General features: G+C 39.0%; 3 protein-coding genes across 5 annotated transcripts; 1 reads left to right on the top strand and 2 right to left on the bottom strand.

Moving 5' to 3' along the window:
- Positions 1-44,872: 44,872 nt before the first annotated feature.
- Positions 44,873-57,390, bottom strand: mtf2 (metal response element binding transcription factor 2). 3 transcript variants are annotated; one of them, XM_080777560.1, is made up of 15 exons: positions 57,208-57,390; positions 56,002-56,200; positions 55,440-55,521; positions 53,519-53,629; positions 53,078-53,178; positions 51,770-51,915; positions 51,521-51,616; positions 51,220-51,288; positions 51,007-51,130; positions 50,760-50,827; positions 49,466-49,636; positions 48,401-48,524; positions 48,226-48,266; positions 47,975-48,073; positions 44,873-47,559 (listed from the first exon to the last, which is right to left on the bottom strand). In XM_080777560.1, the coding sequence occupies exons 1-15, from the start codon at positions 57,210-57,212 to the stop codon at positions 47,166-47,168; spliced, it is 1,830 nt and encodes a 609-aa protein (XP_080633686.1). In that variant the 5' UTR covers positions 57,213-57,390; the 3' UTR covers positions 44,873-47,165. The 3 variants fall into 3 exon arrangements, with proteins under 3 accessions (XP_080633686.1, XP_080633687.1, XP_080633688.1); XM_080777561.1 differs by having other exon boundaries at positions 47,975-48,070; XM_080777562.1 differs by having other exon boundaries at positions 48,413-48,524.
- Positions 57,391-57,981: 591 nt separating this feature from the next.
- dipk1aa (divergent protein kinase domain 1Aa) lies at positions 57,982-66,257 on the top strand. The gene is made up of 6 exons (XM_080779314.1): positions 57,982-58,292; positions 62,147-62,281; positions 63,287-63,394; positions 63,691-63,867; positions 64,520-64,651; positions 64,899-66,257. The coding sequence occupies exons 1-6, from the start codon at positions 58,239-58,241 to the stop codon at positions 65,577-65,579; spliced, it is 1,287 nt and encodes a 428-aa protein (XP_080635440.1). The 5' UTR covers positions 57,982-58,238; the 3' UTR covers positions 65,580-66,257.
- Positions 66,258-67,989: 1,732 nt separating this feature from the next.
- rpl5a (ribosomal protein L5a) lies at positions 67,990-71,785 on the bottom strand. The gene is made up of 8 exons (XM_080779319.1): positions 71,696-71,785; positions 70,831-70,900; positions 70,597-70,712; positions 70,229-70,363; positions 69,705-69,907; positions 68,867-69,044; positions 68,467-68,555; positions 67,990-68,149 (listed from the first exon to the last, which is right to left on the bottom strand). The coding sequence occupies exons 1-8, from the start codon at positions 71,696-71,698 to the stop codon at positions 68,050-68,052; spliced, it is 894 nt and encodes a 297-aa protein (XP_080635445.1). The 5' UTR covers positions 71,699-71,785; the 3' UTR covers positions 67,990-68,049.
- Positions 71,786-72,089: the final 304 nt, after the last annotated feature.

Raw genomic sequence — 72,089 nt, 5'->3', positions numbered from 1 at the left:
TGACGAAATGACAAAAACGATGGGTTATAGCCCATGTTTTTTGAAATTTTGAAAAAAAAAGTTAGCCTCGTTTCTCATCATTTTGGACCATTGGCTATAGCCCATATCGTACGGCATACTATAGCGCGCCGTTTTTCATCATTTTTGAAGATTTGAAAAAAATGACGAAATGACAAAAACGATGGGTTATAGCCCATGTTTTTTGAAATTTTGAAAAAAAAGGTTAGCCTCGTTTCTCATCATTTTGGACCATTGGCTATAGCCCATATCGTACGGCATACTATAGCGCGCAGTTTTTCATCATTTTTGAAGATTTAAAAAAAATGACGAAATGACAAAAACGATGGGTTATAGCCCATGTTTTTTGAAATTTTGAAAAAAAAAGTTAGCCTCGTTTCTCATCATTTTGGACCATTGGCTATAGCCCATATCGTACGGCATACTATAGCGCGCCGTTTTTCATCATTTTTGAGTATTTGAAAAAAATGACGAAATGACAAAAACGATGGGTTATAGCCCATGTTTTTTGAAATTTTGAAAAAAAAAGTTAGCCTCGTTTCTCATCATTTTGGACCGTGGGCTATAGCCCATATCGTACGGCATACTATAGCGCGCAGTTTTTCATCATTTTTGAAGATTTGAAAAAAATGACGAAATGACAAAAACGATGGGTTATAGCCCATGTTTTTTGAAATTTTGAAAAAAAAAGTTAGCCTCGTTTCTCATCATTTTGGACCATTGGCTATAGCCCATATCGTACGGCATACTATATAGCGCGCCGTTTTTCATCATTTTTGAAGATTTGAAAAAAATGACGAAATGACAAAAACGATGGGTTATAGCCCATGTTTTTTGAAATTTTGAAAAAAAAGGTTAGCCTCGTTTCTCATCATTTTGGACCATTGGCTATAGCCCATATCGTACGGCATACTATAGCGCGCAGCTTTTCATCATTTTTGAAGATTAAAAAAAAATGACGAAATGACAAAAACGATGGGTTATAGCCCATGTTTTTTGAAATTTTGAAAAAAAAAGTTAGCCTCGTTTCTCATCATTTTGGACCGTGGGCTATAGCCCATATCGTACGGCATACTATAGCGCGCAGTTTTTCATCATTTTTGAAGATTTGAAAAAAATGACGAAATGACAAAAACGATGGGTTATAGCCCATGTTTTTTGAAATTTTGAAAAAAAAAGTTTGCCTCGTTTCTCATCATTTTGGACCGTGGGCTATAGCCCATATCGTACGGCATACTATAGCGCGCAGTTTTTCATCATTTTTGAAGATTTGAAAAAAATGACGAAATGACAAAAACGATGGGTTATAGCCCATGTTTTTTGAAATTTTGAAAAAAAAAGTTTGCCTCGTTTCTCATCATTTTGGACCGTGGGCTATAGCCCATATCGTACGGCATACTATAGCGCGCAGTTTTTCATCATTTTTGAGGATTTGAAAAAAATGACGAAATGACAAAAACGATGGGTTATAGCCCATGTTTTTTGAAATTTTGAAAAAAAAAGTTAGCCTCGTTTCTCATCATTTTGGACCATTGGCTATAGCCCATATCGTACGGCATACTATAGCGCGCCGTTTTTCATCATTTTTGAAGATTTGAAAAAAATGACGAAATGACAAAAACGATGGGTTATAGCCCATGTTTTTTGAAATTTTGAAAAAAAAGGTTAGCCTCGTTTCTCATCATTTTGGACCATTGGCTATAGCCCATATCGTACGGCATACTATAGCGCGCAGTTTTTCATCATTTTTGAAGATTTGAAAAAAATGACGAAATGACAAAAACGATGGGTTATAGCCCATGTTTTTTGAAATTTTGAAAAAAAAAGTTTGCCTCGTTTCTCATCATTTTGGACCGTGGGCTATAGCCCATATCGTACGGCATACTATAGCGCGCAGTTTTTCATCATTTTTGAAGATTAAAAAAAAATGACGAAATGACAAAAACGATGGGTTATAGCCCATGTTTTTTGAAATTTTGAAAAAAAAGGTTAGCCTCGTTTCTCATCATTTTGGACCATTGGCTATAGCCCATATCGTACGGCATACTATAGCGCGCAGTTTTTCATCATTTTTGAAGATTTGAAAAAAATGACGAAATGACAAAAACGATGGGTTATAGCCCATGTTTTTTGAAATTTTGAAAAAAAAAGTTAGCCTCGTTTCTCATCATTTTGGACCGTGGGCTATAGCCCATATCGTACGGCATACTATAGCGCGCAGTTTTTCATCATTTTTGAAGATTTGAAAAAAATGACAAAATGACAAAAACGATGGGTTATAGCCCATGTTTTTTGAAATTTTGAAAAAAAAAGTTAGCCTCGTTTCTCATCATTTTGGACCATTGGCTATAGCCCATATCGTACGGCATACTATAGCGCGCAGTTTTTCATCATTTATGAAGATTAAAAAAAAATGACGAAATGACAAAAACGATGGGTTATAGCCCATGTTTTTTGAAATTTTGAAAAAAACAATTAGCCTCGTTTCTCATCATTTTGGACCATTGGCTATAGCCCATATCGTACGGCATACTATAGCGCGCCGTTTTTCATCATTTTTGAGGATTTGAAAAAAATGACGAAATGACAAAAACGATGGGTTATAGCCCATGTTTTTTGAAATTTTGAAAAAAAAAGTTAGCCTCGTTTCTCATCATTTTGGACCATTGGCTATAGCCCATATCGTACGGCATACTATAGCGCGCCGTTTTTCATCATTTTTGAAGATTTGAAAAAAATGACGAAATGACAAAAACGATGGGTTATAGCCCATGTTTTTTGAAATTTTGAAAAAAAAAGTTAGCCTCGTTTCTCATCATTTTGGACCATTGGCTATAGCCCATATCGTACGGCATACTATAGCGCGCAGTTTTTCATCATTTTTGAAGATTAAAAAAAAATGACGAAATGACAAAAACGATGGGTTATAGCCCATGTTTTTTGAAATTTTGAAAAAAAAAGTTAGCCTCGTTTCTCATCATTTTGGACCATTGGCTATAGCCCATATCGTACGGCATACTATAGCGCGCCGTTTTTCATCATTTTTGAGGATTTGAAAAAAATGACGAAATGACAAAAACGATGGGTTATAGCCCATGTTTTTTGAAATTTTGGAAAAAAAAGTTAGCCTCGTTTCTCATCATTTTGGACCGTGGGCTATAGCCCATATCGTACGGCATACTATAGCGCGCAGTTTTTCATCATTTTTGAAGATTTGAAAAAAATGACGAAATGACAAAAACGATGGGTTATAGCCCATGTTTTTTGAAATTTTGAAAAAAAAAGTTAGCCTCGTTTCTCATCATTTTGGACCATTGGCTATAGCCCATATCGTACGGCATACTATAGCGCGCCGTTTTTCATCATTTTTGAAGATTTGAAAAAAATGACGAAATGACAAAAACGATGGGTTATAGCCCATGTTTTTTGAAATTTTGAAAAAAAAGGTTAGCCTCGTTTCTCATCATTTTGGACCATTGGCTATAGCCCATATCGTACGGCATACTATAGCGCGCAGTTTTTCATCATTTTTGAAGATTAAAAAAAAATGACGAAATGACAAAAACGATGGGTTATAGCCCATGTTTTTTGAAATTTTGAAAAAAAAAGTTAGCCTTGTTTCTCATCATTTTGGACCATTGGCTATAGCCCATATCGTACGGCATACTATAGCGCGCCGTTTTTCATCATTTTTGAGGATTTGAAAAAAATGACGAAATGACAAAAACGATGGGTTATAGCCCATGTTTTTTGAAATTTTGAAAAAAAAAGTTAGCCTCGTTTCTCATCATTTTGGACCGTGGGCTATAGCCCATATCGTACGGCATACTATAGCGCGCAGTTTTTCATCATTTTTGAGGATTTGAAAAAAATGACGAAATGACAAAAACGATGGGTTATAGCCCATGTTTTTTGAAATTTTGGAAAAAAAAGTTAGCCTCGTTTCTCATCATTTTGGACCGTGGGCTATAGCCCATCTCGTACGGCATACTATAGCGCGCAGTTTTTCATCATTTTTGAAGATTAAAAAAAAATGACGAAATGACAAAAACGATGGGTTATAGCCCATGTTTTTTGAAATTTTGAAAAAAAAAGTTAGCCTCGTTTCTCATCATTTTGGACCATTGGCTATAGCCCATATCGTACGGCATACTATAGCGCGCCGTTTTTCATCATTTTTGAGGATTTGAAAAAAATGACGAAATGACAAAAACGATGGGTTATAGCCCATGTTTTTTTTAATTTTGAAAAAAAAAGTTAGCCTCGTTTCTCATCATTTTGGACCATTGGCTATTGCCCATATCGTACGGCATACTATAGCGCGCCGTTTTTCATCATTTTTGAAGATTTGAAAAAAATGACGAAATGACAAAAACGATGGGTTATAGCCCATGTTTTTTGAAATTTTGAAAAAAAAGGTTAGCCTCGTTTCTCATCATTTTGGACCATTGGCTATAGCCCATATCGTACGGCATACTATAGCGCGCAGTTTTTCATCATTTTTGAAGATTTGAAAAAAATGACGAAATGACAAAAACGATGGGTTATAGCCCATGTTTTTTTAAATTTTGAAAAAAAAAGTTAGCCTCGTTTCTCATCATTTTGGACCGTGGGCTATAGCCCATATCGTACGGCATACTATAGCGCGCAGTTTTTCATCATTTTTGAAGATTTGAAAAAAATGACAAAATGACAAAAACGATGGGTTATAGCCCATGTTTTTTGAAATTTTGAAAAAAAAAGTTAGCCTCGTTTCTCATCATTTTGGACCATTGGCTATAGCCCATATCGTACGGCATACTATAGCGCGCAGTTTTTCATCATTTATGAAGATTAAAAAAAAATGACGAAATGACAAAAACGATGGGTTATAGCCCATGTTTTTTGAAATTTTGAAAAAAAAAATTAGCCTCGTTTCTCATCATTTTGGACCATTGGCTATAGCCCATATCGTACGGCATACTATAGCGCGCCGTTTTTCATCATTTTTGAGGATTTGAAAAAAATGACGAAATGACAAAAACGATGGGTTATAGCCCATGTTTTTTGAAATTTTGAAAAAAAAAGTTAGCCTCGTTTCTCATCATTTTGGACCATTGGCTATAGCCCATATCGTACGGCATACTATAGCGCGCCGTTTTTCATCATTTTTGAAGATTTGAAAGAAATGACGAAATGACAAAAACGATGGGTTATAGCCCATGTTTTTTGAAATTTTGAAAAAAAAGGTTAGCCTCGTTTCTCATCATTTTGGACCATTGGCTATAGCCCATATCGTACGGCATACTATAGCGCGCAGTTTTTCATCATTTTTGAAGATTAAAAAAAAATGACGAAATGACAAAAACGATGGGTTATAGCCCATGTTTTTTGAAATTTTGAAAAAAAAAGTTAGCCTCGTTTCTCATCATTTTGGACCATTGGCTATAGCCCATATCGTACGGCATACTATAGCGCGCCGTTTTTCATCATTTTTGAGGATTTGAAAAAAATGACGAAATGACAAAAACGATGGGTTATAGCCCATGTTTTTTGAAATTTTGAAAAAAAAAGTTAGCCTCGTTTCTCATCATTTTGGACCATTGGCTATAGCCCATATCGTACGGCATACTATAGCGCGCCGTTTTTCATCATTTTTGAAGATTTGAAAAAAATGACGAAATGACAAAAACGATGGGTTATAGCCCATGTTTTTTGAAATTTTGAAAAAAAAGGTTAGCCTCGTTTCTCATCATTTTGGACCATTGGCTATAGCCCATATCGTACGGCATACTATAGCGCGCAGTTTTTCATCATTTTTGAAGATTAAAAAAAAATGACGAAATGACAAAAACGATGGGTTATAGCCCATGTTTTTTGAAATTTTGAAAAAAAAAGTTAGCCTCGTTTCTCATCATTTTGGACCATTGGCTATAGCCCATATCGTACGGCATACTATAGCGCGCCGTTTTTCATCATTTTTGAGGATTTGAAAAAAATGACGAAATGACAAAAACGATGGGTTATAGCCCATGTTTTTTGAAATTTTGAAAAAAAAAGTTAGCCTCGTTTCTCATCATTTTGGACCGTGGGCTATAGCCCATATCGTACGGCATACTATAGCGCGCAGTTTTTCATCATTTTTGAAGATTTGAAAAAAATGACGAAATGACAAAAACGATGGGTTATAGCCCATGTTTTTTGAAATTTTGAAAAAAAAAGTTTGCCTCGTTTCTCATCATTTTGGACCGTGGGCTATAGCCCATATCGTACGGCATACTATAGCGCGCAGTTTTTCATCATTTTTGAGGATTTGAAAAAAATGACGAAATGACAAAAACGATGGGTTATAGCCCATGTTTTTTGAAATTTTGAAAAAAAAAGTTAGCCTCGTTTCTCATCATTTTGGACCATTGGCTATAGCCCATATCGTACGGCATACTATAGCGCGCCGTTTTTCATCATTTTTGAAGATTTGAAAAAAATGACGAAATGACAAAAACGATGGGTTATAGCCCATGTTTTTTGAAATTTTGAAAAAAAAGGTTAGCCTCGTTTCTCATCATTTTGGACCATTGGCTATAGCCCATATCGTACGGCATACTATAGCGCGCAGTTTTTCATCATTTTTGAAGATTAAAAAAAAATGACGAAATGACAAAAACGATGGGTTATAGCCCATGTTTTTTGAAATTTTGAAAAAAAAAGTTAGCCTCGTTTCTCATCATTTTGGACCATTGGCTATAGCCCATATCGTACGGCATACTATAGCGCGCCGTTTTTCATCATTTTTGAGGATTTGAAAAAAATGACGAAATGACAAAAACGATGGGTTATAGCCAAAGTTTTTTGAAATTTTGAAAAAAAAAGTTAGCCTCGTTTCTCATCATTTTGGACCGTGGGCTATAGCCCATATCGTACGGCATACTATAGCGCGCAGTTTTTCATCATTTTTGAAGATTTGAAAAAAATGACGAAATGACAAAAACGATGGGTTATAGCCCATGTTTTTTGAAATTTTGAAAAAAAAAGTTTGCCTCGTTTCTCATCATTTTGGACCGTGGGCTATAGCCCATATCGTACGGCATACTATAGCGCGCAGTTTTTCATCATTTTTGAAGATTTAAAAAAAATGACGAAATGACAAAAACGATGGGTTATAGCCCATGTTTTTTGAAATTTTGAAAAAAAAGGTTAGCCTCGTTTCTCATCATTTTGGACCATTGGCTATAGCCCATATCGTACGGCATACTATAGCGCGCAGTTTTTCATCATTTTTGAAGATTTGAAAAAATGACGAAATGACAAAAACGATGGGTTATAGCCCATGTTTTTTGAAATTTTGAAAAAAAAAGTTAGCCTCGTTTCTCATCATTTTGGACCGTGGGCTATAGCCCATATCGTACGGCATACTATAGCGCGCAGTTTTTCATCATTTTTGAAGATTTGAAAAAAATGACAAAATGACAAAAACGATGGGTTATAGCCCATGTTTTTTGAAATTTTGAAAAAAAAAGTTAGCCTCGTTTCTCATCATTTTGGACCATTGGCTATAGCCCATATCGTACGGCATACTATAGCGCGCAGTTTTTCATCATTTTTGAAGATTTGAAAAAAATGACAAAATGACAAAAACGATGGGTTATAGCCCATGTTTTTTGAAATTTTGGAAAAAAAAGTTAGCCTCGTTTCTCATCATTTTGGACCATTGGCTATAGCCCATATCGTACGGCATACTATAGCGCGCCGTTTTTCATCATTTTTGAGGATTTGAAAAAAATGACGAAATGACAAAAACGATGGGTTATAGCCCATGTTTTTTGAAATTTTGAAAAAAAAAGTTAGCCTCGTTTCTCATCATTTTGGACCATTGGCTATAGCCCATATCGTACGGCATACTATAGCGCGCAGTTTTTCATCATTTTTGAAGATTAAAAAAAAATGACGAAATGACAAAAACGATGGGTTATAGCCCATGTTTTTTGAAATTTTGAAAAAAAAAGTTAGCCTCGTTTCTCATCATTTTGGACCATTGGCTATAGCCCATATCGTACGGCATACTATAGCGCGCCGTTTTTCATCATTTTTGAGGATTTGAAAAAAATGACGAAATGACAAAAACGATGGGTTATAGCCCATGTTTTTTGAAATTTTGAAAAAAAAAGTTAGCCTCGTTTCTTATCATTTTGGACCGTGGGCTATAGCCCATATCGTACGGCATACTATAGCGCGCAGTTTTTCATCATTTTTGAAGATTTGAAAAAAATGACGAAATGACAAAAACGATGGGTTATAGCCCATGTTTTTTGAAATTTTGGAAAAAAAAGTTAGCCTCGTTTCTCATCATTTTGGACCGTGGGCTATAGCCCATATCGTACGGCATACTATAGCGCGCAGTTTTTCATCATTTTTGAAGATTTGAAAAAAATGACGAAATGACAAAAACGATGGGTTATAGCCCATGTTTTTTGAAATTTTGAAAAAAAAAGTTAGCCTCGTTTCTCATCATTTTGGACCATTGGCTATAGCCCATATCGTACGGCATACTATAGCGCGCAGTTTTTCATCATTTATGAAGATTAAAAAAAAATGACGAAATGACAAAAACGATGGGTTATAGCCCATGTTTTTTGAAATTTTGGAAAAAAAAGTTAGCCTCGTTTCTCATCATTTTGGACCGTGGGCTATAGCCCATATCGTACGGCATACTATAGCGCGCAGTTTTTCATCATTTTTGAAGATTTGAAAAAAATGACGAAATGACAAAAACGATGGGTTATAGCCCATGTTTTTTGAAATTTTGGAAAAAAAAGTTAGCCTCGTTTCTCATCATTTTGGACCGTGGGCTATAGCCCATATCGTACGGCATACTATAGCGCGCAGTTTTTCATCATTTTTGAAGATTTGAAAAAAATGACGAAATGACAAAAACGATGGGTTATAGCCCATGTTTTTTGAAATTTTGAAAAAAAAAGTTAGCCTCGTTTCTCATCATTTTGGACCGTGGGCTATAGCCCATATCGTACGGCATACTATAGCGCGCAGTTTTTCATCATTTTTGAAGATTTGAAAAAAATGACAAAATGACAAAAACGATGGGTTATAGCCCATGTTTTTTGAAATTTTGAAAAAAAAAGTTAGCCTCGTTTCTCATCATTTTGGACCATTGGCTATAGCCCATATCGAACGGCATACTATAGCGCGCAGTTTTTCATCATTTATGAAGATTAAAAAAAAATGACTAAATGACAAAAACGATGGGTTATAGCCCATGTTTTTTGAAATTTTGAAAAAAAAAATTAGCCTCGTTTCTCATCATTTTGGACCATTGGCTATAGCCCATATCGTACGGCATACTATAGCGCGCCGTTTTTCATCATTTTTGAAGATTTGAAAAAAATGACGAAATGACAAAAACGATGGGTTATAGCCCATGTTTTTTGAAATTTTGAAAAAAAAGGTTAGCCTCGTTTCTCATCATTTTGGACCATTGGCTATAGCCCATATCGTACGGCATACTATAGCGCGCAGTTTTTCATCATTTTTGAAGATTAAAAAAAAATGACGAAATGACAAAAACGATGGGTTATAGCCCATGTTTTTTGAAATTTTGAAAAAAAAAGTTAGCCTCGTTTCTCATCATTTTGGACCATTGGCTATAGCCCATATCGTACGGCATACTATAGCGCGCCGTTTTTCATCATTTTTGAGGATTTGAAAAAAATGACGAAATGACAAAAACGATGGGTTATAGCCCATGTTTTTTGAAATTTTGAAAAAAAAAGTTAGCCTCGTTTCTCATCATTTTGGACCGTGGGCTATAGCCCATATCGTACGGCATACTATAGCGCGCAGTTTTTCATCATTTTTGAAGATTTGAAAAAAATGACGAAATGACAAAAACGATGGGTTATAGCCCATGTTTTTTGAAATTTTGAAAAAAAAAGTTAGCCTCGTTTCTCATCATTTTGGACCATTGGCTATAGCCCATATCGTACGGCATACTATAGCGCGCCGTTTTTCATCATTTTTGAGGATTTGAAAAAAATGACGAAATGACAAAAACGATGGGTTATAGCCCATGTTTTTTGAAATTTTGAAAAAATAAGTTAGCCTCGTTTCTCATCATTTTGGACCATTGGCTATAGCCCATATCGTACGGCATACTATAGCGCGCAGTTTTTCTACATTTTTGAAGATTTGAAAAAAATGACGAAATGACAAAAACGATGGGTTATAGCCCATGTTTTTTGAAATTTTGAAAAAAAAAGTTAGCCTCGTTTCTCATCATTTTGGACCATTGGCTATAGCCCATATCGTACGGCATACTATAGCGCGCCGTTTTTCATCATTTTTGAGGATTTGAAAAAAATGACGAAATGACAAAAACGATGGGTTATAGCCCATGTTTTTTGAAATTTTGAAAAAATAAGTTAGCCTCGTTTCTCATCATTTTGGACCATTGGCTATAGCCCATATCGTACGGCATACTATAGCGCGCAGTTTTTCATCATTTTTGAAGATTTGAAAAAAATGACGAAATGACAAAAACGATGGGTTATAGCCCATGTTTTTTGAAATTTTGAAAAAAAAAGTTAGCCTCGTTTCTCATCATTTTGGACCATTGGCTATAGCCCATATCGTACGGCATACTATAGCGCGCCGTTTTTCATCATTTTTGAGGATTTGAAAAAAATGACGAAATGACAAAAACGATGGGTTATAGCCCATGTTTTTTGAAATTTTGAAAAAAAAAGTTAGCCTCGTTTCTCATCATTTTGGACCGTGGGCTATAGCCCATATCGTACGGCATACTATAGCGCGCAGTTTTTCATCATTTTTGAAGATTTGAAAAAAATGACGAAATGACAAAAACGATGGGTTATAGCCCATGTTTTTTGAAATTTTGAAAAAAAAAGTTAGCCTCGTTTCTCATCATTTTGGACCATTGGCTATAGCCCATATCGTACGGCATACTATAGCGCGCCGTTTTTCATAATTTTTGAGGATTTGAAAAAAATGACGAAATGACAAAAACGATGGGTTATAGCCCATGTTTTTTGAAATTTTGAAAAAAAAAGTTAGCCTCGTTTCTCATCATTTTGGACCGTGGGCTATAGCCCATATCGTACGGCATACTATAGCGCGCAGTTTTTCATCATTTTTGAAGATTTGAAAAAAATGACGAAATGACAAAAACGATGGGTTATAGCCCATGTTTTTTGAAATTTTGAAAAAAAAAGTTAGCCTCGTTTCTCATCATTTTGGACCATTGGCTATAGCCCATATCGTACGGCATACTATAGCGCGCCGTTTTTCATCATTTTTGAGGATTTGAAAAAAATGACGAAATGACAAAAACGATGGGTTATAGCCCATGTTTTTTGAAATTTTGAAAAAATAAGTTAGCCTCGTTTCTCATCATTTTGGACCATTGGCTATAGCCCATATCGTACGGCATACTATAGCGCGCCGTTTTTCATCATTTTTGAGGATTTGAAAAAAATGACGAAATGACAAAAACGATGGGTTATAGCCCATGTTTTTTGAAATTTTGAAAAAATAAGTTAGCCTCGTTTCTCATCATTTTGGACCATTGGCTATAGCCCATATCGTACGGCATACTATAGCGCGCCGTTTTTCATCATTTTTGAAGATTTGAAAAAAATGACGAAATGACAAAAACGATGGGTTATAGCCCATGTTTTTTGAAATTTTGGAAAAAAAAATTAGCCTCGTTTCTCATCATTTTGGACCATTGGCTATAGCCCATATCGTACGGCATACTATAGCGCGCAGTTTTTCATCATTTATGAAGATTAAAAAAAAATGACGAAATGACAAAAACGATGGGTTATAGCCCATGTTTTTTGAAATTTTGAAAAAAAAAATTAGCCTCGTTTCTCATCATTTTGGACCATTGGCTATAGCCCATATCGTACGGCATACTATAGCGCGCCGTTTTTCATCATTTTTGAGGATTTGAAAAAAATGACGAAATGACAAAAACGATGGGTTATAGCCCATGTTTTTTGAAATTTTGAAAAAAAAAGTTAGCCTCGTTTCTCATCATTTTGGACCATTGGCTATAGCCCATATCGTACGGCATACTATAGCGCGCCGTTTTTCATCATTTTTGAAGATTTGAAAAAAATGACGAAATGACAAAAACGATGGGTTATAGCCCATGTTTTTTGAAATTTTGAAAAAAAAGGTTAGCCTCGTTTCTCATCATTTTGGACCATTGGCTATAGCCCATATCGTACGGCATACTATAGCGCGCAGTTTTTCATCATTTTTGAAGATTAAAAAAAAATGACGAAATGACAAAAACGATGGGTTATAGCCCATGTTTTTTGAAATTTTGAAAAAAAAAGTTAGCCTCGTTTCTCATGATTTTGGACCATTGGCTATAGCCCATATCGTACGGCATACTATAGCGCGCCGTTTTTCATCATTTTTGAGGATTTGAAAAAAATGACGAAATGACAAAAACGATGGGTTATAGCCCATGTTTTTTGAAATTTTGAAAAAAAAGGTTAGCCTCGTTTCTCATCATTTTGGACCGTGGGCTATAGCCCATATCGTACGGCATACTATAGCGCGCAGTTTTTCATCATTTTTGAAGATTTGAAAAAAATGACGAAATGACAAAAACGATGGGTTATAGCCCATGTTTTTTGAAATTTTGAAAAAAAAAGTTTGCCTCGTTTCTCATCATTTTGGACCGTGGGCTATAGCCCATATCGTACGGCATACTATAGCGCGCAGTTTTTCATCATTTTTGAGGATTTGAAAAAAATGACGAAATGACAAAAACGATGGGTTATAGCCCATGTTTTTTGAAATTTTGAAAAAAAAAGTTAGCCTCGTTTCTCATCATTTTGGACCATTGGCTATAGCCCATATCGTACGGCATACTATAGCGCGCCGTTTTTCATCATTTTTGAAGATTTGAAAAAAATGACGAAATGACAAAAACGATGGGTTATAGCCCATGTTTTTTGAAATTTTGAAAAAAAAGGTTAGCCTCGTTTCTCATCATTTTGGACCATTGGCTATAGCCCATATCGTACGGCATACTATAGCGCGCAGTTTTTCATCATTTTTGAAGATTAAAAAAAAATGACGAAATGACAAAAACGATGGGTTATAGCCCATGTTTTTTGAAATTTTGAAAAAAAAAGTTAGCCTCGTTTCTCATCATTTTGGACCATTGGCTATAGCCCATATCGTACGGCATACTATAGCGCGCCGTTTTTCATCATTTTTGAGGATTTGAAAAAAATGACGAAATGACAAAAACGATGGGTTATAGCCCATGTTTTTTGAAATTTTGAAAAAAAAAGTTAGCCTCGTTTCTCATCATTTTGGACCGTGGGCTATAGCCCATATCGTACGGCATACTATAGCGCGCAGTTTTTCATCATTTTTGAAGATTTAAAAAAAATGACGAAATGACAAAAACGATGGGTTATAGCCCATGTTTTTTGAAATTTTGAAAAAAAAAGTTAGCCTCGTTTCTCATCATTTTGGACCATTGGCTATAGCCCATATCGTACGGCATACTATAGCGCGCCGTTTTTCATCATTTTTGAGGATTTGAAAAAAATGACGAAATGACAAAAACGATGGGTTATAGCCCATGTTTTTTGAAATTTTGAAAAAAAAAGTTAGCCTCGTTTCTCATCATTTTGGACCATTGGCTATAGCCCATATCGTACGGCATACTATAGCGCGCAGTTTTTCATCATTTTTGAAGATTAAAAAAAAATGACGAAATGACAAAAACGATGGGTTATAGCCCATGTTTTTTGAAATTTTGAAAAAAAAAGTTAGCCTCGTTTCTCATCATTTTGGACCATTGGCTATAGCCCATATCGTACGCAGTGTTGGGGAGTATTAAGCTACATGTAGCTGAGCTACGTAGCTTAGCTACATTTTGCTGTAGCTTGTGGTATTTTAGCTACATTCATATTTGTGTACCTCGTCAAGTAGCTCAGCTACTTTTTGGGTCATTTTTTGTAGCTTAGCTACTCAAGTTACAAGCTACAATTTTGGGTCTCCCAGAGGGGAGGAGGGGTCTCCCAGAGGAGAGCAGGGTGAGGAGGGGTCTCCCAGAGGGGAGCAGGGTGGGAGGGGTCTCCCAGAGGGGAGCAGGGTGGGAGGGGTCTCCCAGAGGGGAGCAGGGTGGGAGGAGGGGTCTCCCAGAGGGGAGCAGGGGGAGGAGGGGTCTCCCAGAGGGGAGCAGGGTGGGAGAAGGGGTCTCCCAGAGGGGAGCAGGGGGAGGAGGGGTCTCCCAGAGGGGAGGAGGGGTCTCCCAGAGGGGAGGAGGGGTCTCCCAGAGGAGAGCAGGGTGAGGAGGGGTCTCCCAGAGGGGAGCAGGGTGGGAGGGGTCTCCCAGAGGGGAGCAGGGTGGGAGGGGTCTCCCAGAGGGGAGCAGGGGGAGGAGGGGTCTCCCAGAGGGGAGCACGGTGGGAGAAGGGGTCTCCCAGAGGGGAGCAGGGGGAGGAGGGGTCTCCCAGAGGGGAGCAGGGTGGGAGGGGTCTCCCAGAGGGGAGCAGGGGTCTCCCAGAGGGGAGCAGGGGTCTCCCGCATGTACATTCTCAATTTAACGCTGAAAAATTAAAAGTAGCTGAGCTACTTTTCCTATGTAGCTGTAGCTTTACAAGCTACATTTCTCCAGGGGTAGCTATGTAGCTTGATCAAGCTACTGCCATGGCGAGCTACTTGTAGCTTTACAAGCTACGCTTTCAAAGTAACTTCCCCAACACTGATCGTACGGCATACTATAGCGCGCCGTTTTTCATCATTTTTGAGGATTTGAAAAAAATGACGAAATGACAAAAACGATGGGTTATAGCCCATGTTTTTTGAAATTTTGAAAAAAAAAGTTAGCCTCGTTTCTTATCATTTTGGACCGTGGGCTATAGCCCATATCGTACGGCATACTATAGCGCGCAGTTTTTCATCATTTTTGAAGATTTGAAAAAAATGACGAAATGACAAAAACGATGGGTTATAGCCCATGTTTTTTGAAATTTTGGAAAAAAAAGTTAGCCTCGTTTCTCATCATTTTGGACCGTGGGCTATAGCCCATATCGTACGGCATACTATAGCGCGCAGTTTTTCATCATTTTTGAAGATTTGAAAAAAATGACGAAATGACAAAAACGATGGGTTATAGCCCATGTTTTTTGAAATTTTGAAAAAAAAAGTTAGCCTCGTTTCTCATCATTTTGGACCATTGGCTATAGCCCATATCGTACGGCATACTATAGCGCGCAGTTTTTCATCATTTTTGAAGATTTGAAAAAAATGACGAAATGACAAAAACGATGGGTTATAGCCCATGTTTTTTGAAATTTTGGAAAAAAAAGTTAGCCTCGTTTCTCATCATTTTGGCCCGTGGGCTATAGCCCATATCGTACGGCATACTATAGCGCGCAGTTTTTCATCATTTTTGAAGATTTGAAAAAAATGACGAAATGACAAAAACGATGGGTTATAGCCCATGTTTTTTGAAATTTTGGAAAAAAAAGTTAGCCTCGTTTCTCATCATTTTGGACCGTGGGCTATAGCCCATATCGTACGGCATACTATAGCGCGCAGTTTTTCATCATTTTTGAAGATTTGAAAAAAATGACGAAATGACAAAAACGATGGGTTATAGCCCATGTTTTTTGAAATTTTGAAAAAAAAAGTTAGCCTCGTTTCTCATCATTTTGGACCGTGGGCTATAGCCCATATCGTACGGCATACTATAGCGCGCAGTTTTTCATCATTTTTGAAGATTTGAAAAAAATGACAAAATGACAAAAACGATGGGTTATAGCCCATGTTTTTTGAAATTTTGGAAAAAAAAGTTAGCCTCGTTTCTCATCATTTTGGACCATTGGCTATAGCCCATATCGAACGGCATACTATAGCGCGCAGTTTTTCATCATTTATGAAGATTAAAAAAAAATGACTAAATGACAAAAACGATGGGTTATAGCCCATGTTTTTTGAAATTTTGAAAAAAAAAATTAGCCTCGTTTCTCATCATTTTGGACCATTGGCTATAGCCCATATCGTACGGCATACTATAGCGCGCCGTTTTTCATCATTTTTGAAGATTTGAAAAAAATGACGAAATGACAAAAACGATGGGTTATAGCCCATGTTTTTTGAAATTTTGAAAAAAAAGGTTAGCCTCGTTTCTCATCATTTTGGACCATTGGCTATAGCCCATATCGTACGGCATACTATAGCGCGCAGTTTTTCATCATTTTTGAAGATTAAAAAAAAATGACGAAATGACAAAAACGATGGGTTATAGCCCATGTTTTTTGAAATTTTGAAAAAAAAAAGTTAGCCTCGTTTCTCATCATTTTGGACCATTGGCTATAGCCCATATCGTACGGCATACTATAGCGCGCCGTTTTTCATCATTTTTGAGGATTTGAAAAAAATGACGAAATGACAAAAACGATGGGTTATAGCCCATGTTTTTTGAAATTTTGAAAAAAAAAGTTAGCCTCGTTTCTCATCATTTTGGACCGTGGGCTATAGCCCATATCGTACGGCATACTATAGCGCGCAGTTTTTCATCATTTTTGAAGATTTGAAAAAAATGACGAAATGACAAAAACGATGGGTTATAGCCCATGTTTTTTGAAATTTTGAAAAAAAAAGTTAGCCTCGTTTCTCATCATTTTGGACCATTGGCTATAGCCCATATCGTACGGCATACTATAGCGCGCCGTTTTTCATCATTTTTGAGGATTTGAAAAAAATGACGAAATGACAAAAACGATGGGTTATAGCCCATGTTTTTTGAAATTTTGAAAAAATAAGTTAGCCTCGTTTCTCATCATTTTGGACCATTGGCTATAGCCCATATCGTACGGCATACTATAGCGCGCAGTTTTTCATCATTTTTGAAGATTTGAAAAAAATGACGAAATGACAAAAACGATGGGTTATAGCCCATGTTTTTTGAAATTTTGAAATAAAAAGTTAGCCTCGTTTCTCATCATTTTGGACCATTGGCTATAGCCCATATCGTACGGCATACTATAGCGCGCCGTTTTTCATCATTTTTGAGGATTTGAAAAAAATGACGAAATGACAAAAACGATGGGTTATAGCCCATGTTTTTTGAAATTTTGAAAAAAAAGGTTAGCCTCGTTTCTCATCATTTTGGACCGTGGGCTATAGCCCATATCGTACGGCATACTATAGCGCGCAGTTTTTCATCATTTTTGAAGATTTGAAAAAAATGACGAAATGACAAAAACGATGGGTTATAGCCCATGTTTTTTGAAATTTTGAAAAAAAAAGTTAGCCTCGTTTCTCATCATTTTGGACCATTGGCTATAGCCCATATCGTACGGCATACTATAGCGCGCCTATTTTTCATCAATTTTGAGGATTTGAAAAAAATGACGAAATGACAAAAACGATGGGTTATAGCCCATGTTTTTTGAAATTTTGAAAAAAAAAGTTAGCCTCGTTTCTCATCATTTTGGACCGTGGGCTATAGCCCATATCGTACGGCATACTATAGCGCGCAGTTTTTCATCATTTTTGAAGATTTGAAAAAAATGACGAAATGACAAAAACGATGGGTTATAGCCCATGTTTTTTGAAATTTTGAAAAAAAAAGTTAGCCTCGTTTCTCATCATTTTGGACCATTGGCTATAGCCCATATCGTACGGCATACTATAGCGCGCCGTTTTTCATCATTTTTGAGGATTTGAAAAAAATGACGAAATGACAAAAACGATGGGTTATAGCCCATGTTTTTTGAAATTTTGAAAAAATAAGTTAGCCTCGTTTCTCATCATTTTGGACCATTGGCTATAGCCCATATCGTACGGCATACTATAGCGCGCAGTTTTTCATCATTTTTGAAGATTTGAAAAAAATGACGAAATGACAAAAACGATGGGTTATAGCCCATGTTTTTTGAAATTTTGAAAAAAAAAGTTAGCCTCGTTTCTCATCATTTTGGACCATTGGCTATAGCCCATATCGTACGGCATACTATAGCGCGCCGTTTTTCATCATTTTTGAGGATTTGAAAAAAATGACGAAATGACAAAAACGATGGGTTATAGCCCATGTTTTTTGAAATTTTGAAAAAAAAAGTTAGCCTCGTTTCTCATCATTTTGGACCGTGGGCTATAGCCCATATCGTACGGCATACTATAGCGCGCAGTTTTTCATCATTTTTGAAGATTTGAAAAAAATGACGAAATGACAAAAACGATGGGTTATAGCCCATGTTTTTTGAAATTTTGAAAAAAAAAGTTAGCCTCGTTTCTCATCATTTTGGACCATTGGCTATAGCCCATATCGTACGGCATACTATAGCGCGCCGTTTTTCATAATTTTTGAGGATTTGAAAAAAATGACGAAATGACAAAAACGATGGGTTATAGCCCATGTTTTTTGAAATTTTGAAAAAAAAAGTTAGCCTCGTTTCTCATCATTTTGGACCGTGGGCTATAGCCCATATCGTACGGCATACTATAGCGCGCAGTTTTTCATCATTTTTGAAGATTTGAAAAAAATGACGAAATGACAAAAACGATGGGTTATAGCCCATGTTTTTTGAAATTTTGAAAAAAAAAGTTAGCCTCGTTTCTCATCATTTTGGACCATTGGCTATAGCCCATATCGTACGGCATACTATAGCGCGCCGTTTTTCATCATTTTTGAGGATTTGAAAAAAATGACGAAATGACAAAAACGATGGGTTATAGCCCATGTTTTTTGAAATTTTGAAAAAATAAGTTAGCCTCGTTTCTCATCATTTTGGACCATTGGCTATAGCCCATATCGTACGGCATACTATAGCGCGCCGTTTTTCATCATTTTTGAGGATTTGAAAAAAATGACGAAATGACAAAAACGATGGGTTATAGCCCATGTTTTTTGAAATTTTGAAAAAATAAGTTAGCCTCGTTTCTCATCATTTTGGACCATTGGCTATAGCCCATATCGTACGGCATACTATAGCGCGCCGTTTTTCATCATTTTTGAAGATTTGAAAAAAATGACGAAATGACAAAAACGATGGGTTATAGCCCATGTTTTTTGAAATTTTGAAAAAAAAAATTAGCCTCGTTTCTCATCATTTTGGACCATTGGCTATAGCCCATATCGTACGGCATACTATAGCGCGCCGTTTTTCATCATTTTTGAGGATTTGAAAAAAATGACGAAATGACAAAAACGATGGGTTATAGCCCATGTTTTTTGAAATTTTGAAAAAAAAAGTTAGCCTCGTTTCTCATCATTTTGGACCGTGGGCTATAGCCCATATCGTACGGCATACTATAGCGCGCAGTTTTTCATCATTTTTGAAGATTTGAAAAAAATGACGAAATGACAAAAACGATGGGTTATAGCCCATGTTTTTTGAAATTTTGAAAAAAAAAGTTAGCCTCGTTTCTCATCATTTTGGACCATTGGCTATAGCCCATATCGTACGGCATACTATAGCGCGCCGTTTTTCATAATTTTTGAGGATTTGAAAAAAATGACGAAATGACAAAAACGATGGGTTATAGCCCATGTTTTTTGAAATTTTGAAAAAAAAAGTTAGCCTCGTTTCTCATCATTTTGGACCGTGGGCTATAGCCCATATCGTACGGCATACTATAGCGCGCAGTTTTTCATCATTTTTGAAGATTTGAAAAAAATGACGAAATGACAAAAACGATGGGTTATAGCCCATGTTTTTTGAAATTTTGAAAAAAAAAGTTAGCCTCGTTTCTCATCATTTTGGACCATTGGCTATAGCCCATATCGTACGGCATACTATAGCGCGCCGTTTTTCATCATTTTTGAGGATTTGAAAAAAATGACGAAATGACAAAAACGATGGGTTATAGCCCATGTTTTTTGAAATTTTGAAAAAATAAGTTAGCCTCGTTTCTCATCATTTTGGACCATTGGCTATAGCCCATATCGTACGGCATACTATAGCGCGCCGTTTTTCATCATTTTTGAGGATTTGAAAAAAATGACGAAATGACAAAAACGATGGGTTATAGCCCATGTTTTTTGAAATTTTGAAAAAATAAGTTAGCCTCGTTTCTCATCATTTTGGACCATTGGCTATAGCCCATATCGTACGGCATACTATAGCGCGCCGTTTTTCATCATTTTTGAAGATTTGAAAAAAATGACGAAATGACAAAAACGATGGGTTATAGCCCATGTTTTTTGAAATTTTGAAAAAAAAATTTAGCCTCATTTCTCATCATTTTGGACCATTGGCTATAGCCCATATCGTACGGCATACTATAGCGCGCCGTTTTTCATCATTTTTGAGGATTTGAAAAAAATGACGAAATGACAAAAACGATGGGTTATAGCCCATGTTTTTTGAAATTTTGAAAAAAAAAGTTAGCCTCGTTTCTCATCATTTTGGACCGTAGGCTATAGCCCATATCGTACGGCATACTATAGCGCGCCGTTTTTCATCATTTTTGAAGATTTGAAAAAAATGACGAAATGACAAAAACGATGGGTTATAGCCCATGTTTTTTGAAATTTTGAAAAAATAAGTTAGCCTCGTTTCTCATCATTTTGGACCATTGGCTATAGCCCATATCGTACGGCATACTATAGCGCGCCGTTTTTCATCATTTTTGAGGATTTGAAAAAAATGACGAAATGACAAAAACGATGGGTTATAGCCCATGTTTTTTGAAATTTTGAAAAAATAAGTTAGCCTCGTTTCTCATCATTTTGGACCATTGGCTATAGCCCATATCGTACGGCATACTATAGCGCGCCGTTTTTCATCATTTTTGAAGATTTGAAAAAAATGACGAAATGACAAAAACGATGGGTTATAGCCCATGTTTTTTGAAATTTTGAAAAAAAAAGTTAGCCTCGTTTCTCATCATTTTGGACCGTGGGCTATAGCCCATATCGTACGGCATACTATAGCGCGCAGTTTTTCATCATTTTTGAAGATTTGAAAAAAATGACGAAATGACAAAAACGATGGGTTATAGCCCATGTTTTTTGAAATTTTGAAAAAAAAATTTAGCCTCATTTCTCATCATTTTGGACCATTGGCTATAGCCCATATCGTACGGCATACTATAGCGCGCCGTTTTTCATCATTTTTGAGGATTTGAAAAAAATGACGAAATGACAAAAACGATGGGTTATAGCCCATGTTTTTTGAAATTTTGAAAAAAAAAGTTAGCCTCGTTTCTCATCATTTTGGACCGTGGGCTATAGCCCATATCGTACGGCATACTATAGCGCGCAGTTTTTCATCATTTTTGAAGATTTGAAAAAAATGACGAAATGACAAAAACGATGGGTTATAGCCCATGTTTTTTGAAATTTTGAAAAAAAAAGTTAGCCTCGTTTCTCATCATTTTGGACCATTGGCTATAGCCCATATCGTACGGCATACTATAGCGCGCCGTTTTTCATAATTTTTGAGGATTTGAAAAAAATGACGAAATGACAAAAACGATGGGTTATAGCCCATGTTTTTTGAAATTTTGAAAAAAAAAGTTAGCCTCGTTTCTCATCATTTTGGACCGTGGGCTATAGCCCATATCGTACGGCATACTATAGCGCGCAGTTTTTCATCATTTTTGAAGATTTGAAAAAAATGACGAAATGACAAAAACGATGGGTTATAGCCCATGTTTTTTGAAATTTTGAAAAAAAAAGTTAGCCTCGTTTCTCATCATTTTGGACCATTGGCTATAGCCCATATCGTACGGCATACTATAGCGCGCCGTTTTTCATCATTTTTGAGGATTTGAAAAAAATGACGAAATGACAAAAACGATGGGTTATAGCCCATGTTTTTTGAAATTTTGAAAAAATAAGTTAGCCTCGTTTCTCATCATTTTGGACCATTGGCTATAGCCCATATCGTACGGCATACTATAGCGCGCCGTTTTTCATCATTTTTGAGGATTTGAAAAAAATGACGAAATGACAAAAACGATGGGTTATAGCCCATGTTTTTTGAAATTTTGAAAAAATAAGTTAGCCTCGTTTCTCATCATTTTGGACCATTGGCTATAGCCCATATCGTACGGCATACTATAGCGCGCCGTTTTTCATCATTTTTGAAGATTTGAAAAAAATGACGAAATGACAAAAACGATGGGTTATAGCCCATGTTTTTTGAAATTTTGAAAAAAAAAATTAGCCTCGTTTCTCATCATTTTGGACCATTGGCTATAGCCCATATCGTACGGCATACTATAGCGCGCCGTTTTTCATCATTTTTGAGGATTTGAAAAAAATGACGAAATGACAAAAACGATGGGTTATAGCCCATGTTTTTTGAAATTTTGAAAAAAAAAGTTAGCCTCGTTTCTCATCATTTTGGACCGTGGGCTATAGCCCATATCGTACGGCATACTATAGCGCGCAGTTTTTCATCATTTTTGAAGATTTGAAAAAAATGACGAAATGACAAAAACGATGGGTTATAGCCCATGTTTTTTGAAATTTTGAAAAAAAAAGTTAGCCTCGTTTCTCATCATTTTGGACCATTGGCTATAGCCCATATCGTACGGCATACTATAGCGCGCCGTTTTTCATAATTTTTGAGGATTTGAAAAAAATGACGAAATGACAAAAACGATGGGTTATAGCCCATGTTTTTTGAAATTTTGAAAAAATAAGTTAGCCTCGTTTCTCATCATTTTGGACCATTGGCTATAGCCCATATCGTACGGCATACTATAGCGCGCCGTTTTTCATCATTTTTGAAGATTTGAAAAAAATGACGAAATGACAAAAACGATGGGTTATAGCCCATGTTTTTTGAAATTTTGAAAAAAAAATTTAGCCTCATTTCTCATCATTTTGGACCATTGGCTATAGCCCATATCGTACGGCATACTATAGCGCGCCGTTTTTCATCATTTTTGAGGATTTGAAAAAAATGACGAAATGACAAAAACGATGGGTTATAGCCCATGTTTTTTGAAATTTTGAAAAAAAAAGTTAGCCTCGTTTCTCATCATTTTGGACCGTAGGCTATAGCCCATATCGTACGGCATACTATAGCGCGCCGTTTTTCATCATTTTTGAAGATTTGAAAAAAATGACGAAATGACAAAAACGATGGGTTATAGCCCATGTTTTTTGAAATTTTGAAAAAATAAGTTAGCCTCGTTTCTCATCATTTTGGACCATTGGCTATAGCCCATATCGTACGGCATACTATAGCGCGCCGTTTTTCATCATTTTTGAGGATTTGAAAAAAATGACGAAATGACAAAAACGATGGGTTATAGCCCATGTTTTTTGAAATTTTGAAAAAATAAGTTAGCCTCGTTTCTCATCATTTTGGACCATTGGCTATAGCCCATATCGTACGGCATACTATAGCGCGCCGTTTTTCATCATTTTTGAAGATTTGAAAAAAATGACGAAATGACAAAAACGATGGGTTATAGCCCATGTTTTTTGAAATTTTGAAAAAAAAGGTTAGCCTCGTTTCTCATCATTTTGGACCATTGGCTATAGCCCATATCGTACGGCATACTATAGCGCGCAGTTTTTCATCATTTTTGAAGATTAAAAAAAAATGACGAAATGACAAAAACGATGGGTTATAGCCCATGTTTTTTGAAATTTTGAAAAAAAAAGTTAGCCTCGTTTCTCATCATTTTGGACCATTGGCTATAGCCCATATCGTACGGCATACTATAGCGCGCCGTTTTTCATCATTTTTGAGGATTTGAAAAAAATGACGAAATGACAAAAACGATGGGTTATAGCCCATGTTTTTTGAAATTTTGAAAAAAAAAGTTAGCCTCGTTTCTCATCATTTTGGACCGTGGGCTATAGCCCATATCGTACGGCATACTATAGCGCGCAGTTTTTCATCATTTTTGAAGATTTGAAAAAAATGACGAAATGACAAAAACGATGGGTTATAGCCCATGTTTTTTGAAATTTTGAAAAAAAAAGTTAGCCTCGTTTCTCATCATTTTGGACCATTGGCTATAGCCCATATCGTACGGCATACTATAGCGCGCCGTTTTTCATCATTTTTGAGGATTTGAAAAAAATGACGAAATGACAAAAACGATGGGTTATAGCCCATGTTTTTTGAAATTTTGAAAAAATAAGTTAGCCTCGTTTCTCATCATTTTGGACCATTGGCTATAGCCCATATCGTACGGCATACTATAGCGCGCAGTTTTTCATCATTTTTGAAGATTTGAAAAAAATGACGAAATGACAAAAACGATGGGTTATAGCCCATGTTTTTTGAAATTTTGAAATAAAAAGTTAGCCTCGTTTCTCATCATTTTGGACCATTGGCTATAGCCCATATCGTACGGCATACTATAGCGCGCCGTTTTTCATCATTTTTGAGGATTTGAAAAAAATGACGAAATGACAAAAACGATGGGTTATAGCCCATGTTTTTTGAAATTTTGAAAAAAAAGGTTAGCCTCGTTTCTCATCATTTTGGACCGTGGGCTATAGCCCATATCGTACGGCATACTATAGCGCGCAGTTTTTCATCATTTTTGAAGATTTGAAAAAAATGACGAAATGACAAAAACGATGGGTTATAGCCCATGTTTTTTGAAATTTTGAAAAAAAAAGTTAGCCTCGTTTCTCATCATTTTGGACCATTGGCTATAGCCCATATCGTACGGCATACTATAGCGCGCCTATTTTTCATCAATTTTGAGGATTTGAAAAAAATGACGAAATGACAAAAACGATGGGTTATAGCCCATGTTTTTTGAAATTTTGAAAAAAAAAGTTAGCCTTGTTTCTCATCATTTTGGACCGTGGGCTATAGCCCATATCGTACGGCATACTATAGCGCGCAGTTTTTCATCATTTTTGAAGATTTGAAAAAAATGACGAAATGACAAAAACGATGGGTTATAGCCCATGTTTTTTGAAATTTTGAAAAAAAAAGTTAGCCTCGTTTCTCATCATTTTGGACCATTGGCTATAGCCCATATCGTACGGCATACTATAGCGCGCCGTTTTTCATCATTTTTGAGGATTTGAAAAAAATGACGAAATGACAAAAACGATGGGTTATAGCCCATGTTTTTTGAAATTTTGAAAAAATAAGTTAGCCTCGTTTCTCATCATTTTGGACCATTGGCTATAGCCCATATCGTACGGCATACTATAGCGCGCATTTTTTCATCATTTTTGAAGATTTGAAAAAAATGACGAAATGACAAAAACGATGGGTTATAGCCCATGTTTTTTGAAATTTTGAAAAAAAAAGTTAGCCTCGTTTCTCATCATTTTGGACCATTGGCTATAGCCCATATCGTACGGCATACTATAGCGCGCCGTTTTTCATCATTTTTGAGGATTTGAAAAAAATGACGAAATGACAAAAACGATGGGTTATAGCCCATGTTTTTTGAAATTTTGAAAAAAAAAGTTAGCCTCGTTTCTCATCATTTTGGACCGTGGGCTATAGCCCATATCGTACGGCATACTATAGCGCGCAGTTTTTCATCATTTTTGAAGATTTGAAAAAAATGACGAAATGACAAAAACGATGGGTTATAGCCCATGTTTTTTGAAATTTTGAAAAAAAAAGTTAGCCTCGTTTCTCATCATTTTGGACCATTGGCTATAGCCCATATCGTACGGCATACTATAGCGCGCCGTTTTTCATAATTTTTGAGGATTTGAAAAAAATGACGAAATGACAAAAACGATGGGTTATAGCCCATGTTTTTTGAAATTTTGAAAAAAAAAGTTAGCCTCGTTTCTCATCATTTTGGACCGTGGGCTATAGCCCATATCGTACGGCATACTATAGCGCGCAGTTTTTCATCATTTTTGAAGATTTGAAAAAAATGACGAAATGACAAAAACGATGGGTTATAGCCCATGTTTTTTGAAATTTTGAAAAAAAAAGTTAGCCTCGTTTCTCATCATTTTGGACCATTGGCTATAGCCCATATCGTACGGCATACTATAGCGCGCCGTTTTTCATCATTTTTGAGGATTTGAAAAAAATGACGAAATGACAAAAACGATGGGTTATAGCCCATGTTTTTTGAAATTTTGAAAAAATAAGTTAGCCTCGTTTCTCATCATTTTGGACCATTGGCTATAGCCCATATCGTACGGCATACTATAGCGCGCCGTTTTTCATCATTTTTGAGGATTTGAAAAAAATGACGAAATGACAAAAACGATGGGTTATAGCCCATGTTTTTTGAAATTTTGAAAAAATAAGTTAGCCTCGTTTCTCATCATTTTGGACCATTGGCTATAGCCCATATCGTACGGCATACTATAGCGCGCCGTTTTTCATCATTTTTGAAGATTTGAAAAAAATGACGAAATTACAAAAACGATGGGTTATAGCCCATGTTTTTTGAAATTTTGAAAAAAAAAATTAGCCTCGTTTCTCATCATTTTGGACCATTGGCTATAGCCCATATCGTACGGCATACTATAGCGCGCCGTTTTTCATCATTTTTGAGGATTTGAAAAAAATGACGAAATGACAAAAACGATGGGTTATAGCCCATGTTTTTTGAAATTTTGAAAAAAAAAGTTAGCCTCGTTTCTCATCATTTTGGACCGTGGGCTATAGCCCATATCGTACGGCATACTATAGCGCGCAGTTTTTCATCATTTTTGAAGATTTGAAAAAAATGACGAAATGACAAAAACGATGGGTTATAGCCCATGTTTTTTGAAATTTTGAAAAAAAAAGTTAGCCTCGTTTCTCATCATTTTGGACCATTGGCTATAGCCCATATCGTACGGCATACTATAGCGCGCCGTTTTTCATAATTTTTGAGGATTTGAAAAAAATGACGAAATGACAAAAACGATGGGTTATAGCCCATGTTTTTTGAAATTTTGAAAAAAAAAGTTAGCCTCGTTTCTCATCATTTTGGACCGTGGGCTATAGCCCATATCGTACGGCATACTATAGCGCGCAGTTTTTCATCATTTTTGAAGATTTGAAAAAAATGACGAAATGACAAAAACGATGGGTTATAGCCCATGTTTTTTGAAATTTTGAAAAAAAAAGTTAGCCTCGTTTCTCATCATTTTGGACCATTGGCTATAGCCCATATCGTACGGCATACTATAGCGCGCCGTTTTTCATCATTTTTGAGGATTTGAAAAAAATGACGAAATGACAAAAACGATGGGTTATAGCCCATGTTTTTTGAAATTTTGAAAAAATAAGTTAGCCTCGTTTCTCATCATTTTGGACCATTGGCTATAGCCCATATCGTACGGCATACTATAGCGCGCCGTTTTTCATCATTTTTGAGGATTTGAAAAAAATGACGAAATGACAAAAACGATGGGTTATAGCCCATGTTTTTTGAAATTTTGAAAAAATAAGTTAGCCTCGTTTCTCATCATTTTGGACCATTGGCTATAGCCCATATCGTACGGCATACTATAGCGCGCCGTTTTTCATCATTTTTGAAGATTTGAAAAAAATGACGAAATGACAAAAACGATGGGTTATAGCCCATGTTTTTTGAAATTTTGAAAAAAAAATTTAGCCTCATTTCTCATCATTTTGGACCATTGGCTATAGCCCATATCGTACGGCATACTATAGCGCGCCGTTTTTCATCATTTTTGAGGATTTGAAAAAAATGACGAAATGACAAAAACGATGGGTTATAGCCCATGTTTTTTGAAATTTTGAAAAAAAAAGTTAGCCTCGTTTCTCATCATTTTGGACCGTAGGCTATAGCCCATATCGTACGGCATACTATAGCGCGCCGTTTTTCATCATTTTTGAAGATTTGAAAAAAATGACGAAATGACAAAAACGATGGGTTATAGCCCATGTTTTTTGAAATTTTGAAAAAATAAGTTAGCCTCGTTTCTCATCATTTTGGACCATTGGCTATAGCCCATATCGTACGGCATACTATAGCGCGCCGTTTTTCATCATTTTTGAGGATTTGAAAAAAATGACGAAATGACAAAAACGATGGGTTATAGCCCATGTTTTTTGAAATTTTGAAAAAATAAGTTAGCCTCGTTTCTCATCATTTTGGACCATTGGCTATAGCCCATATCGTACGGCATACTATAGCGCGCCGTTTTTCATCATTTTTGAAGATTTGAAAAAAATGACGAAATGACAAAAACGATGGGTTATAGCCCATGTTTTTTGAAATTTTGAAAAAAAAAGTTAGCCTCGTTTCTCATCATTTTGGACCGTGGGCTATAGCCCATATCGTACGGCATACTATAGCGCGCAGTTTTTCATCATTTTTGAAGATTTGAAAAAAATGACGAAATGACAAAAACGATGGGTTATAGCCCATGTTTTTTGAAATTTTGAAAAAAAAAATTAGCCTCATTTCTCATCATTTTGGACCATTGGCTATAGCCCATATCGTACGGCATACTATAGCGCGCCGTTTTTCATCATTTTTGAGGATTTGAAAAAAATGACGAAATGACAAAAACGATGGGTTATAGCCCATGTTTTTTGAAATTTTGAAAAAAAAAGTTAGCCTCGTTTCTCATCATTTTGGACCGTAGGCTATAGCCCATATCGTACGGCATACTATAGCGCGCCGTTTTTCATCATTTTTGAAGATTTGAAAAAAATGACGAAATGACAAAAACGATGGGTTATAGCCCATGTTTTTTGAAATTTTGAAAAAAAAAGTTAGCCTCGTTTCTCATCATTTTGGACCGTGGGCTATAGCCCATATCGTACGGCATACTATAGCGCGCAGTTTTTCATCATTTTTGAAGATTTGAAAAAAATGACGAAATGACAAAAACGATGGGTTATAGCCCATGTTTTTTGAAATTTTGAAAAAAATAGTTAGCCTCGTTTCTCATCATTTTGGACCATTGGCTATAGCCCATATCGTACGGCATACTATAGCGCGCAGTTTTTCATCATTTTTGAAGATTTGAAAAAAATGACGAAATGACAAAAACGATGGGTTATAGCCCATGTTTTTTGAAATTTTGAAAAAAAGAAGTTAGCCTCGTTTCTCATCATTTTGGACCATTGGCTATAGCCCATATCGTACGGCATACTATAGCGCGCCGTTTTTCATCATTTTTGAGGATTTGAAAAAAATGACGAAATGACAAAAACGATGGGTTATAGCCCATGTTTTTTGAAATTTTGAAAAAAAAAGTTAGCCTCGTTTCTCATCATTTTGGACCGTGGGCTATAGCCCATATCGTACGGCATACTATAGCGCGCAGTTTTTCATCATTTTTGAAGATTTGAAAAAAATGACGAAATGACAAAAACGATGGGTTATAGCCCATGTTTTTTGAAATTTTGAAAAAAAAAGTTAGCCTCGTTTCTCATCATTTTGGACCATTGGCTATAGCCCATATCGTACGGCATACTATAGCGCGCAGTTTTTCATCATTTTTGAAGATTAAAAAAAAATGACGAAATGACAAAAACGATGCGTTATAGCCCATGTTTTTTGAAATTTTGAAAAAAAAAGTTAGCCTCGTTTCTCATCATTTTGGACCATTGGCTATAGCCCATATCGTACGGCATACTATAGCGCGCCGTTTCTCATCATTTTTGAGGATTTGAAAAAAATGACGAAATGACAAAAACGATGGGTTATAGCCCATGTTTTTTGAAATTTTGAAAAAAAAAGTTAGCCTCGTTTCTCATCATTTTGGACCATTGGCTATAGCCCATATCGTACGGCATACTATAGCGCGCCGTTTTTCATCATTTTTGAAGATTTGAAAAAAATGACGAAATGACAAAAACGATGGGTTATAGGTAGCCCATGTTTTTTGAAATTTTGAAAAAAAAAGTTAGCCTCGTTTCTCATCATTTTGGACCATTGGCTATAGCCCATATCGTACGGCATACTATAGCGCGCCGATTTTCATCATTTTTGAGGATTTAAAAAAAATGACGAAATGACAAAAACGATGGGTTATAGCCCATGTTTTTTGAAATTTTGAAAAAAAAAGTTAGCCTCGTTTCTCATCATTTTGGACCATTGGCTATAGCCCATATCGTACGGCATACTATAGCGCGCCGTTTTTCATCATTTTTGAGGATTTGAAAAAAATGACGAAATGACAAAAACGATGGGTTATAGCCCATGTTTTTTGAAATTTTGAAAAAATAAGTTAGCCTCGTTTCTCATCATTTTGGACCATTGGCTATAGCCCATATCGTACGGCATACTATAGCGCGCCGTTTTTCATCATTTTTGAAGATTTGAAAAAAATGACGAAATGACAAAAACGATGGGTTATAGCCCATGTTTTTTGAAATTTTGAAAAAAAAAGTTAGCCTCGTTTCTCATCATTTTGGACCGTGGGCTATAGCCCATATCGTACGGCATACTATAGCGCGCCGTTTTTCATCATTTTTGAGGATTTGAAAAAAATGACGAAATGACAAAAACGATGGGTTATAGCCCATGTTTTTTGAAATTTTGAAAAAAAAAGTTAGCCTCGTTTCTCATCATTTTGGACCGTGGGCTATAGCCCATATCGTACGGCATACTATAGCGCGCAGTTTTTCATCATTTTTGAAGATTTGAAAAAAATGACGAAATGACAAAAACGATGGGTTATAGCCCATGTTTTTTGAAATTTTGAAAAAAAAAGTTAGCCTCGTTTCTCATCATTTTGGACCATTGGCTATAGCCCATATCGTACGGCATACTATAGCGCGCAGTTTTTCATCATTTTTGAAGATTAAAAAAAAATGACGAAATGACAAAAACGATGCGTTATAGCCCATGTTTTTTGAAATTTTGAAAAAAAAAGTTAGCCTCGTTTCTCATCATTTTGGACCATTGGCTATAGCCCATATCGTACGGCATACTATAGCGCGCCGTTTCTCATCATTTTTGAGGATTTGAAAAAAATGACGAAATGACAAAAACGATGGGTTATAGCCCATGTTTTTTGAAATTTTGAAAAAAAAAGTTAGCCTCGTTTCTCATCATTTTGGACCATTGGCTATAGCCCATATCGTACGGCATACTATAGCGCGCCGTTTTTCATCATTTTTGAAGATTTGAAAAAAATGACGAAATGACAAAAACGATGGGTTATAGGTAGCCCATGTTTTTTGAAATTTTGAAAAAAAAAGTTAGCCTCGTTTCTCATCATTTTGGACCATTGGCTATAGCCCATATCGTACGGCATACTATAGCGCGCCGATTTTCATCATTTTTGAGGATTTAAAAAAAATGACGAAATGACAAAAACGATGGGTTATAGCCCATGTTTTTTGAAATTTTGAAAAAAAAAGTTAGCCTCGTTTCTCATCATTTTGGACCATTGGCTATAGCCCATATCGTACGGCATACTATAGCGCGCCGTTTTTCATCATTTTTGAGGATTTGAAAAAAATGACGAAATGACAAAAACGATGGGTTATAGCCCATGTTTTTTGAAATTTTGAAAAAATAAGTTAGCCTCGTTTCTCATCATTTTGGACCATTGGCTATAGCCCATATCGTACGGCATACTATAGCGCGCCGTTTTTCATCATTTTTGAAGATTTGAAAAAAATGACGAAATGACAAAAACGATGGGTTATAGCCCATGTTTTTTGAAATTTTGAAAAAAAAAGTTAGCCTCGTTTCTCATCATTTTGGACCGTGGGCTATAGCCCATATCGTACGGCATACTATAGCGCGCAGTTTTTTATCATTTTTGAAGATTTGAAAAAAATGACGAAATGACAAAAACGATGGGTTATAGCCCATGTTTTTTGAAATTTTGAAAAAAAAATTTAGCCTCATTTCTCATCATTTTGGACCATTGGCTATAGCCCATATCGTACGGCATACTATAGCGCGCCGTTTTTCATCATTTTTGAGGATTTGAAAAAATGAAAAAATGAAAAAAACGATGGGTTAGGGTCATGATGAGAAGTGCATGTGTTGGTTTTTATCTGCTCCGCTCCGCTCGCCAGCCGAGGGAATTATAGCTGAGCCCGCTAAAAACACCTGTATGTTCTTATTGAGAGAGAGAGAGAGAGAGAGAGAGAGAGAGAGAGAGAGAGGGGGGGGGGGGGGCTGCATGTCGCCGGTACAAGGTACAACGCCAAGGTTTCTGTCAGAACCACAAGTCCAATACCAGATATGATTATATGGATATTTTAACCACTTTAACCCATTTGGTGTTAGCATTATAGGTTATGATTTAGCTATTGAAAAATAGCAGACCTACAAGCTCATAGCGTGCCACCGAGTGGCACGCTACGAGCTTGTAGGTCTGCTATTTTTGAGAAATCGAAGAACCACTGACATGGAAACATAGCTTTTTCAGAAAACTGTCAGGATGTAGAAGACATTTTTAGAATCTGATCTCAGGTCAGAATGGGTTAAACCCTTCTACTGCAATGATTGCAGTCCCACAGGGGTCAATAGAGAGTATTGTAGTCCCACAGGGGTCAATTAAGAGTATGATTGTAGTCCCACAGGGGTCAATAGAGAGTATGATTGTAGTCCCACAGGGGTCAATAGAGAGTATGATTGTAGTCTCACAGGGGTCAATAGAGAGTTTTGTAGTCCCACAGGGGTCAATAGGGAGTATTGTAGTCCTTCTACACTGGGAGACGACCCCTTCATCTTGAGTGGCAAGACATTGAGCAGCATTATGGAGCAGAGTTTGGAAGCGCTCGTTGGAAATCACTCAACAGTGCTGCGTACGTATATACCACCTATCTCTAATCACATATTGCAGTAGGCAGCAGGGCGTTGCGCGACTGAAAACAAGCGCTTCCTAACGGGAATGGGAATGGGCACGGTCGGCAACAATATTATGGTATAGAAATTGGGCCTCTTCCAGATTTCCTTCACAATCGCATGCGATACTAAATGGAAGGCTCTGTTCCGTTTTTTGTGTAGCACATGTTGCGTCTCATAAGCTGTTTAAATCAAGGACCTCCATCACTCTGAGACACCCGGCCTTTTCCACCGGTTGGTTCCCAGTGGGAACCGGTTCAGTTCTTTTCCACCGGTTGGTTCCCAGTGGGAACCGGTTCAGTTCTTTTTACACCGGTTGGTTCCCAATGGGAACCGGTTCAGTTCTTTTTGGTTCTTAGTCCAGGAGCCAGAGCTCCAAAATTGGTGGGAAAAACTAGACCAGCATCAGTTATGAGAGTGGCTGAGTTTCAATCGGCTTTTTCATGGGGCTCATAGAAAGTCATTCATCTTACATATTCCCTCGACCTCGTCAATGTGTTCCTATGAGGCGATGTCAGTTACAACGCACGCACGCATGCACACACATACAGACACACACACACACACACACACACACACACACACACACACACACGCACACACACACACACACACACACACACACACACACACACTCACTCTGTGGTGGTTGACGCATCGCCGACACAAAGCCAACATAAACACAGCACATGACAACGTATCACTATAAACCGGAAAGCTGTTTCAATGCCATTTCCATGATATCATGGTTAAGTTATAAATAATGCATATGAAGTGTTTCGCTAGTATCGCCTCCTATTCTACTGTGTTCTTCTTTGGGGGAGATTCCTCTTCTCCACTGAACAAGCGAGTCGCAACACGTTGCTTGTAGATCTGTTCTTCAAATGTGTTCTTCAAATGTGTTATTATATGAGAGGACAATATGCTTCAAATATGAGCCAGTGAATGAGTTCAAATGTATGGTGAGTACTGTACTGTACCTATTTAAGTACAATGTTGAGGCATTTGTACTTTACTTGAGTATTTCCAATACTTTTACTTCTACTCCACTATATGCAGTAGATCTTGAATCCAAATATTGTACTGGTCTGGTACTCCACTACATTTATTTGATGAAAACTTTGGATTAGTAGTTATACTTTGTATAGATTTTGACTATCATTACAAAACATACGTTAACTATACTTCTGCCCTATATACATTTCGGCTATTTGAAAACAGCAGATTTACAAGATTTGTATAGAGACAAACATGTCCACCGTAAGATGAACATTTTAAAAGTTTGAATGGGGTTTCTATGTGTAAGTATGTAGGACTAGTAGCATGCCAAAGTTTGTGCTATTGCCATAGAGAATGCATTCATTGGGCGTTTAAGTTAAATGACTCAGAAACTACAAAACATTTCAAAGTAAAAACTTCCAGCATGTGTCTCCACAGTAAGCTGAATAATAAAAAGTGTGAATGGAGTTTCTAGGTGAAAGTGACTTTTTGACATACGTGCCACTGTCTGCCATTGAGCCAATCTCAACCTGGATTATTATTTAGTTGTTTTTCCAGATCTGTCTGTTTTCCAGGCTATAACAGACAGTATACACAGTGCCTGTGAGAACGAGAGGGCCGGAGCAGAGGCCAGCAGTAAGTTGGTTCACAGACAGTCGGTTCACAGACTGTCGGTTCACAGACTGTCGGTTCACAGACAGCGTCTTCGTTCTCAGTTGTAAAGATCCATTATCATCAAAGTATATACAGGACTAATTCAAGCTGCATGTCTGTCTGTCAGGTCTCTGGCTGGACTCTGGCTGCTGCATGGCACGGTTAGACCCCAACGTGGAAAATTACTTCTCTCCTAATACTGTACAACACACATGCACGGACGCACGGCCACACGCTCTCATGCACGGCCGCACTCAACGCACGGCCGCACACACGCACGCTCGCTCGCCAGTTTTGTATATCCATTAACTAAGTGATTGATTATTATCTTTGCGTTAGAAATGGCCAACGGAAACAAATGAGAATGCATGCAGGCTTTGGGCCCAGTAGTCTCCCCTCCCTCCAGAGAGAGAGAGACACACACACACACACACACACCCTACACACACACACCACAGGCCCACACACACAGACGATGGACGTGCACGCATGTACATGCAGTACAATAAATCCTCCTTTGTCCAGTTCTCTGTTCCTCTCTCTCTACGCTATAGAGCCGTTCATTTGTTTTGGACACGGCGTCAGACAAACCATTGTGTCTCTGGCCAAATCTTTCCTTATCCCATTCTGACCTGAGATCAGATTATAAGAATGTCTTCTACATCCTGACAGTTTTCCATTCTGACCTGAGATCAGATTATAAGAATGTCTTCTACATCCTGACAGTTTTCCATTCTGACCTGAGATCAGATTCTATAAATGTCTTCTACATCCTGACAGTTTTCCATTCTGACCTGAGATCAGATTCTAAAAATGTCTTCTACATCCTGACAGTTTTCCATTCTGACCTGAGATCAGATTCTAAAAATGTCTTCTACATCCTGACAGTTTCCCATTCTGACCCGAGATCAGATTCTAAAAATGTATTCTATGTCAGTCGCTCTTCGATTAAAAAAAAATAGCAGACCTACAAGCTCATAGCGCGCAACTCGGTGGCGCGCTATGAGCTTGTAGATCTGCTATTTTTCAATAGCTAAAGCACGACATGATGCTAACACCAAAATGGGTTCCCGCCCAAAATGGGTTAAACCCCCCCGAAAAAAAAGGGAAACAGACAAAAATCATTAATGACCAACATTTTCCGATTGGACTTTCCGATTGGACATTCTGACCTGATATCAGATTCTATAAATCTCTTCTACATCCTGACAGTTTTCATTCTGACCCGAGATCAGATTAAAAAAATCTCTTCTACATCCTGACAGTTTTCTGAAAAAGCTATGTTTCTATATATGTCAGTCGTTCTTTGATTTTTCAAAAATAGCAGACCTACAAGCTCGTAGCGCGCGCTATGAGCTTGTAGATCTGCTAAAACATAACATGATGCTAACAGCAAAAGGGGTTCCCGCCCAGAATGGGTTAAACTTGAGAGCCCAGCTGTTCTCTGGTCTGGAACACAGACCCCCCCACCCCACCTCCCTCTGGCATGTCAGGACAATGTACAGCATCTATATTATTGTCATGCAACGATATCATATGACATAGTTATTAAACCGAAAGGCTTTCATGGTTTATTGAATGCAAAACGTGGAGAAGCGGTTCCACATCTGCTAGAAACTATCTGTGCAGCAGTATATTCACTGAGCATACAGTAAAGTACAGTACATACAGTACAGTACAGTACAGTACATGAAGCAACAACATGGGTGTCTGTCTGTCTGTCAAACAAAAGGCAGATAGGCCTATATGGATAGTCTTACTATAGCATGGAGTTTTTCATCATTTTTGAGGATTTGAAAAAAAAGACGAAAATCACTCGAGACAATGGACTATATGTAGCCCATGGTCTCGGAGTGATTTTCGTCTTTTTCTCAAATCATCGTTTTTCATCATTTTTGACCATGGGCTAAGTATACTACTACTTATACTTATTATACTACTTATAAATATAAGTATACTACTACTAGTACTTGGGGTTATCTATGAAAAGGCAACACAATGAGCAGAAGAAAAAAATAAACCATGTAAAAACAACAAATTGAGCAGAGCACTGCAGGGACTTGAAGCCCGTTCTGGTAAACCAGGAGTACCACAACCAGTGCCTTAGTTCGTTTTATTGTAATTTACAGGTCCATTATTTTCATCCTGTACTCAAATCCTGCAAAATCATGAAAAACGTCATGCGAAACCATGGACTATAGTATTTACGTGATTCATCTTTTTTTCAAATCCTCAAATCTTGAAAAATCACACCTGTGTGAAGTAAGTGCTGCAACTCTGCTGAGTTGCACCACGGCATACTATAGAGCGTCGCAGTCCCGCCCCCTCGAGTGACCCGGAAAAGAAATCCCCGTTCATTTTCCTCAGACTTTTCAGAAAGTATTTATTAAAGACGTTTACGCCGCGGACAAAGACAACTGGAGTTGTGACCAAATCATGACGGCACAATGTTTTGGGCAAAACAAAGAATTAGAAAAAAAAACAGGTACAACACTTTGTTGTTTTTCTTCTTTGTTTGGGCCAAGATATTGTGTTTGTTGTCATGATTCGTCACCACTCTGCTTCGTACGACACTTGGGTCTTTAAATACTTTGAAATGTCTATGGGAAAAATGCATTGGGATTAATTTCCTGGGCCTGGCATAGTCATGAAAGCTTTTTTTCCAATCCTCTTAAATCATGAGCTTGTAGCATCAGATTTTTTTGCCAATGTTCCCCTCAGAATAGTGATTCTAGGGTTAATGTAATTAATGTAGCAAATACATAAATGAAAATTTGATTTATTACATTAACGATATGAATGAATGAATGGATATTAATTGAAAAAAGTAGCAATCAAAGATTTGGCACTCCTCTGTAGTAACGAGGAAACCCTATACTAGGGGTCCGAGAACCATGTGATCAGAACCATCACTGCCTCTACACTGGCTCCCGGTTAAATACATATAGTTCAAAATCCTCACCTATAAAGCTCACAATGGTCAGGCACCACAATATTTCAAAGAAGTCATCGATCCCTACAATCTTAACAGAACAGTGTGTTCATAGTTTACAAAAATGTTTAGTCCTGAATATCAAAAGTTACAATAGAAGGCAGAGCGTTTAAGTTCTCCCGGCATCTGTCCTCGGGGGTGACACGCTCTGCACAGTCAAGACTAGATTAAAAACCTCTATGACAAAAGGTCACCCGACAAAATTTAAAACCCTCGTCTGTGGTCGTTCCAGGTTCGGACAGGACTACAGTTTGTAGTAAACTCAGTCTTTTACTTAATTTCCATATATAAATGTTTAGGCATTTTGAGCAAAGAACCCAGGAGGAGAGAGATACAAAAGTCAGAATACGAAAGTGAGGCAAGAGGAGACATGGGTAGGGATGGAGCTCATTAATTTATATCGATCAGGCTTAGAGCAATTTATATTATTTTGAGGAAAGACAGGAGACAATAAACTCTGAACAGAACCAGTATCTACTGGGGCAATTGCCCCAATGGGGCAAATACTAGGGCAATTGACCTTTTTACCAATAAAATAAAGAAACTGTTAACAGGTTAATATATGTTCCGCCACTTTAAAAGCGTAATTGAGTTTACCCAGATAGTGCTGGTTGGCATTTATTGATTCACCTCTTGATTATTCAAACATGAACGGGCCACTACGCTCAACAAGCCCAAAGCTTATTGATATCGGGTACTCAATAAGTTTAAGGATTTTTCCTGGTATCGCTCCATCCCTACACAGCTTATTGATAACGGGTACTCAAGTTTAAGGATTTTGTTCGGGTATCGAGCTCCATCGCTACACATGGGTATCAACGTTTTATTGCTCACGGTCAAGCGGTCCATGAGCCATGCCCGTTTAAAGTTTGAATTTTCAGTTGAGTGCTATAGCGCCACCTATTGGACAATGGTTGTGGGCTTTGTGTCCTCGCTGTTTGGCATTGCCCTCTAGGTTGTCCTGATCAGATGGGGTGATGGGAAATCAGGGCAAATCGTCATTTTCAAATTATTGGGAGCCCAAAAAAAAAGGAGGGCTACCATATTGCCAAGTTTGACGAAAACCCGACAGCACAGTTCAGCCAGAACTAACATTTTTGGTGGAAGGAGAAGAGAAAAATAAGGGACCAAGAGTCCCTTCGGGCTTGGTCCCTAAATAGATTGTAACCCATCTGTAGGGAGTACAAACACAGTAAAGAACCTGGGGGTTATCATCTATGAAAAGGAAACAATGAGCAGAAAATGAACCATGTAAATACAACAAATTGAGGGCACCGCAGGGAGTTGAACCCCGTTCTGGTAAACCAGGAGTACCACACCAGTGCCTTAGTTTTTGTTTATAATTTACAGGTCCAAATCAGTCATTAGTTTCAATTTTGCAATATCATTTAAAAAAAGAGAGAGCCTACACACTCAATTTGAATCTTGACTATAACGATAGCCATGCTTATGTCTTTATACAATTGAAAGCCGGAAGACTCACTCCACAAATACCTTAAGGAAAACTCCTCAGACATAAACTAAGAAAATATTTTGTCATGCTCATAAAGTGCTGCAAAGTGCTAAAAGTGAAAAGTGCAGCAGAAAACGTTTGGGTCATAGGCCCATCGTCAATGCCAAAGTTTTAGCTGCAAATGGCAGCATAAATAAATCACATCAATACACACCACATAATGTGATGTTAACTGACACGATGAAGCTTGCACATTATAAGACATACATCACATCAACCAACATCACATACCTAGCCCTACCCTAACCCTATAAGTTAATTATGTGATGTTGGGATGACATGATGAAGCCTTACTCACAAATGTGAAATGAGACAAGACATAAACACACATCACATACCGGGCCTGTGTTCATAGGTGATGTGGGATTACGTAATGAAGCTTTACTCACAAATTAGATCTGATAATATAGCACGAACAATGGTCTTATGACCTAGATGTTTGCTGCTGCACTTTTCACTTCAAGCACTTTGAGCGCTTTATGAACATGAACAAAATAGATTTTCTTGGTCTCTGCCCAAGCAGTTGGCCTTTAGGTTTCCGTGGCGCAAGTATTTTTCTATCTAGTTGTCCCATGTAGGAAACATGGGGCAAGACTGTACAATTTATGCCATTTGTGGACGATTGACATAAATTATACGAGGTAGCAGCATTCTTTGCACCCCAGTATTTGTCAGCAATATTATGAACATTAGTACACAACATGAACAGCAATAAACACAATTCATATGGCGCAATGCCAACAGACGTGAATGACGAGCTAGCCGCAATTGCTGTGAAAAATCACCTTTAAAAAAACCACATAAATGCACATCACATATCGGCCTGTGTTCATATCTGATGTGAACTGACGTGATGACGCTTTACTGGTAAATTACATGAAACAGCTCCAAATGAGAAACTGTACGCGAGACATGACCCGACTCACACATACACTAGTGAAGAACTAGTGTCATAGATAGGAAAGAAAGAAATAAGAAATTACAATACAATAAAGCAAAATGCGATTAAAAACTCTGAGACCAAAAACAAATAACTTTATTAAAGCAAAGAAGAGAGAAAAGATGAAGGTTGGGTAAAAACCTTGTACGTCCAAAATGGTTACTTTTATGGAACAAAACAACTGATCCAATATTATTAATATAATAATCTGTGTTCCAATGATATTATTTAGTCACAAGCTCTTGCTGATACTTCACTGGTTTGAAAAACAGAATACTACTTAAATATTCAATAATGGATTATCTTTGCCTCATGAGATTGGCCATTTGCTACTTGTGTGTGACACTGTAGCATGACCAAGTAAGGAAATTAATTTACAAAAGGTTGAACTATGGAGATACAAGGTTTCTGCCCAACAGTCAAGGATAATAAACTACTCACTTACCTTCAATATCAGCACTAAACAAAATACACACACCAACGAAGGAAGCAAATGACACAGCGGCCATCATTTGCTTCCTCTTGTTAGTTTACACAGACCTACAGCATAGTAAGCTGTAAACACAGTGTTAAGGGGCTACATGCTACCATAATGACACAAGACATAAAGCACACACCTCCACATCACATAAAACACTAGTGAAGAACAAGGGAAAGATAGGCAAGAAGAAAGAAATTACCTAAATAAAATAAAGCAAAATGCGATTAAAAACTATGACAACAAAATATAAACAACTTTATTAAAGAATAGAGAGGAGACACAAGAGAACATACATTATGTGATGTGGATGTGGACAGACTTTACCCGTAAATTATGTTAAACGATAAATAAATCACATGCCTCCACAAACATCACATAACTGTGATGTGGACTGGCATTATACACACAAATTAAGTGAAATTATACATGGCGCGAAAGACAACCTATGGTATGGTAGCATGTAGCCCACTTAAACAAGCAGCAGGAATCAGACGGTTAACTAACCTTCACTGATAACAGCACCCAGCAGTGGCAACAGCATAGAGTTCACCCAGCAGTGGCAACAGCATAGAGTTCACACCTCCAGTGCGCTTCACTTTCTGAAATGGCAGGGGAGAAGAAAATTAGTTGTCGGCCTACAGGATGACATTTTGGAAGTCATAACAGTCACTGACAGAGCTGTGTCACCATTATTACACACATTCTAGGGCTATAATCTGCCTTGTGCAACCATTTCTTTTATGAAGCCTAAAAGCAAAAAAGTTCTGTATGCAATTACCATGGGGGGCCTTCCGTCACTCGGTTGAAGATAGCCGGTATTAATAGAGCCGCGTAGGTTGTATGGCACAATACGTCCCGAGCACCGTACGCCTCGTAATCTCAGGGAGCGTTCGTTGACACCGTTATTCGTTTCAGCTCAGCCGAGTAGACACTCTATTATCAATACCAGCCATCTCCTGAAGACTGCATCCAAGGTCACCGCATGACACCAAGGTCACATGATCAACCTGTAAGACACAAACATACACCAACATTACTCTTTATCCAGATATTATACATTGTAGAAAACACATCTTTAGGAAATTCTTGCATTTTTCTTTTGCAACCAGATCTTATTTTAATGATGTTTGAGACAAAAAACACTTTCCTGGGGTTTTTATGTGTTTAGATATTTCAGTATTTCAAAGAGTCCATGATGTCATGGACACTGGGCTCACTTCCTTCCTGGACTAAATGTTGTCTCAGTAAGACAGCCCTCCCCCTATCCACAAGGAGGAGCAGTGGCCCAAAGCATTGTGGGAATTGTAGTTCAGGAAGGAAGTGAGCCCGGTGTCCATGACATCATGGAGTCCATGGACACTTTGAAATACTAAAATATCTAAAAACACATAAAAACCCCAGGAAAGTGCGTCTCAAAAATCATTCAAATAAGATCTGGTTGCAAAAGGGGTGACGTGGCCCAATGAATGCGTCTGAGCCACAGTTACAACTTGTGTTACCATTATGTACTAAAGTAAAAAGGTATGGCATCAAAATGCACTTAAAAATTAACAAATGTAGCTCATTAAGCAGAAGTGTCCCATATCAAATGTTTGAAAGAAAGATAAATCTGAAAATAGAAGATCTTCAATCTCACAATGCATTGCATCACAATGCATTGTGAGATTGTAGATCAGCTACTTCCAAATGGTAAAAATGTGGTTGTAGCCCAGTGGTAAATTGTGTAGCCAATGTAGCCAAAAGGATATATTTTTTTAAATAATCCGAATCTACAAAATAACTAGTAAAGTGTCCACATAATAGAATATAAAAGTACAATATTATTGTCCACAGTACTTCAGTAGATGTAATTATTTACTTTCCACCCGTTTGTTTGTTTATTTGTTTGTGTCTCAAAAAGTACCAACACATTACTCATATTGTTGTTCTTTTAGAGTCACAATAAACAACCAACAGTCCTTCTAACAACACTAATATTGTAACAATAACAGAGTTAATGTTGGCTAACAAGTTACAACAACCATGCTGTTCTCAAACAAACCTTACCTTGTTGCAGCTACGCCCCAAACACACTGCTGTCTGCTACGGAACGCGTGCGTCTCCATTTTAAATCATAAGCCCCGCCTACTGTATCCGGGTCTAGACCGTCGGTCATTGGTCCGTCAGAGTGTATGGATCACAGCTGTGTGGAAGGAAGCCGCAGGCATGCGCGCGCACACGCACGCACGCACGCGGAGGAGGAGGAGGAGGGGGTGGGGGTGGGGGTGGAGGAATAGGAGGAGGGGGAGGAGGTGGGGGGGGAGGAGGTGGAGGAGGATTTGCTGTGGTTAACGGAATGTTAGTCAAGTCAGTTTTAGTTCCCACTGGGATTTCCTGACAGTGTGGGAGGGTGCCTCACCGGTGGGGAGGGACTGGGAGTTGGCTGAGATCCAGGAAGGTGTTGCTGGCTGCAATGAATAAAGGTTGGGTTTTGGTTACAACTGGTATATCTATCTATTAGTAAAGTAAATGAGGTGGTTGAATGGAGTGATAATAGTAGGCTATGGCTTCAGGTTTTTTCATGATTTTTCTAATTTTTTTATCGTTGAAAATCATGAAAAACAACATAAGTATGTAGGCTATATTAAAGAAATGATGAAAATATGTTTTTTCGGCGACATACGTCGAACCAATCATCAACTTAATGCTACTCATGTCATGTAGGCCTATAGCTTAATCGAGATTCGAGAAGCACATTTTTGGAGGTTATACATTTTTAAAACATCTGATATATCAACGAAAAACAGTGGGAAGTGGGAATGAATTGGTATAGAAGGATAACCTGGGAGAGAAACGGAGCAGAGGACAAACCTAATGAAATGTTTCCAGCAGGGGGCGTGGGTTTTCCCAGGCTAGGACAAACCGTCACTAAAGAATTTCCTCGTTTCTCATCATTTTGGACCGTGGGCTATAGCCCATATCGTACGGCATACTATAGCGCGCCGTTTTTCATCATTTTTGAAGATTTGAAAAAAATGACGAAATGACAAAAACGATGGGTTATAGCCCATGTTTTTTTTAATTTTGAAAAAAAAAAGTTATCCTCGTTTTTCATCATTTTGGACCATGGGCTATAGCCCATATCGTACGGCATACTATAGCGCGCCGTTTTTCATCATTTTTGAGGATTTGAAAAAAATGACGAAATGACTAAAACGATGGGTTATAGCCCATGTTTTTTGAAATTTTGAAAAAAAAAGTTATCCTCGTTTCTCATAATTTTGGACCATGGGCTATAGCCCATATCGTACGGCATACTATAGTGCGCCGTTTTTCATCATTTTTGAGGATTTGAAAAAAATGACGAAATGACAAAAACGATGGGTTATAATTTTACTATTACTATTCATGGGGAACCGATCAACCAGGTATGTTCGTACAAATACCTAGGAGTAGTAATAGACCATCTTTTGTCATGGAAAGATCAGATTGATTCAGTGTGTAAGAAAACAAAGCAAAGAATCTACTTCCTTCGCCGTCTAAGATCCTTCGGTGCTAGTAGACGGATTCTTCTTTTGTTTTTCACTTCTGTTATTATGAGTGTTCTTCAGTACTGTAGTACCACCTGGTATGGATGTTTGTCTGCAGCCCTAAAGTCACAACTGCTGCAACAACTGAACATTTGTTCAAAGATTGTTGGACAACAACTTCAGAAACTGTATACATCCACATATGATAACAGCATCCTAAGGTTAGCAAGGAATATCACCTCTAATACTAAGCATGTGTTGTATAGAGAATATAGGTTGCTACCTTCAGGAAGGAGATATGGTGTACCAGCATACAACAAGGTCAGACTAAAGAGGTCCTTTGTCTACCAGTCGACCTTGAGGCTCAATCAGGAGATGTAGTAGACACAGGATAATCTAAGCGGTGGATTTTGCTCATGTCTTTATGTATGTAAATTGTCTTGTTCTCTGTGTTTTGTATATGTTCTGCATACCTGGCTGCTTGTGTCGCAAGACAAATTTCAGTGTGAACTGACAATAAAGTAATATATCATATATATATATTATAGCCCATGTTTTTTGAAATTTTGAAAAAAAAAGTTAGCCTCGTTTCTCATCATTTTGGACCGTGGGCTATAGCCCATATCGTACGGCATACTATAGCGCGCAGTTTTTCATCATTTTTGAAGATTTGAAAAAAATGACGAAATGACAAAAACGATGGGTTATAGCCCATGTTTTTTGAAATTTTGAAAAAAAAAGTTAGCCTCGTTTCTCATCATTTTGGACCGTGGGCTATAGCCCATATCGTACGGCATACTATAGCGTGCAGTTTTTCATCATTTTTGAAGATTTGAAAAAAATGACGAAATGACAAAAACGATGGGTTATAGCCCATGTTTTTTGAAATTTTGAAAAAAAAAAGTTATCCTCGTTTCTCATCATTTTGGACCATGGGCTATAGCCCATATCGTACGGCATACTATAGCGCGCCGTTTTTCATCATTTTTGAGGATTTGAAAAAAATGAAAAAATGAAAAAAGAAATCCGCAATTTCGGCAATTTCCATTTCTGTCAACAACTTCAGGACAAAACATTCAAAATATGTTTTTTATTCATCATTTAACAAAATGGTTTAGGAAGCAATATGTCCACCTATATGGTAAATATACAAAAATGTAACAACTCTAGGAAACATTGTAGACTTTACATGTTTATTCTTTGGCCATAGAAGCCTGCTCAAAGCCAGGAACAAACAAGATCTAGTTTCTAACACTGGCAAGATATAAAGGAGAAAAGCTTCAATGTACTGTATGACAACTTTAAAATAAAAGAGGTATCCGTGTCGAAAAGGCCCATCCCCTTCTACGCAATGACATTTTCTTCTCAGCAATCAAACAAAGAAACATCTCCAAAAAGAGATAGTGATTGAATTATCAGGTTTTGCATTGAAGTACAGCACAACATGGGGATCCAGTGATTTTGATTGTTTACTGACTCAACATAATAATGGACCAAGACTGACTTTGCTCTAATAAAAGCAGCTAGTTTGCAGAGAAATCATGGTCTAAAAAAAATGCTACAGTATTCTGACACAATCATTGAAAAAGAATTCCAATCAATTATCATCATTACACATGTTGGCGTTGAAAATGATACAGTGACGTTTCCGAGTAATTATCCTGAGTCTGTTCAAGGTGAGCTTGGCAGTAAAAGCAAACTTTAAATCTAAGTGCACACTTTTAGGAAGAAAAATAATAAATAGCACCTCTAATACAGAAAACGGAAAGCCTGAGTCAGATATCCATGTAAAGTATTAATACAGTCAATGTTGCTGCTGCTGCTCTTTTTCAAGCTAAACAGAGCAATAATGACAGAAACATATGTATAAAGTATTTGTAAGGGCTGATTTGCATAGGCAGCTCAAAAGAAAAAGAACAGTACAGGTCCATGGTGACTACATTTTCTGATTAAGCTGCACTTCACTTATTGGAGTAAATAAAAAAAATAACATATTAACAGTCGCTTTCTTAACAATATCCAATCAAAACACTTTAAATGAGATTATATTTGTTCAAAACAAAAAGTTACTTGTAAAACAAAACATGAGAAAATACAAGAAAATACTTTAGACGTTTATATATTTTTTACCATTTCAAATTAAGCACACGTTTTGTTAAATAAAGGTTTTACTCGGAAGCACATGCCTACGAAGACAGAACTAAATCCCTCTGACTTTGGACACTTAAGCACAGTTTATACTTGGTTGTGCATCGCTTCTCGCACTGAAAATAGCTCATCTACAAACTTGTGTGCCATTTTCAATGAACAAAATTAAATTAAACACTGACACGCAACCAAGTATAAATTAGGTGTTACATGCAGAAGTAACACTGTTCATTAGAGACACCGATTTTCAGGATATGACACCAACGCTTGGTTGTGGGAGACCAACATCAGGAAATGTAATTTGCTAAAGATAAATCAAAACTATGGTTGCTGCTTTGAGTGAACCAATGAACTCAGACTAATCGCCAACGGATGACAACTTATGTGCAATCTAGTAAAAAATGAAATATGCATTTCTGGACTAGAGAGACATATCAGAAAACACAAATGTTAATAATAGACATAGTAAATGTATATATATATATATATATATATATAAAATAAACAGGTCTGCAGCAGCACAACATTATCTCTCGTTTTGCATTCTACTTGCAAAAAAAGCACATGATCATTGAAAGGCCAGGTCCTCTCAAGGCAACAAGAGGCATTCACAGCCAAGGACTAGAGAAGATGGGCACACTGATGGGAGAACATTTCCAACCCATTTGCCATCATGGTAACAAAGTTGTTGATCAGATATCTCGTTTGGCCAAAATTCACAGTCCACAACGTACGTGTGTGTATATATAGTGAGCCTCCTTGATGAAGAATGTCCCCTCTGTCTCTAGATTCAAACACCATTCAGACTACCAGACCTGTTTTTACATTCTGCCAAAAAAACGAATGTCTGTCATTTTGTTTTATATTAAACTGCTTGGGAATGTGTAAGGAGAAAACAAAATGTCAGTCAGTCATCGAAATTAAAGTTTAGCAGGGCATGAAATGTTATGCACTGGTAGCGGTTCACTAAAAGCCCACAGGTTAAAAAAAATGAAGGAAAAAAAAAGAGAAATCAGTCAAAGTCAAAACAAAGAAAACATTCAAAAGATACTCTTTGCCTCAGCCTCTAATGCACTGTAATAACATTGAACTGCTCTAACCCAGGAGGCTTTGCAATAACCATCACTGGCGGCTTTCAATAAGGGGTAGAAGAAAAAGGTCCCTAACTTACCTGTTATATAAGAGCTGGTTACAAGTGACAATGACGACGATAAAGAAATCTAGGAGGCAGTGACTCCTTCCCATTCCACCAGGTACTGGACCTTTCCATCCAGGGTGACCCTGCGGGCCAGGACCCGGTACTTTTCGCCACAGGCCAGGCGGCCCGCTGCCCCGAAATAGCTGCTGATGGAGGTCTTGAGGTGGGAGAGCTGCATGTCAGGGTTAAGGGCATGCACCAAGTCTGTGGAGTGGAGCCCAGTGAGGGGGCCCGGGGTATCCGGGGCCGAGAGGTGATGATTGTTGGGATCAGTGTGGCCGGGAGGAGGTGGTGGGATCTCAGGGTTGGAGGAGCGCTGCAAGGCCCGCCGAGGCCTTCCGCGTTTTTTCTTTATGGGGGGCGCCGAGATGGGCATCATCCGAGCGGTGGCACGTCTCTTGCTGAAGCCACAGGGGCTGAACAAGGTGTGGGAAAAGGTAGCAAGGAGTGGGTTAAATGTACGTCGGCCAAACACAAAATACATGTTGTTGAAACAAAAGTTTTGCTCAAATTTAGATACACTAAATTATTTCTGGAAAATGACTTAAAGCATAAAAAGGTCTAAATGTTAGCAAACAAGTCTGTCCTAACCTGCGGTCTATGAAGCTTGTAGATCTGCCATTTTTCATCATAATTATATTATAACGTTTTTTAACTCATATGTTTGAAAATATTTTGTACCAGGGACCCCCAGAAGCAGTTAGGTGTCGGCGGCCGAATACATATAATTTTGGGGGTTCTTGACATGAAAAGGTTTGAGAACCACTGGCATAGATTTAGAAGACGTGTAGAATCTGGTCTCAGGTCTTGGGCTAAATAAGCATACTTTACCTGGACTGTATTGAAATGCTTGTTGAGGTAGTTTCTGTGGTGCTCAGGGCTCCTACTGACTCTGCATCCGAGGTGCAAGACGACCGGTCACTCCTGCTGCTGTGGAGTGGGAAGAACATCACATTCATTTGTATAGTCTCTCCAGCCAAGTTACAAGCACTGTATAGTTTCACTACTAGCCACGGTCACAAGGGTTATGAATGATTACTTAGGAGTTATGCAATTTTATGCTCCATGCACTGCGGACTCACTTGCTAGAGGTGGAGAGATCCAGAGCGTGGGTTTCTACTTCCTGTGGAAGAATATTGAAAGAAACTACATTACCCAGTTGCTTTCCCTCCCACACTCCATACAGTCACACTATAATGTAAATACAGTCAGTAAACATACTTAAGAGTTGTAAACACCATCACCACACACACACACACACACACACACCTGGGAGAGGAGGTCACTGGAACGTCGTAGTTTTGCCAAAGTCTCCAGAGAATGTGTTCCTTGCTTTCTCTTTCTTTTCTTTTCTGTGCCGTTGGTCAACAAGCTGGAAGTTCTGAAAGGAAAACACCAAACAAAGAAGTGACCTTCCTTTCAGTGAACTGTACTACTGTACAGTGCAGTGCATTCAAATGGATCACTGACATTTCTACCTGAAGAGCCACAGGTTCAACTAAGTGCATGTCGGTCCAAAAGACTAAAGCGCAGTATCAAAACATCGCAAATCGATTGCAAAACTAATGTTGCGAGGCAGGCTGTGTGTGAACTCTGTGAACTGTGTCTGCAATGACACTGCATTATCATCAAATCACAAAATGATTCATGCTTATAGTCGAAAGATCGCCACACACAGCGAACACTGGCATACTTATATTTATGATAAAATGTGCAGTGCCCCTCTAAAGAAATAATAAACAAGGCCATGAACCGTCATATGAGATTAGGGGCTGTATTTTGCGTGTCTTAAGTACCAGGTCTTATTCCCTAACTTGAGTAAACTAAAGACCTGGAGGCGTGATCAATGAGGCTATTCTGAGTGGCCAAAGAGCATTGATCACGCCTCCAGGTCTTTAGTTTACTCAAGTTAGGGAATAAGACCTGGTACTTAAGACACGCAAAATACAGCCATAGGGCAGGAGCCCATCTCCTGTTTCTGTATCGTGCTGTGAGGCAGCTTGATATACCTGTCCTGGACATGACACTAGCCTGTCGGTACTTACCCTAGTCTAACCCTTAATGCTATGTGCCAACTGCCAAGCAGGGAGGCACTTGGTCTCATTTTTCAGTTTTCGGTGACCCGGCTGGAGATGTAACCCCTCAGTCTCAGAGCGCACACACACACACACACAGTGTGTAGATGACACATTTAGAAAGCATTTTTAGAATCTGTCTCAGGTCAAAAATGTGATGTAGCTTGCGAGATTTCAATGCTGGTGCAAAAGACTTGCGTGACTCCTAGTACAATTGGATATAGAAAGCTCCTGAGACCTGTCCTACCTGGTGTTAGGCAGGGGTTTGGAGGACGTGTGTCCCCTCAGGGTGATCTTGTGCGAGCCCCTCCCTGGCTCTCGGCTGGTGTGCTCCTCAGAACGCGGCGGAGCAGGGGGGTATCGGACCCTCAGGCCAAACAGATGCTTCTTCTTCTTTACCTCCTTCCCGGACATGAACCTGAATCAGAGAAGAAGAATTAGTAGGTGGCACTATGGAACTAACGGAAGGCAGAAAATCTTTTTTGAGCAAGTGGAAAACATATCCAGAACTTACAAAAAGCAATAGCGACATGGATAAATAAATGAAAGAGAGAGCAAAGGAAAAGGTTGCAGTATAAGCAGCGGATACTGAGTTTATATCAGCTGTAAGTACAAATAAAACTGGTAACCGGTAATGCAGAAATAGACATGTACCAAGTCATATGCCTGATTGGCAGAATGTGGCCACTTTTAGACGGTGGCGGTCTCCAGAAAAAACGGCAAAGTCCCGTTGCGTTCTCATTTTTTATTCTGCTTTTACACACCTATTGAATACGCTGTAGTGTGCATGCCAGGTCGCTAGGTGGCAGTGACGCACTGCCACCAGATAGACCAGGCACGCATGTACTAGAACTACTTCTGTTCTACTTTCCTATCACAAGGCTTTTGTATACATCATGCAGCATGGTTTACATTCACCAATGCAGAGGCTCGCTAGTCGCTGCATGTGTAATGTGTTCGTAGGATGAGTGGGGCGAGGGAGCGCTTGCTCATTCTAGGAACTCCAAATATCGCCTACTAATGTAATAAACATAAGCGCTGTGAGCCTACGTGAGCCATGATGTCTCAAGTTTTGCCAGTTTGTATTGAGACGAGTGGAAACGCCGTTTTCAAAGATTTCCATTCAGGAAGGTGTTTTCACTTTGATGCGTTTTCAAGCCCCGAAGACGGCGTTCTCGTCTAAAGGGACCCCCGGAAACGATAATTTTCCGTTTTCTATAGAGAGCGTTCTCGTGAAAAGGGGGCCTGTGTCTGCAATAGAACATGGGCAGGGCTCAGCCCTTGTCCGGCAGTCTGATGGTTGCTAGGTGAAAACTGTTCAGACGTCAGGACAGTTTGGGGAGAGGAAGGTGAAGAAAGAGGAGATGGGAAATGACGGCCAGAAGAGAAGAAAAAATTGAGAATTTTTTTATCAGAAAGTTGAGTTGTGGAGATATAAAAAAGCACAAGGGGTGAGAATAGCAGGGGAGGGGGGCATATGTACATTAAAGTAATTGTCAACATAATACCAATGTTTAGAAATAAAATAAGAAACAACTCACAAGTTGCTATTGTTGGTTAGCGCTTTAAGAACATGGTCATATCGCACTGGCATTGGAGTGTCAGCAAGCTGTAGAGAGGAGACAGCATACAGAAGAGATGGCTAAATATGACAAATATTTGAGAAGTTTAACTGTATTGCTTCGAAGCTGAAACAAAATGACATATCACACTGTAAATACTGGGGGGCATACAAATGTGTGTGCGTGTTACAGGAAAAGCGAGAAACCTAGTTACTAGTAGCCTGACCTCTCCCAGCTGCAGCAGGTCCCAGTTATCATTGATGTAGTTCATGAGTTCTGTCTCAGAGTCAAAGTACTTCTTCTTGTGGATGACACTCAGGTTGTACAAACTCAGGTGGACCACATCCTCCCTGTACAAGATTCAATCAGTGCCAAGTCTTGTAAGCAAACAAAGTGTCATAAACTTGAAGTGTTTATATTTAATAGCCACAGCACTCACCAACTAAGAGGCAATCGGCTGAGGTACTCTGGTCCACATTTGCAAACCGAACAAATAAACAGATAGAACCTGAGGACATAAGTATAAAATAAGTAAACTCTTCACAATGTTTCTTTCATAGTTAATCTAGCACATTTTCTAAAGCCAAGACATATAAGGCATATTAACAACTTTAACCATGGATGTTCAAATTTTGGGTATGAAAATGTTAAAAAGGGTATTTTTGGGAGGAGGGGTTGTGCCTATGAGAAAAGAAACTGGTGTATCCTATTATGTAAAAATGAAGGCATGGCATCTGTACCTGTCTCCATATAACAAGGGCATTTGTTGGCACTGGAGACATTCCTCATGAAACCACTGCTGACACCTGCAGCACTGCAGCATCTTCTGAAACCACCTACATGAAGACAGCAAGCTTAGGGGTTTTGTTGTCTGGAAACTCGAATGTTTGCCACATGATGAGTGTCTACATGCATATACATAAATGTCTTCACGCAAAGATGTGATCACATTATTGAGCGTGTATAGGAGGACAGGTGTATTTACTCACTCTCCTACCACCCCGCAGTAGCAGTAGCACTCCTGCAAATTAGTCTTGTGACCCTGATCCCAGACCAGCTCCTCCAGGGAGTACGGCAGAGTCAACTGCCACTCCTGCTGCTGTCGACGGGCTTCAGATCGCCGTGTACGGCCCCTCTAGAAACCACACACACACACACACACACACACACACAATATTTTAACAAGCGGTAAGGTAACCCCATTAAATCGGTTTAGCCAGAGGCACTCAGTTCAAAAATGTGTGAGATTGCCACCAAACTCAAACATATTTCAGCATATAGTGCCGACAACCAAAGCTTTCTTTGAGTTTGATTAAGATGGAATCATCCCTCAGCAGATTACATTATGAAGAGCAATCTGTTAGGGATGCACACGAATATTAAAAAATTCAAATAATCGTGGCAGTCTCCAAATTTGATTTTCATCTTTATTATTTTGATATTTGATAATTAAAGTGTAGGAGAGGCCCAAATTATTTCTGAGGATTAGAGCAAACTGCAAGATCACACAGAGAGCACTGCAATGTGTCACAGACACACTTTCACATGAGAGCAATAGACTACACAGTGATAGCATTATGAAGAAATACCACGGTCAAATGTTGTTGTAGCTGACGCCATGCGAAACATCACAGTTGGGCCACATCATGTTGACCAGTGTGCATGTGAAACCACAGTGCTACTGCTAATCACAAACATTTGTACATGATGGAATAGAGCACCGAAGTCTGACGTCAATATCGGTAGAGGGCGCAAATCCACAGGTTTGTGTACTTTTTATTTGCATTATAATCCCCATAGGGGGGATTTTAGATCGCCTCATATAAGAACTGTGTTTGAAAAATAAACATGTCATCCAGGCCGCTTCACTCATATGGATATGAAGAATCAACTGACTGAGAGAAATGTTATTCTCCATAGAGAAATGACTTCCGCGAACCAGGGGAATCGAAGGGATTAGGGCGTTACGTTCGGTGTCTGGTCCCATAAAACTTTATCACTGAAATTGAAAAGCTCGAGAAGGCAATACAAGCTTAATCAACTGGCACAACACTCAGTCTAAACACAGACAAATGGACATTGGACAGCACTCGCCACTTATTTACCGTACGTCGCCATGGCATGGTCTATGATTTGTGAGCATATTTGGGTTTATTGCCAGCCAAACTGATCGTTATGAAGGATTATTCTGTACTGCCTATTTTGTTCCATCTATTCCATTAAGAGTATTCCGATTATTGGAATGGATGGATAAATAAAATAACACATTTTCAGGTTGGTAGTTTATCCATACATACCTTAGGCACAGCAGCAAGCTCACACTTCCTGCAGAGCCACTTGTCATCTGAGTGAATGACAGTGGCATCAATGAGGGGGGAGTGGCACAGCTGATGATAGCCTAAAGAAAAACAAGTACCGTTTACCACTGAAACTGGGCACTGGAGTCAGGACCCACCCAAAATGTTCTGACAGATTGGGCTGCAAAAAAATATAATCTAATAATCCTCAGTGATGGGCTATAAACCTTTTAGGCCTGACGTCGAAATAAAAATAAAAAGTTTTCTAAATCATGACAATTTTCTGAAAGAGAGGCACATTTTAACGATTTTTCAAAAATAGCAGACCTACAAGTTGAGCTACTATGAGCTTGTAGATCTGCTATTTTTCAATAGCTAAATTATAACATAATGTATGTAACCACCAAAAGGGGTTCCCGCTCAAAATGGGATAATTATTACCTTGGCCACACTTATCACAAATGACAATCTCATTGGGTTCCTCTGAAGTCTCATCCTGGCATATGGAGCAGACTATGTCATCGTCTTCTTCCTCATCGTCATCCTCATCACCTGAAACAAACGTGAAGGATTTTTACTGAAATACATTATCTCTGCTGTCGGGCAGAAACCAGCCAACTCCAAAATTGTCATTTTTCAGGAAATAATGAACACCTTATCTTTTTTTTAAACAAAGCAATACTGCCTCATCAAAGTTAGTATTGTGATTTTATATATCTTGAGAGGGGGAGAGGGGGTGGAGTTCGCTGCTTTAGCTGACAGGTTGAGGGTCCAATGGAGTTAGCTGGTTTTGTCAAAAGGGCTTTTTATTACTTTTCATTGGTTAAAAATTGTTTTAGCCCTCCCAACAGACAGACGTCATTTTTTTCCCTGTGTTATATTTGAGCCTGTCAGTCAGGAGATCAATCAGGGCAGAAGAAAGAACAATTAATGTAGAAAAAGTACATTTAGAAGTAAGTTTAGAGTAATTAAACTCATTTTCAGTGTCGTCGAGTAATACAATATCATATAGAAAAACATCACAATACATCAGACGATATGTTACAATTCTTAAATTGTACTGATAGATGATAGAAGGGTTCCCCTTGTGATCCTTCCCAAGTATTCTTTTCTTTTCCCTCCAAGGGTATTTTCTTGGGAGTTTTCCCTTGCTCAAATGAAGGTGATATGGAGACAGGGTGTCATTTGTTTCCTTTATTGCATTTGAGCCTGTCAGTCAGGAGATCAATAGGGGCAGAAAAAAGATATATAAAAAAGCTAAATGTGTGCACGCCGAGTAGACACCACACAGCACACACAGTCGGCTGATGGTGCCGTTATAAGCCTGCCTGAGAGGAAATGCCATGCCAGAAGGTGGCAGTGGACACACACAATTAAACCTGCACGTTCTTATGTCCCTTTCTCGCTCTGTCTCTCACATACAAACACAAACCAGTGTTCTGCACCCCTCTCTGCCCATTTGCAGAAATAATACCATGGATGATATGCACAATGATGTAACTGGTGCTGTACCAAAGGCAGCCATTCTGTGGACCGTTAACTGTCAAGGCAAAGGAAGAGAGATAACTCTGGGCTGAGAAAGGCAGATAGAGGACAGCAGAGAACCGCTCAATACAACCCGAAAAAAAGAAAACCGAAAATAACAATTAATGTAGAAAAAGTAATGCACAGGGTTTTATTTTTGTATCTACATCATCATCATCATCATCATCATCAGCAACATTAAACTTGAAGTCAATTTAATGTAGAAAAATAATGCATAAGTTATTAATGCAGTTATATAAAGTTAGAATGCAAGACTCTGAGTGAATAATGCATAAGTGGCAGTAGTAGTACCTTATTTACCAGTATTAATTCAATCTTTTGGGATAACCGTGGCAATAAAATCACCACATGTTGCCATTAAAAACTATCAAGATATAGATTTATTTGTATAGCATAATTAATGTGGTTGTCCAGAGGGACTTTGTCCTGACTTACCCGACTATATTTATTTTGTATAAACTTTGACGTGATGTGGGTCAATACATGAATACATCATCAACATCCTGTATGGGTTGGGTTTACAAATAAGGGAAGCCGATGCCAGTAGACACAGACGTGTGCGTCCCCGTTTTTCCTACCCGATTTCACACCAGTGCGGGGTGGGAGGGCGAAAGCCCTACAGTATATATGCAGATTTAAACACACTGCCTTATTTACTACAGCAAACAACCTTTACAATTGTTTTGTTGCCTTAAGGGCCTTGCAAACGGGGAGCGATGAAACGCACCTATAGTTACGGTGTGACAACGCAAGCGTATTTACGTGAGCACGGTCCCGTGAATTTGTTGCGCGCGTGCTGGAGGTTGATGGTACTTGCCTGTCTCGATATCCTTCCAGAGAACCCATGACTTAGACTGGTCTTCAAAAACCACAAAGCATCGCTGTTTGTCCCTATCAATCTGGAAAGGATAACAAAAAAAACAGTTAATAAGAATCTTTATTGGATAAACATTGTGGGCTAATAACATAATTTTCTTCACCCTTTCAAATAACTTGATTGGATAAACATTAAATCACATCAGTCAGTTAAAATGTTCAGAAACAAATCATCATAAAGTTGACCACAGTCTTCCATGCCTGTGTGCCATGGGAGCATCTGTCCCCACCTCAGAGTCAGAAGGTTCCCATACTCACTGTACATGTTTTTTCCCTTTTTTACTTTCTTTATATGATGATTTCCTGTTTTTCATAGAAGTGTATATCTGTACGTCTTTAAATGCTCTGATGAATTGAAAATGGAAGACCCTGATGTACAACAAGTCTAGTGCTTTTCGGTCTCGTCCTCAAAGTGACTTGTGCTTTCGCTTGAAATGTACCATGCTACATACTGTGAAATAATTTCTTTCAATCAATCAATCAATCAATCAATCAAAACCTACCTTGGTGATAGTACCCAGGTAGAACAGACCATCCGACCACCGGGCCAAGACATCTTGTCCGTCTTCGAACCTGTCAGACAACATGGCCTCGTGCCCATACTCTTCCCTGGCAGAGAAGCTAGTAGGGGACAGGGGCGCCGTGTGCGGCTGCCGCTGTGGGTGGGCTCTTTGATGGACAGATAAGGGGTCCACAGTTTCTCTGGATGTAGGAAAATGATCACGTTAGATTTTCAAATTAACTCAAAACAAATTAAACCACATGCAGAGGGGCTATGACTGATGCTTCTTTCTCCCATCATGTTTATTGTCTCTAAGTATTTACAGTAATATCTGCGCCTGCGGCTCATGCTAGGAATCAGGATTAATTTGGTATTTTTGATTGAATAACTGAAAGATCAATGTGCAACATTTCCCTGTGCAATTGTATTATAATTGACCAAATATGTTACACAATCATTATGTGGATACAATTAGGCCATTCATAATATCTTACAGTGGAAAATCCAGATGAATTAAAAGGTGGCGTCCAAATATTATTTACCCCATCCAGGCAATCCTAATCCTGGTGTAATCCTTCAGGATTACACCAATTTTCCATCACCCCCATAGCATTTTCAGAAGATTTATCATGTAGCTGACACTTTTGTAATAAAAATTAAAACCACAATAAATAAAGCCCTCATTGACATGCACATTTAGAGAATGAAACACATTGTTTTTGGGGAGAGTGTGCAGGGAAATGTACTAACAGGAGCTCCAGTGACATCGGTCTATCGTAGTGGTGTCGCAAGTGTTTTGCACTTTAGATTGCACAGAACACGCTTTCAAAATACAAACATGATGCTATTGACTATTGTTTGACAAAATCACGGAAATTATTTCCCTTTCCTGCACTGTCCATCAGTCACAGACAGTGCTACTGCTTCCTTTGTTCTGGTTGAACATGGTCAAGATTATGGCCACAGTGCCATGCACACACAAAAAAAAGTAATGATGGACTATATAACTCTGAAATGTTATGGGCTGAAAAATATAGTGTATATAATGTGTGAAATAATCCGGACGTGTTACGGCTAGAGTGAGTTATTTGCATGCAAAGTACAACTGTCAAAACAGGATTAGACCAAAGACCCTCGCTCGAACCCACGCCTCCCAAAAGGAGAGAAAAACATGGTGATGGAGAGATGACAACAACAATAACGTTACCTCATTCGGCCACTTCAGCTGCCACAAAACGACTGGTGCAATAAAACGGCAGAACAGAACCTCGAACCGCTACGTCTCCCCCGCACCGTCCAAAGTCACTTTGAACGTGCAATGCAAAAATATGCGACCCTCACGCGCGCTTCAAAAAATAACAAACGGATCATTTTCTCCTTGCGTGTTCGCCATTTTGGTTTCCCGCTGATGATCCGAGAGGTGCATTGTGGGGGTTGTAGTACAACGACGTTGTTGTCGCTAGTCAAGACGAGCAGATCTACAAGCTTACATAGAATCACACACTGCAACGCGTTGTGAGCTTGTGGATCGGCTATTTTTTCAGCTCGCGTCACCGCAGCCCAACTTTCTGGACATTTAACCTTATGTATAACTCTACGAGTCTACGGGAACAAACCTACGAAACATTTTGATTGAAACGTATCAACTTGATTGATGCAATTACGGCCACTTGTCGGCGCTCGAATGTCACATACGGTTATAGGACAGAACTTCATTCTAGTCAGTGGTCACATCCAGGTCCAAGTAATAATAATCACTAAAAGCTCAATAGTAGGATAACGTTTTATTTTTATGTTTTAGGATTAAACTAATCATCACATTTAATCAAACCCTTATGTCAAAACGGCTGCGATGAAGACAAGTGAGTTTTTTAGGCAGAGCAGATCGAGGGCATTATTTATTTATGTTCTCATAATTGTAGTCAGCTGAACACATTGCGCCTGCGCCCTAGAGCCTGTGTTTAGCAGTGAGGTATGTGTTGCTTGTGATCCTCCGCTAGACCGCTACAAGTCACCAGCAACAACACGAGAGAAAGTGACATGCCAGCGTTGTCTGCGGGTCAGTACACAACCCGCCTGGGGAACGGGGACAACATTCGTCTTGCAATTACGCCCTGTCGATGATTTGTTTTTGTAATCAAAGGGTAGAACTTGCACGTCGACCTCGATCGACGTGTATTTTTGGATGAAATCTCACAGCCAGGGGGTCCACACATACTGAGATGATCTATTTTTGTGATGGCGAAGGGTCTGCTACCACGGGCCTGGATGAAGAAGTCCTTCTATTTCCAGGTACGTTGCAGTTTTTATTTATTTGTGCATTTAGTGCCATTTTTAAATGGACAGAAGAACACACACTGCGATTCTGAAAGGGTGCTGACCTCTTGTCTTCAGATTGACAGCTGCTGACAGTGCGTCAAGATCCTATGGCACTCAAGATCCAGTTCCTTACTAACGTGACCATTTTTGTGGTCTGTGTGTTCAGAGATCCAAGATTAATTTGAAAACCACGGATCAGAAATGGCACCACATAGTTTGAACCTCTACTAATCTCTATAGGTTAAACAACTGTGTGTGTGTGTGTGTGTGTGTGTGTGTGTGTGTGTGTGTGTGTGTGTGTGTGTGACTGTGTGTGTGTGTGTGTGTGTGTGTGTGTGTGTGTGTGTCACGTGTACCAGCTACCAGTACAAAAAAACAGATGGCAAATTAATAAATTAGGGCATGTAATTAATCATGCAGACACTTTGACAGACTCAAGTAGACATAGAAATCCATCACGGGAACTTAATGGCTAGTGGCTGGCTCCCTTATTAGTTGGGTCATATGGACTCCTACATTTCTTCACGTTAGCGGCATCAGATCCATCATTTTCAGCTATTGTCAACATTGCTGGGTAATAGGGCTCAAGTCACTCTTTGGCACAGGTGGCATGCAGCCAGATATTCTCCAAATGCAGTAAGGAGAAGTTACTTAGAATCCCTGTGAATAGTTAGAACTTGAAGTTAATTTGTAGTGAGAAGAAGGGAACATGGAGTGCATACTTAACTGTATTAGACTGCTTGATCAAAATATGTGGAATGTTGAAAGAGAGAGTGAGAGAAATACAGAGAATAATTTTTTGGCTTTTACACACACACACTCACACACACACACAAACTCTTTCACACAACTTTTTCAGTAAATGCTACAACCAACTACTGTATTATCCTCTTGAAACATCCATCCATCCATCCATCCATCTTCAACCACTTATCCGTAGTCGGGTCACAGGGGCAACAGCTCCAGAGTGTTCCAGATTAGTGACTTCCTCCTGGGGGATCCCGAGACGTTTCAAGGCCAGCGAGTCGATGTGTTTCCTCCAACTGCCCCGGTCTCCTCCCAGTGGGATGTGTGTCTCTCTCGTGTTAACTTTTATTTATGCAGAAGAGGCAAACTAATATTGTTTATGCGGTTTGCTTTGATTCAATAATTGATTGAACACATACGCATACATCATTTGATGGCGTATGTAAATACAGCGTTTGTATTGATTATCGTGTGTCCGTATCCATATTTATTTATGCCCTCGTCGGGTGCTATTACAGTGATGGTCTGCAGTTCTCTGCTGGGGCTGTGAGTTTTTACTCTGTTAATAAATATAGGCTAATAGGCAATTCTACATATACTGTATCTACCCAAGTGTATTGTCTGCTAGCCTATGGATACATACCGTCATCAGTAATACAGCAAAAATACTTATAACCCTTAACAAAGAAATAGCATTAGCGGCTGTGCAACAACAATATGCCATATTCAAACTATACTAAGTACAGTAAACTAATACTATTATACTAAAAAGGATAAAGATGAAGGGAAGATGCCTTTTTTACAGTACAATAATGTTTCAAGTTTATTTTGGATATGGATATACATACTATTGACTTTGTCATCAAGACTCATCATAATCACATACAAATAAATTACCGGTACATTAAGCAGTGCTGAAGAGAACTTTGTGCAAAATGTATCGGTTCTCTGAGATCTGATGAAGAGTGAAGACCCAGTAGGTGTTGGCAGCCAATCAGAGGCAGGTGAGGCAGCTGGGGCGTTACAAGGGCAGGTCTCTGCCCACGAGACGGATGTAGAATTGAATCATGCGTTGTTGGTCACCCATCTGCGGGTGGACTTGTAATTCCTGCATACACACTGCTGTGGGGGAAGGGTCATTGTACCTGCTTTACCTGAATGGTAAGCTCTAGGCAGTCTAGTAGTGTACCTGTTCCTATTTTGGGCACGTCATTATATTAAGTACATAGTCGGCCATTATTTTACTTTGTTGACGACATTGGTATCAGCAGTTATGCAGCCGATGTGTACCAATTTTAACCACTTTCAACCTGGCGTGTGACGTCCCTCAAAGAAATATCAGATCTACAACCTCACAACGTATCATGATGTGATATGTTGTGTTGTGTGCTTGCCTTGTAGAATGGACTATTTTGGACAAAGTTTTAATACGACCTAAGGGTTTAAATACAATACCGTCCATTATGTAAACCAAATACCAAATATGTAAACATTGGGACCCCCAAATCTGTCACCCTCTCCACTAAAGTGGTTAAACAAAAGGGCACATAAACGTTACAAACCATGATGGAGTCACTCACATAACCGGTATGCTGGGCTTTTATCTGGCTGTGCGGTCTCTGTATGCCTATTTACAGCCTCCTCAAACGCACACACACACACAGACCAACAACAAACACACACTAAAAGGGGTCAGATCTGAAGGCAGTGTATGACAGCTTTGTGTTTATCGATAGCTAGTGGGCCTTCTGGGAGGGGTGGAGCCTTTATCTACATGTCCATCTCTCTGGTACCCTGAAGAGAACACTGGAAGGTTAAGCTTAATTACACTATTTGGTCGTGACACGTTTCTGGGTTGTGGGGCCATTTTTATGGGTCGCGAGTATCCCCTGTTTGAAGTTTCCTGCAGATTATTTTTTTAAATTATTATTTCAAAAGATTTTCAGACGTTTTCAAAAAAAGACTGGAAACATTCTGAGAAAAGCAGAATTGTTTTTGTTTTTGTAAGACACCAAATGACTTTTGAGTCAAACGCTGCAAAGTTATGGAACCCTGCTCTGTGTTGCTTGCCAAAAATAACAGATTTTCAGGCTAACAATGCAGCTGGAACGCACAGTCCTCCTTGTATGCTCAGTCCTTTTGCAGCTGGCCTGGGTTCGAATTCGACCTTTGGCTCGTTGCTGCATGTCCTTCCCCATGCCATCTCTCTCTCCTTGTTTCCTGTTTCTCTCTCATTGTAACTACTGTAGGTGAATAGAAGCTTTAAAATATGGTGTATTTTTTAGATATTGAGGGAAATTAAGATTGTCAGAAGGGAAAAAAAGCTGCTTATCAACTAACTAATTGATCGATAAGGTTATCAATTAATGAATTGATCGATAAATCCCATTCTTCTGATATTCTTTATTCACACACACATGCATACACACACACACGTGCGCGGCTGCGCGCGTGCACACACACGTGCACGCGAGCGTGCACACACACACACACACACACACAGTTGTTCCCTTTTAAGCCAAAAATAACAGGAGGCACCTGATTACGGAGCACAATGCCACAGTGTAAAACATCAAAGTCAAAGGCATTTTTGTCCCATCGCTTTCATATTCCAGTGGGATTTACAGTAGTAACAAGCAAGCAACAGTATCTGTTGGGCCGAAGTACTGCAGAGAAGTTGTTGTTGAGTAGCGTAGTGCAAGTAGAGGGATTTGTCATTGTCACCTTACACATTAAGACATACACGTGACATTTGAATCGGGTGACAAAGATTACTGTAATTTAATTTATTTTTACCAGATCTAACCCCTGGGTCTTGAATCACATGACATGTCAGACTGAATAGAATTTCCTTGGTTTACCTCAAAACTGAGCGCTCCTAAATAAAAGGGCCATTGTTGTTGACTGGTGGCTGTTCAGTCACTCACTACATTGCTATGGGACTCCCACCCTGCTGTACTGCATGTGCTCAGGGTTGATGACGTTAAATCCTTATGCCATTAATAAATACAATGAATGTGATATACAGTGTACTGTATATGTAATGTATGTACAAATATGTGTTGTGCTTGGTTTTGCAGGCTCGTATCTCCTTTGTACGGGTAAAGTACCTGTTCTTGACGTGGCTGACCGTTTTAGTTGGAAGCTGGGTGCTCTATGTCCAGTACTCGTCCTACACAGAGCTCTGCAGGGGACATGAGTGCAAGAACACCATAGTGAGTGATTGCTCATCATTCACAATTTTATTCAGGATTCATGGATCCTGGATGAATGTGACACGTCACACGACACTAGTCTAGGACAGTATCACTTTTCTGTGACTAAATGTCTATTAGGACAGTCTACTCATTTTGACACACCAATGCAACTAGTCGCAACTTGAAACCAGTTGCAAGAGATCGCAGGCAGTCTCTGGAGTCTGAACTGACCAGTTGCAGACCGGTGCCATTTGGGACCAATGGTTGCAAGGAGTTACAGTTGCAAGGAGTTGCACTGGTGTGCTGTGGACTGGCCTTTATTTAAGACACAATACACACAAAACATGGCATTTGCCCTAGCCTAGCGCCTTAGATAGCACTTTATATAGACTTACAGTAGGGCCGATTCATACTCCTATTTTAGAGCCGAATAAAAGTCGGTTCGGCGCTGTAGAGCCTACAATGTGACGTAATTTGAGGTTCGGGGGGGGCGGGTACCGTCCTAAAGTCGGCTCTTCGGTGCTACTGATAATTTCTGACGAGCCGAAATCATTTCGGCACTACAGCGCCGAAACAGCTGTTAAATAGGAGTATGAATCGGCCCTTAGATAGTAATTTAAACAGACTTATAGCTTGTTACGTAGACAGCACTAGAATTGCATTTTATGTAGTCATAGCACTTTATAGTACACATGCATAATATATAATATAGTATAGTATGTATAGTTTACATACAGTAGATACTCCACTGTTACGCTCTTAGTTTATACATGATTCATGATAACTACTTTTTATATACCGGTATGTGATGTATGCCATGCTTTTGTTATTGCTTAATGTAAGTCGCTCTGGATTAAGAGCGTCTGCTAAATGCCTAAATTGTAAATGTTATGGCATATTGCACAGTAATCTTTACTGCATAGAGATGAGGCTTTTGCAAGGTGCTGAAAGAATATTATTTGAAATAACAAAATCCACAAACTAACCAAGACCCCTTCCCCCCTCCTTGTGAATCTCTTCAAGTGTGACAAGTACAGAAGAGGAATCATCGATGGGTCAGCCTGTAGCAGCCTGTGTGATAAAGAGGTTATGTACATGGGCCGGTGCCTTTCCACTACGCCCAACAACCAGGTGGGACTATGCTTTGAAATTAGCTTACCGGTAATTATTTTCATTAGTTAACCGGTTGAAATGTAAAAGCACTTTCACACAGCAAATATCCAACAGGGTCGAAATGTTTGTATATGCCCTGAGACATTAAAGGCTTTTAAAGCGTTGTCCTTGCTCGTGGGGAGTGTGCTTGGAGTTTGCCGATCAGGCTTCCTGGATTATTGTTTGAAATTTTGCTGGCAGTTTTTCAGCCCTATTTCCTTTACTCTATATCAGCAATGTTAAATGCTTATGCTGAGGTTATTTCAACTTCCCAGGTGTACACAGGAAGCTGGGGAGACTCTGACGGTATCATCCGATGTCAACTCGGGGAGGTTCTGCACTATGAGCTGGGAGAAGAGTTGGAGCCACGGAGAGAAGTGCCCATTTTTGATAAACCCACCAGAGGCACATCTGTGGAAAAGTTCCGTGAAATGGTCTTCAATCACCTCAAGGTTTGGAATAGACATTCAAGAGCCCCCTTTTAGAAATGTTCAGACACAACCCAATGTATGTTGTGTGACACCTATGAGAGAATGTGTGTAGAGTATGCAGTATCACCGGTACTGTACACTAATGGAATCACTGCATTGCAGAGGCATTGTATTCTGCCTTTGTTACATACCTGGTATTTCTATTCTACCAAAGTGATGACGATGCACGTGTGAGCTAAATTAAGTGCTGGTTATGTCTTTCTGAAATCTGATCAGCGAATCAAAGTTGCAATGAACTTACATATACAGCATACATAGTAGCAATACTATCATTACATCATTATGCACACCTGATCAGTTTCATAGAAATACATTTGAGTCAGTGGATCTTTGAGTTTAACACAGTGTGTGGAAATATGAATCCATAACGGATCAGGCCTCGACACAATGTAATACAATCCGCTTAACAGGTGATATCTGTGAAAGGTAGAAATAGGAGTGGCTGACCTGTTACAATACAAATACAGTAGTAGCAGATTGAGTGGCACAATTCCTGCTAGCATTTTGAAACCTTATCTGTTGGAAAGTAAGTGGCATGAAACTGAAGGAAGGTAGTGAGTTTTCCCTCACCCCCTGTTTCTCTCTCTCCGTCCGTGCATCGATCCGTCCTCAGTCCAAATTGGGAGAGCAGGCGAACCTGGCCGGCCTAGTCAGCCAGATCCTGTACGTGGCTGACGGTAACAAGGACGGACGGGTGTCTCTGCCAGAAGCCCGCTCTGCCTGGGCACTCCTCCAGATGGATGAGGTATAATTAAAGTGCAATTATTGAAATGATTCAACTGTAGATAATTACCCTCTACAACTTTCTACTTGCACAAAAATGTTACACGGTTATGCAAATGACAGTATTTGCATTTACAGAGGATCTTACGCCAAGACTTGTTACTCCAGACAGAATGTCTGAGTGCAAGAAGGAAATTGGAAATGCAGAATTCATTGTGACTCCTTGGGTCTCACAGATGTATGCCTTTTTTTCTTTGTCATTATTTCAGGTGTTACTGGGCCTGTTGCTCCAGGACCGGGGACACGCTCCACGACTTCTAGGGTACTGTGGGGACTTGTACATGACGGAACGTGTTCCTTATGGGCCCTTGTATGGCCTGGCCTTGCCCTGGCCCCTGGTCTCCTGGGTCCCCAGTGGCGTGCAGCGCAGCATCGACCAGTGGTTCACCCCCTCCTGGCCCCGCAAAGCCAAGATCTCTATGGGTTTGCTGGAACTGGTGGAGGACATTTTCCACGGCACCTACGGCAGCTTCCTCATATGCGACGTCGCAGCCGCACACTTCGGCTACACCGAACACCACGAGCTTCGGCTCACGGACACGCGAGTGGTCATCGCGGAGGACGAGTTCCGCCGCGCGATGCGGGCACTGAAGTGCGAGACGGACGCGGACTGCGTGTACGGGGTCGACTGTAAGACGTCGTGCGACATGGCAGAGAAGCGATGCCGGGAGGAGCCGGCGCTGCCGAACCTGGCCAAGGCATGTGGTACACTGAAGGACTACCTCCTGCGAGGGGTGCCGTCAGGGCTGAGCGAGGAGCTAGAGAGGCAGTTGTATGCCTGCATGGCCCTGAAGGGCAACGCTGGTCAGATGAACATGGAACATGCGCTCATCCTGAACAACCTCAAAGCTCTGCTGTGGAAACAGATCTCTCACACCAAGGACTCATAAAAGGCAAGCGAGATCGAAGAATATTTATGTTCATGCTCGCTAGTCATCTACGAGAGGTGTAATTATGAAGATACTGTTTGTACCGCTGAAAAATACAAGCAACACTTTGATAAAGCAATTTGTCAATTATTGGGTTTTAGCAGAGAAGGTTTTCAGACCGGCAGACAGATCCTACCTCCTCTGCCTGAAATAGGGTCACGACCCCACAAATCTTTGGGATTAGTACATGTGTGCACTGTGCAGTGAGATATTCACACTCGAAGATGAACTCCAAAATTGCATGTTGGACTTGGGGGGGAATAATGTAGAAGAGGAATAACAATAATACGTAATAATAGGAGTCACACCATTTATACATCCATATCGTAACACATTTTCTACCACACTGGATCAGAGAAACGATATGATGAACAAAGTGATTAAACTAAACTGCTGTTCTGACCTAGTCGTGCTGTTGCAGTAAGTCTGAGATTCATGATGTTATTATATGAGATTTAATTCCCTCACAAGAGTTTATTCCATGAAGGAACATGGAAGTTGATAGACTTAAAAGTGGTTGTTGCTGTATGAACTAGTGCTGGGTGATAAGACGAAAACGTTATGTAAACATGATTTGTGGACCAATGGTCCATGTCAATCAATATTAAAATGGTGCAATTCAGCTTAATGTTATGTATATATTAACAGAAATCAATGTAAACAAAATCTAGATTAAAATCTCTAATATAAATGGTCACTGATTAGACTCAATAGAAATAGAAGCCAAAACTCCCATTATTGGAATCAGACTCGAGGCTAAATAAAGGGAAGGTAGCGGAAAGTGATTGGGGAACATTCTTCACTTTCACCTCATTGCAAAATACACCAGAAATGGCAATATTGTATTTCTGTATTGAATTTGTAACAAAATTGTGTAGAACTCAGTATCACCCAGCACTGGACCACTTTTAGATAATAAAAACTGAAGCCGTTTGAAGCTTCATATTGGATCGTGAATGATTGTCAGTATTTTATAGGGATCATATCTGTAGTCGGTATAATTGACTGTGCTGGATATTTCACCTCAACTTCAATGCTGCATCAAGAGTGAAACGAGAAAGACGGTAAAAGTATTTAAATGTTGATGAAGAATGACGGGGGGGGGGGGTCACATTTGTATTATTTAACTTTTTCCAATTTATCTATGGTGCCATGAAAAAAAACATGCTGAAAAAACTTGATGAAGGTTTACCTATGAAGGTACATTTGAGGCAGATTGGACAGAACTTTTTACAAGGGAAGCTTCTGTCCATAAAGGAAATCTTGATGACAATTTGATCAATCCAGACACTTGTGCATACCGATGTCTTTAACCACTCTAGATGTTACTTGGTAGTCACACTAACAAGGGATGAATGTTTGAAAATATATTTCACCTATAAAGCATGTCACGCAAGATGGTCCTGACCAATGTGGCTGTTGAAGTTTGCAATATTGTGAACGTGTTTACTACTTTGAAAATTGAAACCAGCATGATTTTTGCACAATAAAATCCAACTCAATGTCTTTTCAATGCATTCATATTTGCAAATGAACACCAGGCTGTAGTACTGAAGGAGTGTGACAATTGTTGGAAGTCTTGGACATTAAAGTATAAGCAGAAATTCATCATTCAAATTACCGGTAGTATTTCAATAATTGTGTTCGATGAAACCAGCATTTTGTGAAACAAATATTCATTACAATTTTAATTTGCTTATACGCTCAATGTGTGCCAAATAACATTCCTAAATGTCTATTCTTTAGACTACTATGTATTCACACTAGGGCTGTCAAAGTTAACGCACTATTAACTAGTTAACTCACAATCCTTTTAATGGCACTCATTTTTTTAATGCGCAATTAATTCACTGTGAAGTTTGACAGAATGGTTGAGAGACGCATGCATGTGAATGCAGGCAGTCAGTGAGCCCCGCCTCTCTCCCAGTGAGTCTACACAATTAGAAAACTTAGAAAGAATGTTATTTTGATCAACATGGCCTGTTATCTCTCATAATGGTACCATTGGCCAACATCAATACAGTTCTTTAGTTTGGGTCTGAAAGGCTAAATGTCATCAAATGGTGGTTCCGTGGCTCAAATGCAGAATAAATAATGGGCCTCGATATGAAAAATCTTGAAAACCACTGATTTAAGGTATATTTAGAACGTATACAAAATATGCGATTAATTTGTGATTAATCACAGTCAACTATGGACAATCATGCGATTAATCGAGTTAAATATTTTAATCGATTGACAGCCCTAATTCACACTCCTGACCCATCTGTCTGAAAGTTAAAAAAAATTGCACTTTAATATCAAAATCTACAGTATACCGAATGAGTCAGACAAACATTAAAATCATGAATTAAGAAGAGCAGACAAAATATTTGCATTTGAGATAGATTTATTTGTCTGAAGTGCATGTGGTTTTGGAGCAGCATCACAATCAGTCCCCTTCCTCTCGTTCTTGTGCTCGTAAGAAGCTGGCCTTTTTCTGGGCAACGCGGTCTTTCCTCTGTGCCAAGGATAACTTGGCACGGTTCCACCTGCCAGGGGAAGAGGAAAAACAATGAGTCCATTAACATTCAGTAGAGCAGAGGAAGGAGACAGCAATTCATTCAGATGCCCTCCCAGTCCCCATTATTCACTACGCTTAACATTCACTTCGAACGATATTTAATATAAAATGACACTTTCAGTTTTAACATGTTAATGTTGATTCTGTTGCCTGGTGTTCTGGAGAGCCAAGAATGTAAAACCATATTCTCAAAGAAATCACACCATGCAATAGTCTCTTATGTACAAACACCTTCCAAGACATTTACTGATTTTGTTTAACAGTCTATGGAGTTCGGAAACCCACCTCTTCTTTTTGATTTCCTTTTGGGGTTTCTTTTCATGCACAGGATTTTCTCGGATTGCAGAATGGGCTTTTTTGTACATCGCTTCTACCTGAAAATGATCAAATGAACACCAGTTATTAAATACGGTGCAAAACTGCAAATATATATAATGCCGTGCTGGATCCCAACACGATCATGCTTCTCTCAGTCCCGTCTTGAAAACACTAGTAAACATCAGCCAATGCAAATGAAGGACCAACTACATTTTGCTCAGTGTGCTTGTTATAATCATTAAGAAGCAGATAAACGGACACCACATGCACTGTTGTGAGTGACAAACTGACAACACTGGGTTATGTGGGCGCGTCATTTGAAAAACCATGACAGGGGTCTTATTTTCACGGGTGCAAAGTGTCTTACAGAGTCTGGCGTGACGCCGGCTTTGATGAAACGTGAAAACTGCTTCTTGTAGGCATCCTCGTCCTCCTCCATCAGGTACGACATGTAGTCCGAGATGTTCATGCCCATGATGTGTTTGCGGTGCAGCTCGGCATTAAATTCTTTACTCTCTGCATCGTAACCAGGGAAACGCTTGAGGCTGGAAATAAAAGACAGGTCGATATTTGTTTATACTGCCCGTTTCAATTATTTTTTAGACTGAAACCACTCTCCTGCCATGCTTTGGTTCATGCAGCTTCTCTCAGTCCCGTCTTGAAAACACAAGTAAACATCAGCCAATGCAAATGAAGGACCAACTACATTTTGCTCAGGGTGCTTGTTATAATCATCAAGAAGCGGAGAACCAGCACCAGGGTATTGTCATACTCATTAACAGGGTGATTAGCAAGTTTCTCCATGTTCAGTTCAAATGCATTTTCCACCATTGTATGTCTGATTAGAATTAAATTAGACCAGTTAGTTTCAGAAGTGCGAAAATTAGAGAACTCGGGTCCGTCTGAATACTTGCACACATGCATCAATACGTGCATCACAAAACACAGTTAAGACCGATTTGGATTACCCAACTCAGGACATTTTGAAGTGCAAGTAATTATAGTATATTTTGTTACCATACCAGTGGCTTACTTGAAAACCAAAGAAATTAAGGCATGCGCTTCTTGGAAATGGTGGTAAGTAATGCATTAGTCACAGTCAATGGCCTAAATATACCAGACCTACTGGTGGTCTGGTACGTCGGAGGCCTACACAAGTTTCATCAAAAACGGCATTAAAGTGTTTAACATTTATTTTCACTGACCTGTGAGGGATAGCAAGCCCGCCATCAACAGCTCCCTTCAGCGCTCCAAACACCTTGTTGCCTGTACTGGTTCTGGCTAGACCCGCATCCAGGAAGCAGGTAAAGGCACCGGGCTGTCCATCAATGCTCTCCACATTGAATTCATCACCCGTCACCTCCACCTGGCCCTCGTACACCTGATCTAGGCCAAACTTATTCAGCAGCTGGTAAAAAGAGGATAAATAGAGAAAACAAAAATGTAAGGATCCCAGGAAATTAAACTGGTTACAGAAGCACGGGTGACTTTACTTACTGAAGGGAGAATAAAACGTAAAAATATTAACATAATTGGCAGAAGACCTCACAGCCTCTTTTCGGCAGCTCAAATCACTGGTTTGAATATTCTGAACATTTAACAAACATTAACAACTACACGAAAGCAACATCTGGTGTGCATATGGGGCATGGGCCAGCTGATCAAAGGGCACCAAACTGCTGACATAAGCGAATGTCACTTGTGTGGGTAATGCGTGTCAATCGCTTACCCTCCGAGCCAGCAGCAAGCCAGTACAGTATGCTGCAGCATAGTTTGTTAGGCCTACAGGAATCCCGTATTTGGGCAGTTCGTGGGAGTACGCCGCAGCCACTATGTGGTCTCCTTCAATCTTGGCATAGGCAATCTGAAATACACATAGAAGGGTTGGGTATGATGGTATGGTGAATACTTTAGACCAAAACTTAACACGTTACTTTGCAAACAAATCAGCTCAGGTCACCAGGCTCGTTATAAGAGCTAGGAAAGGATAGGACACTTTCCCAGGAAGTCACAACTGTCGGCAAAACTGCCTATTAGTTGAGCAAACAATGACGTGTATTACTTAGGCCACTGGTTTGATGTTTCAACGTCACTGACCTGGCAGCAGATATCCCTGTTGGAGAACCTAACTATGATGCGGTACTTGGGTGTGTTGTACTTGTTCTTCTCCTGAATGACCAGGCGCTTCCGGGCAAAGTAGTCAGTCTTTCCCTCTGTCAAATGGTAACAAGTTAGAACATTAAGTCAGTCTTAATAATAATTAACATACTGGTAAATCGATAAAGGGTAACAATGTAGGCAGTTTCTAGAACATGTCAATAATCAATTTACCTCGCCTCCTCCTGAACTTGACCTGGTACCTCTTGAAATATTGCTTGCTCTTCACCACTTTAACAAACCCCTGCAGACACACAAGCATTAGAAATATCCGTCTACTACGGTCTTTAAAAGTAGGGCAAGTTAGATTTAAGGTTAAAACAAAATGTTTTACAATGTTTGTTAAAGGACTATATTCTGATAGTAATCACTGCCTTTGCTATCGAGCTTGACGACACCAGGTCCATTGAGTGCAATGGACAAGTGGCGCCATGTTATATTTGAGTCCTCCGGACCAAGCGAAAGAGTTTGTTCAGTTAACAGCGGTCTCAGTCTCTTCAGCTCTCTTTAGTAAGCAAAATAGGTGGGTCGCCAAATTCAGGCAACCATCATGAGAATGCATTTACACTTTCCAGCTCTTTTTTGGGTGGATTCATAGTACATCGGGTGCTTTCTTAAAAGCTGGATAACAGTACTAAACAAATACATTTTTTCTCGAAAACACAAGCCCGCGTTGTGAGCTTGTAGATTGGCTATTTTCGTTATACATTTGAAAATAGCTAGGAACTAGCTAGGAATTAACTGGTCAAAAACAGAATTAAGTGAGATCCAAACTAAATGACACTTACTCGATGCACACTTTACATACATAGTGGTCAGCATCTAGCAGTCTCTGTTTTTATTAAAAGATCATAGAATTGATACAGACACGGCCATTTGCGCCACGCTGGAAGTTTTCGCGGAACCGGTGAAACGTAATGCAGCCAGGATCCAACACCATCTGGCCGCCAAACTACTAGTAATATGTATGTGCATTTGAAGTACCCGTTTACACACCCAGTTGACTTGTTTTAAAAGTATATTGATCGTATTTGCTTACCATTTTCTAAGGTTTATCGGACCGTCCTGGGCCCGGCAGACACGGAAAAGGAAAGGGCTGACGTGACAAGGAATTCTTAAGCGATTGCGTCAGCTGTTTAAAGTAAAGACCACATCCGGTCTCTTTAGCGCTCTCTACCGCACGGGCTGAACTGGAGCTACGAAAATCTATAGGGGGCAGCAGTGTATTAGTGAAAGCAGGTATTAGTAAAATAGCTCAAGGCTCTATTGCTGATTACTTAGGTTAGAACCCGCCGCAGTGGTGTCCGATTAGAATTTAAACCAAGATACTTTGACTTCTGCCTTCTTGAGCAGACCTCTATTATATATTATCCGAATATGACTGACGTCACTGACCCAATAAGATCATCTATCCATGTATGGGTTCTACCAGA

This window comes from Protomyctophum bolini (genome assembly GCF_963924005.1).
Source record: "Protomyctophum bolini genome assembly, chromosome: 12".
Lineage (NCBI taxonomy): Eukaryota > Metazoa > Chordata > Actinopteri > Myctophiformes > Myctophidae > Protomyctophum > Protomyctophum bolini.
The sequence above is the reverse complement of the archived record's forward strand: the minus strand, read 5'-3'. Positions and strand labels throughout refer to the sequence as shown.

Excerpts from the sequence above, each read along its gene's own strand:
- mtf2 (XM_080777560.1), bottom strand. Across the intron at positions 50,828-51,006 it reads ACCTGCTGCAGCTGGGAGAG|CTTGCTGACACTCCAATGCC; the intron begins GTCAGGCTACTA and ends TCCTCTCTACAG. Across the intron at positions 48,074-48,225 it reads GATCTCTCCACCTCTAGCAA|CAGCAGGAGTGACCGGTCGT; the intron begins GTGAGTCCGCAG and ends CCCACTCCACAG.
- dipk1aa (XM_080779314.1), top strand. The coding sequence starts at position 58,239 with ATGGCGAAGGGTCTGCTACCACGGGCCTGGATGAAGAAGTCCTTCTAT. Across the intron at positions 62,282-63,286 it reads ATGAGTGCAAGAACACCATA|TGTGACAAGTACAGAAGAGG; the intron begins GTGAGTGATTGC and ends AATCTCTTCAAG. Across the intron at positions 64,652-64,898 it reads CACTCCTCCAGATGGATGAG|GTGTTACTGGGCCTGTTGCT; the intron begins GTATAATTAAAG and ends TCATTATTTCAG.
- rpl5a (XM_080779319.1), bottom strand. Across the intron at positions 69,908-70,228 it reads GCTTGCTGCTGGCTCGGAGG|CTGCTGAATAAGTTTGGCCT; the intron begins GTAAGCGATTGA and ends TCTTTTTACCAG. Across the intron at positions 69,045-69,704 it reads GGGCTTGCTATCCCTCACAG|CCTCAAGCGTTTCCCTGGTT; the intron begins GTCAGTGAAAAT and ends TTTTATTTCCAG.